The 66695-nt window shown below is 40.7% G+C and overlaps 1 protein-coding gene across 1 annotated transcript; it reads left to right on the top strand.

Moving 5' to 3' along the window:
* Positions 1-13306: 13306 nt before the first annotated feature.
* On the top strand, positions 13307-32855 carry LOC308361364 (sodium- and chloride-dependent GABA transporter 2-like; the record flags this gene model as incomplete). The annotated part of the gene is made up of 14 exons (XM_080833701.1): positions 13307-13478; positions 14490-14624; positions 14793-14933; positions 15266-15344; positions 15668-15800; positions 17803-17937; positions 18037-18140; positions 23673-23797; positions 24016-24128; positions 24339-24476; positions 25011-25113; positions 31454-31554; positions 32128-32298; positions 32733-32855. 14 exons carry the CDS (start codon positions 13307-13309, stop codon positions 32853-32855), a joined length of 1773 nt encoding a protein of 590 aa, XP_080689827.1.
* Between the last annotated feature and the right edge of the window lie 33840 nt (positions 32856-66695).

Below are 66695 nucleotides of genomic sequence, written 5' to 3' on the forward strand. Positions count from 1 at the left end.
TTTCTCGGGGTCCTGAATGTGTTTTGCTCTCATTGATAAATGTGGCAAAAACACATGGCAATTAATGCAGTCCAATATATGCCCGTGTGGTTTGTTGTATTTATGCACTGTATACATACATGTTACCATGTGCTATGTATTTGTATATTTGTTTTTTGAGTATTCAACACATTACATAAAATGTTCCCCTGTCATTTACTGTGATTTGGTAGTCAGTAGGTCAGCTAGGTCACAATGGACCCCTCACGTTCTCATGATAGCTGTGGTGGGGGTGGTGTTTGGAGACAGGCCAGATACACATATGTGTTGGTCACAAGTGGTCTTTATTAAATCTTAACATCTGGTATGTAACTTGTAACATCTACTGAACCCACCAACAATTGGATCAGAGTGCTGTCAATCACCGCCTGTTTTGCAATGCAGAATCCCAGTACCACGTTGTTCATACAGGACAAGAGACACGACTCCAACACAGACCATGTCTCTGTTCATGGTATGTGCCCACAGGCCTGGCGTGTGTTGCTCGTGTCTGGGGACAAGATGATCTCCACAGGTTATTAGCAGAGGTTAAACACTATATAGGGCCAGGTGTTGTGCTGTATGCAAATACTCTCGCATATGAGATGCCACCAAAAAAGTCTGTGAAAAGAACTTCAGCAGTAGTGAAATCAACATACTGTGAAATAAACTACAAGTTAATGTGTGTGTACATTTGGTTATATGATATTCAATAATTTATGATATTCATCAATGTAATGTTATGGCAACTTATGTTTCCTTGTGTTGGACAAACAATTTCTCAACTGTGAAAACTAGATGCTCAGTGCTCTCGACAACTCATGAAATATTATCTTACCAAATAAAAGAGCAAAAATAAGAAAACATTGGTGAATCCATAAATCAATGGGTACGAACAAAATAAGAACAAATCATGCAGACAAACAAAAATCAGATGAAATTTGAAAATATATAACTCCCTGAATGAGACCCAGTGTTTCTACATTTGAACGGTTAAAAGGTTTTGACTACATTTCATCAATCAGTTAAACGTTTCCTTGTTTTTGATCAGAGCTCTTTTAAATCGATCAAATCTGGTCAGGGATGGCAGGAAAGAGCACCCGACCTGGACCCGGAGATGAAGCTGTAACCCTACCACGGCCTAAGTGTTCAATAGGCTACAGCTATCGACCAGCAGGCTCCAGCTGTGCTCCCCGCTGCGCAGGCCACTCACAGGACCTAGGCATCATAGAGAGGTCACCCTATCAGTTGATCCCAGAGTTCCGTGGGGCTCGTGCACAGTGGAAAATAACAGACCAGTTGGCTTCCCCAACCCTGTTTCAAGGCTCCCCCTCAGCACCCCTATAAATATCAGACCCACCTCTGGCCAGTTGTTGGGCAATAGATATTGGAGTAGTCAGGAGGAGTTTGTTGGACAATTCAAGTTCACGATCAGAGAAATTGACTTTCGTCCTTGCCGTGCGTCGTTTAAAATAAACCAGGGTCATCAACCATTCATATTCATTCTTCAATTATTTCTCGCGAGTGTGTGTGTGGAAATTAAATACCGTTCTTACTTCATCATTGGAACTTTGACAATATTGTTCTTACAGGACAAACCTGTGGCAATTGGCACCTCATCAGTCATACAGCTCCTTTTTGGGATTCAATCACGTATCCCCCTATTTTATACTAGGGACATCACTACTGCTCAACCAAGGCTGGGTGTACCAGCGTGCCCAGGATGGACAGAGGAGGCAGTCATGCTGGCAGCTTCAGGACCAGCTGATGCCACTGCCATCCAGCCAGGAGCTGCCCCCGTGGAAACAGAAGCACCAGCGCTGCAATGGAGAGGGTCTGCTTAAGACGTACCTCAATTCAACGCCTGTTAGGCAGAAGCATGGGTGTCCAGGTCGCTCTCACCTTGGAAGGCAAAGCACTACAGGTCCTCACCAATCTCAAATCGCCCAAGCAGACCAAACGCCACCCACTGAGGGGGTACTGCAGTGCCAGTTCAGCCAGCAGATCTTTCAGACCTAAACAAGCTGGTTACCTGCCACTGGAGTGAGCAGGAGAGTCTCGGCACTCAGGTGCGGACTTTCACTTCTATGCCCCGCACAGCTGCTCTGCATTCGATGATAGTGAGCAGAAAGAGCTGACACTTCACGTAAGTACACCCGGGTCACTGGCAGCAGTCCTGGCCAAGGCAGAACAAGTAGAGCTTGTCTTGCAGTCGTAAAACGAGAAAGAGGAAGAGCCACTGCCATAGCCCCCTAATGACCGAGGCAGGGACCATGGAGAGCGACAGGGCAAACCAATAAGGGGTGCTATCACTGCAAGGAATCTGGCACTTCGCAAAACAACAGGAAGATATAGGATGAAACTCAACCATGTATGTTTTTTTTTGTTTTAACCAGCAGTTTTCCCTAAAACCTATTTCCAGACAGTTAGTGTTTGTGACCAAGACTCAAGATCTCTTAACATTTTGGAGGCACATGTTAGCTCTTAAGAAGCAATAAGAGCATTAATCAGTTTCATGATGTGGCACTTGAACACGTGATGTGATGATGTGTTAGTCACAGGTTAGTCCCAACTCCATACTGCAACATGAAAAGGCCCATCACTGTGACAGGCCCATCACTGTGACAACCCCATCACTGTAAAAGGATTATCATTGCCATGCTCCCCCACGGTCGTGTCATCAGCAGACATAGGATGTCTTTTCACTGTTATGCTGACGACACACAGCTTTACATCATTACTGCCCCAAGCCCCACTGCAGCCATATCATGTCTCATGACAACCATAGTAGAGCAGCATTTAGTCACTTCTTATGACAACCATGGGAAAGCAGCTTTATGCCCACAGCCTTTGGAACACTTAGAAGAACCTAAGAATGGCTGAAACAGTTCAAACCTTTAAACCTGCACTTAAGACATACCTGTTTGATCTCGCTTATCACTCACTGTAAAAATGTATTTATTTAACATTTATGTAACATTTATCTGTTTACTTATCTGTGTCCCTTTACAAGTGTTTGTAACGATGAGATGAGAGTCCGGAAATGTGAGCACATAACACCGATATTACACTCACTAAACTGGCTCCATGTCTCTTTCCGGATTGACTACAAAGTCCTAATACTCACCCATACATGCATAATGCCATTGAAATAGAGAGTTGTCTGTGTCAGAGAAACCTGATTATCATTTAGAACAACAAAACAGTTAGAATATATGTTTTCATTAGAAGGCTAGCTCATTTACATTACAAAATGGAAAATGGACTGCATTTATATAGCGCTTTTCAAGTCATAGCGCTTTACAGATGAATGCCTCAGACATCTACCCATTCACACACCGAAGGCAGAGGCTGCTATCTAAGTTGCCAACCTGCACATCAGGAGCGGTTGGTGGTTCAGTGTCTTGCTTACTGTAAGACACACTTGGTAAGGAGGAAAACGGATCAAACTAGCAATCTTCCGATTGCTAAACAACTTCTCTACCTCCTGGACCACAATCTCCCATCGCTGGGGATGCTTGTTGTTCAGATCTGCACGCTGAATCCTGAGTATGTTCCATGTGCGTTTCTGCACTTCACTAGAATGAAGACTGATTGCTGCATCAACCACAAGAGATGATGGCTTTCTATCAATATGCACTAATAATTCACTCAAGACTTTCTGATGGAGATCATTTCTAAGCGCTGTTAATGACTTAAGAATATGTGAATCAAGTGCCTTGTATAAATCATAACTTGGTATGAATCATGTGGTTATGTAAGCAGGGACATGGCTTTTCTGTGTTCCTGTGTATATGTGTAACTTTGATTATTAAGTACTGGCACCACTTAGCCTGCATGTAAGATCTACATCTGCTAAATGGATTTCGTGGAGTGGATTCTAGTCTGCGTGGAGTGGATTTAAATGTTTTACGTACTGTACAGAGATCATTCACCCCACAGTCATTGATCAAATTCGAACTGTTCAACATCCAATCCATCAACAATAAATCCACCCTCATTGAAGAACATATCAGGGAAAAAGGACATGACTTTATGTGTTTAGGCGGCTCAAGGCCTCTGGACTGACTGTTCACAAACAAGCCTACAGGGAACACAGGAGGGCATATGCAGATGCTCTGAGGGATGCACGGTCCAAGCATTACTCTACCATCATCAACAGCAGCCCTGGTAACTCCAAACAACTTTTCTCCACAATAAATCACCTTCTCAAACCCCCTTCACCATCCTTTTCCGAGGTCACTGAAGAGAGGTGCAACTTGCACATGACTTTCTTCAGACAAAAAGTTGAGAACATCCGCTCACACCTCTCCACCACTTCTGCCATGCCTCTCACATCTGCCAACTCACTGTTAAAGTCTGTCCCGCCCCTCTGCTTCTTCTCTGATGTCATGCAGGAAGAGGTGGAGGTTATCATCAGAAAAATGAAGCTGTCCACCTGTGCCTTGGACCCTTTCCCTTCAACCCTGCTGAAAACCAACATCTCTGCCATCTCTCCACTCATCACCAGGATCATTAACCTCTCCCTCCTGGCCGGCCCTATCCCAAACTCCTTAAAAACTGCTGTCATCAGACCACTGTTGAAAAAACCCTCTCTCGATCCTGAAGTCCTTTCCAACTACAGGCCCATCTCCAATCTTCCTTTCCTGTCAAAGGTTCTGGAAAAAACTGTTGCAGCACAACTCCAAGATCACCTCAAACTTAATAACCTTTTTGAGAAGTTGCAGTCAGGTTTTCGTACTGGCCATAGTACAGAGACAGCCTTGGTGAGGGTCACCAATGACCTCCTGATGGCAGCAGACACTGGCTCCCCATCTCTCCTCATCCTCCTGGACCTAACAGCTGCTTTCGACACAGTGGATCACAACATCCTCCTCCACCGCCTGCAATACACCATTGGGCTCTCAGGCAATGTACTAAACTGGTTCACCTCCTACCTAACCGGCAGAACTGAGCACGTCGCCTTGGGCAGTGCAAAATCGTACACCCACAACGTCACCTGCGGCGTCCCTCAAGGCTCTGTGCTGGGCCCCACCCTCTTCTCCCTCTACCTGCTCCCCCTGGGAAATGTCATCAGCAAGCATGGGATTTCCTACCATTGCTATGCTGATGACACACAGCTTTACATTAGGACAACACCCACTTCTGCTGCACCTCTGCCAACATCCACTCTGACCACCTGCTTGGAGGAGATTGAGGCGTGGATGAAGGTAAACTTCCTGCAGGTGAACAGTTCGAAAACGGAAGCCATACTAGTCGGCACACCACATCAGCTCCGCTCTTCCACCATCACTAGCATTACCTTCTCTGGCCAAAACATCTCTCTTTCTAAATCAGTTACCAACCTGGGTGTTAAAATGGATGCTGAATTGACCTATGACACCCACATCAAACACCTCTGCAAGGTTTCATTCCATCACCTCAGGAACATTGCCAAACTCCGGCCATCACTCACCCTGGCAGATGCAGAGAAGCTTGTCCATGCCTTTGTCTCCTCCAGACTGGACTACTGTAACGCACTCCTCATTGGGATCCCTGGCAAGAGCATACAGAGACTGCAATATATCCAGAACAGCGCTGCTGGGATCCTGATGAGGGTGCGTAAACACGACCACATCACCCCCACCCTGAAAGCACTTCACTGGCTCCCAGTCCCACTCAGAATAGAGTTCAAGGTCTCCCTCCTCACCCACAAATGCCTATACGGACATGCTCCCCCCTACCTCAGGGAACTCCTCTCCCCCCAGACCTCCTCACGCTCCCTCCGTTCTGCATCCGCAAACACCCTTCAAGCCACCAGAACTAAGCTCTGCACCATGGGTGACCGGGCTTTCTCCTCTGCTGCCCCAAGGCTGTGGAATGCCCTCCCTGACCATCTCAGGGCCCCACAGTCTATTGACGTTTTTAAAAAAGGCCTGAAAACTTATCTTTTTTCAAAAGCTTTCTTCTAATCATTGTTAATTGTTGTTGTCTTATATGTATATGTAGCACTTTGAGATCTGTATGATGTAAAGTGCAATACAAATCAAATTTATTATTATTATTACATGCGTAAGTGAAGGAACCTCTTATCTTTGTTTAGGTGAGCTCAGAGGTGATAAGAAGGGTCGAACAGTGCCTGTTCAACCCTTCGTAGAACTGACATCCTTGTATCTCAGCAGTTGGGATAACACGAAGGGACTTTGAGTACTAGACTAGTATACTGTTCTAGAACTAGTATTCCTTCTTTTCTGCCTTGCTGATGCATTGTGTTGCAAAAGGCATAGTAAGATGACCTCGGATGTGGGAAACCCACCACGTGGTTATATCTGCTAACACAATGACTTGGCGTCAGAGAAACACTAACTTCAACCATATAAACCTTGTGTGATGTGTTTTACTTTGCTTCTCTCTCGTCTTCTGCAGTCTGGGAGTGAGCCCGGGTTCTCTCTCTTCCTCCAAAATTAGAGTGAGCCCTTTATTTTGACCACTATGGAGGACACCACCCTTTGTGTGGGGCCTCTAGGTGTTCAATTGAATCGATCTCCCTTTGAGATGAATGGTGAATGCCTATCCAATCGTATGAGATTAACAAAACATTGCTGTGATCGTACCAATGTGTCTTGGTGGCCCTGAAAGACGGTATCACAATTGCACCCACATTTACGCGCCTTCTCACAGGGTAAGGTACCTTCATAATCTGCTACTCCCATGTGAGGCTGGTACCAATTACACCTACAAATATATAAAATGTTTAATGACATAAGAATCCAAGCAATAAACTGAGCTTCATGATAATGACAAAATTGCCTGAAATGGTTGATTCTCAATCTTCTCCTCCCCCTTGTTTATCATCTTTCTCCTTCCCTGCTCTCCATACCTGACTGAACGCATCACTCACGCTGAACACTCCTCATTCCAGAATCACCAGTGAACATAATTAACACTGACCGGTGGGTTCTTTCACATGCATCAAACACACACAAAGCATCCTGCAAGGAATACAAAAACAGAAACAGTGAGAATTAAGTCTTGAAATTAAATTTGGAAAGTACATTTACACATTTAAATGTGTAAGCCCTGATGGTCCAGCTGCTGCTTCCTCAACCTGCACTACATCTGCACTGGATTTCTGAACCCCTGATGCTGATTCATAATCACCCTACTCTACATCTGTAGCTTCTGGCTGCTATTTTTTCCTGCACTGTAATTCATCAATTTAATACAGATATCCATGCTTAGTTGACTATTGACATTGGTTTAGAGATAACAGGGAACATAGATAGCCATATTATTATCCAAGGGATAATATAGGCCTACTTATCTCCAGTGAATATCACTTTAGAGTTGCTAGCCTTCTGGTAGGCTACTATGTTACACTAGCATGGTTCCATTATGGGGCAGATTAGCTTTATCTTTCTGGCCTCAACAAGAACAGCTGCTGCTAACACACTGGTCGAAAGATCACAGATGCTAGGGATAGATTTAATACAAGCAAAAGTTACATGCTCTTCTACACTAACAACTTTCAAAACATGTTTCCATTGTAGAATGGGTGACAATGTTAGGCTGGCAGGTTTTCACTGTGTGGGTAGTTAGCCTACTAGTTAACTAACTTCGACCTGGGCTTTTTGATAACTACTTACTCTCTGGGTGGTGAAAAAACTTCGGATGTCTTTTTTGGTGGCATTTTCCTATCTACAAATCACAAAAGGGTCAAAAATATCAATACTGAGACCAAACGAAATACGTTATAAATATGAGTCTTTATTATTTCCTGGCGTATTATGTATCTTTGAGTAGTGCTGAGAACATGAGCCCAATGAAATTATAGTATGTTGTTTTGCATGCTCAATGGAAAACTTGGACATTTGGACATTTATTTTTCACTCTTCTGGGTGACAAACATAGTAGGCCTATAAATAAAAATACGTATGAGTTTGCATAATTTTTTCTAACATGCACCAAAATATTGGTTGTGTCTTATCCAAACTTTGGCGTGACTAGTCCCTTTTGGACCATATGCAAACCTACGCCCTTGAGAGATGGCACCCTAGACCAGTTTACTCTACAACCCAAGGGTCAGATGGCGCCTCCCGATGTCATAGCCGGTTGGCAGTTTAACCAAGAGCTGGTTTATTTTTAATGCACTGGGCAACTACACAAGTGACCATTGCAGCATAACGCAGTCATTATTTGGACAGTATGTTTGACAAATAGTTTCAATAAGTGATTTTAATTTGGTTGTTGACTAATCATCTGATTCATGTATACAGCACTAAAAGCACTTAAAGATTATGCTGCCCACGAGTGTTAGGTGAAAATTCACTTAAGTTATCTCAGGACTCCGGAGTTGTAGATCAGTATATATTTATTCATTAAGAATTACAATCTGGCCTACTCACAGCACAAGGATGAAAGTGAAGCAATTTCACTATCATTTCATGGGTTATATACTTAGGATTTATCTAAATTATCTAACTCTGAATAGCCACGCTCGACCAAAAGGCCCTTTGCGTCATCCCAACTGCTGAGATACAAGAATGTCAGTTCTACACAGGTTTCAACACATAGACATAAACGGTCTAGGGTTGAACAGGCATAGTTTGACCCTTCTTATCACCTCTGAGCTCACCCAGGGTTTGGTGCCAGGAGGTCGCTAGGGTGTGATATAGAACCCCCTGGATTAGCCGTAGCACCCCCAAGAAAATAATGGTTTATTTATTATTGTTGTTGAATTTTATCTTGCGTTATATTATTGTGTGATAATAATATTTCAGTCACAAAAGAAAATAATAACAGATTGAAATGAACAGATTGTTTTAGACACACAGCACCAGAGGTCCTTTGTCTCACTCGTTTTGTGATCAGTCCCCTACTGGTTACGGGTCAAGGCACATACACATTTGACACTGAGCCCTGCAGTTTACGACTAACCCAATGGGGTCTAATCTGACCTAGTCACTAGCTCTTTCCAAAGTGTCTCCCTTCCCAGAAGTCTGTCTCTTTTCATCTCTTCTTTTTCAACATTTCCATCTCAAGCTGGGAGAGTGTTGCCAATAAACACAGGACAAGTAACATCATTTGAACACAAGACATTGGGCCCTATTTTAACGATCAGAAACGCAAGTAGGACAGCGCCAAACGCAAGTAGCTGTGTGGTCGGCTCTATGGCGCATTTGCTATTATAACGGCGGAAAAAACACACTTGCGCCCGGCGCAAATGTCAAATGGGTTGGTCCAAAGGAGGTTAGTCAGCCATAGGTGTGGTTTGGGCGTAATATGCAATAAACCAATCAGAGCGTCATCTCACATTCCCTTTAAGAGCGAGGAGCGCATATTCCATAGCGGCTTGTTATTATAATGGCGGAATTACCTGGAGGAAGACCGTGAGGCCACCAGAACGTGTGTTACCAGAAATAATCATGGCAATATTTTCCTATGCTTGTTTGGAGAAATGTTTCTACTTTTCATTTCTTCGTTTGTATTTTTTCAGTTACTAGCATTCGTTTTTTGGTGGCAACATATTTGAAATAAAAGTCACAAAAACATACTTTCCGATGTTTTGGGTTCAACCTCACTGAATCACTAGGTTATGTATGCATGGTAATAATATTGCACCCATCGGCACATGCAGTTCAACCTCACATCTTCTAAAGTCCGCTAATCTATCCTCATTTATGTCATTGACACATCCATGATTCATGGCAATGTTGTGTAAAACACTGGGGGGGGGGCACGTATGTGAATATGGGTGCAATCTATAGCGCCAAGGACGCCAGGGAACCCATACTTCTCCCAGAACGCCTGCTTAGCCCCTCTCCTGGCTGTTGGGTGTTACGGGAAATTTTATGAATTCCCCAGCATGTCGGACTAGACCTGACGTAACTGCATGTATAGCCGAACTTATTGCAGACTGTGATAAGGACAGTGTGCGTCTGTCCCCAGCTCATCTGCCAGGAGATGGCAGACATCAGAACCACCATTACAATTAACCTGAATCATTTGGGTCAATGTGTGCGCTAGATGTATGCCTATTTTTTAAATATCTTGGATATGGATATCACAATGATTTCCTCATGCGGTAAATACTTTATTTTCCTTGTAATTATATATGGCTTGCCAAAAAATTGGTGTAAATCTCTCGTGTAGACGAGAGAAGTAAAGTGTAGCCTACTGTGCGGCCAAGCACGCGTCCTTAAAATAGCGTCTGAATATGCGCCACAGACTCTACACAATGCGCCTCTGACATCAGACTAGGTTTTTTCTGGTCAACGGCGCACTGTCGTTTTGAAACTGCAAAATACCACTTGCGCCTGAGAAACGCCTTCTCTGTTCCGCCCCGCCCATGTCGGCGCAAGTTCATTTGGACGCGCGCCTCTGGAGGGAAAATCCCGCTGTGCGCCGGGTGCAAGATAGGAATGATACATGCGTCGGTGACAATGTCAATTGCGCTGGGTGCAAGATAGGGCCCATTAAGTTTATTTTCCTATGAAGAAAACATCAGTTGTTGAATATTACACTGGGCAGAAAAATGTAAACAGTCTCTTTGAGAAAAATGTGTTTGGGCAGTCTGGTTCACCCATTTTCCATCAGGGATGATCTTTGGCCAGGCCCCGTTGCGGATATTTGACCAAGGCCGATGCCTGTTGTGATCAATATGCTGACAGTCCAAAAATGTAGAGAAGTGCCACACATTGTTTCATCTTCTTGCAACTCCCCATGACTTCACAGAGATAGGACCGCCCCACCCTCCCAGTCTCCACTACCCCACTGGACAGCATTGTTTGCTTAACCAGGTTTGAAACGAAAAATTGACTAAGGCAAACAATTCCCTATGTAGCTGGACTTCTGTCACAGTGGGTCGGCCCTGGGAAACTATAACCAAAGACAGCTTCTATCCACTGTCTCTGTCTAAGGCAGGTTTACTCATTTGCAATGTGTGAGATGTTTTCTCTCTAAGCCATCTTGACTGCGGTAGGTGTTGACAGTAGCACTTGGTATGGTCTGTCCCACTTGGGCGAGTGCCAGTGTTTTCTTTTTAGGCTGTTGATTAGGACCCAATCTCCTGGCCCAACCTTGGTTTCAGCCTCACAGGTTCCTGTGACGCAGAGATAGTTCTGAGAGCATTTTGCTAATTCACATTTTTGCCATATATATTCTGCAAATGTATATTCAATCTCTTTATCTGTCCATGTGTGTGCGTAGCACACTCAGTGTAATTAGATAAGATAGCTTTACTTTTAGTGGACCACAGCGGCTTACTTTGTGGCCTTGTGTTTGCAAAAAAAAATATTAACAACGCCAGGCTATGTTGTTTACAGGTTTCCTTTAGTTATGTTTGAGCTCATGGCTTGTGAAAATATAGTCTTTTGAGCCAGCACCCAGCCCCCACCCATCCTGTCTTAGTTCAATGCATCAGTTTAGGTTAATGTAGTTAGTGTGTCTGTATGGGGTTAAACTGTGTATATTCTATTCATAATAATATTTTGGGACACCACTTCTTTGACAAACCATTGTTTAATGTATTCTTAAAGCCATGAATTGTTAGAACAACTCTAATGCCCAATCCACCAATCACAGCTCTTCCTAATATGTTTGTAAGGCATGTTTTTAAAACATAATCTGCATTTACTGCATGACTGCTTTTAGATGGAATTAGTACTCATTCTTATGACAACCTTACTGTGCTGAGCAAATCTTGTTATTAATGGGCTTATCTTGTTTCACAATTTATCCCATAGCGGGCAGTTTCAAGGAGCAGTGTCCAGCTTTCCCACACATAAAAAACAAACAAAAAGCAAATGTATCAGTTTTTCAGTTTTTCTCCTTTGTTATCTTATTACCACAGCACAGATAACCATGGTATCAAATAGTGTTCAACAAACCTGCTAATTTCTGTCATAAATGTAATTTTTAACTCCATGACGTAAGGCCAGTCATCAGCCCATGTGTCTGGTTCTATCAGTTTGCTCTGATCCTGCAATACATTCAACTTAGGGTATTTAAGAACTGTTCTGGTATGTTTTTCCTTTTTTTTGCTTTTACACACAGTCTGATATTTTTAGAGATGTCTGTGTTGTAGACATTTTAGACCACCCCTCATTATCATTACCATGTAAGTCTTCTGATTTGGACGCACTTTTACCCATTTTTAGATATTTCATTAATTTACCTTAATACCTCTAACTGATCTTGACACTTTTTAAATGACCTTTATTTATTATCTATATACATTTGTCTGATGTCCACAGTAGGGTTAGTTATGATTTTACTTTCAGACTCTCACAGTTTGTCCTTGAGATCGCAATGCTGAGTCAACCAGAGCCCTGAGTCAACCAGAGTCCTCCGTCTCACTCGTTTTGTGAGGAGGCTGAGGCAGGGAATTCCTGGGGTGATCAGTTCCCTACTGGGTCACGTGTCAAGGCACCTGATTATCTCTTATTAGCTCTAAGAAGCTTTAAAGTCCCCCTAAGGCAGACCTGGGCAAAGTGTGGCCCAGGGCCATTTGCGGCCCCTTGGCTGTCCCTGACCGGCCCGCGGAGGTCAAAGGTAAATTAGGAATCATATGTTAAATTGATATTCCTATTAATTTGTATACTTATACGAATGCATTGCAAGCTTGCTCTCGTGTGTGTGTGTGTGCCATGTGTATTGGTCGTCTGGGCACACCTTTAATACTGCAAAAACATGCTAATTTTTCATGCTGAATTGAGTTCAGCCTATTGGTCCGGCCCTCCACAACAGTCCCACTATCTCTTGTGGCCCCTTGGGGAAATTAATTGCCCACCCCTGCCCTAAGGGCACTGTACACATGTGACAATGAGCACAGTTTACGAGTAACCCAATGGGGTTTAATCTGACCTGGTCACTAGCTCTCTCCAAACTATCTCCCTCCCCAGAAGTCTGTCTCTTTTCATATCTTCTTTTTCAACATCTTTATCTCATTCCCTGTTTTAAAATACTGAGGAAAGGGACAACAAGTACTGTATTTACTTTGAACACAGTGATGTTTAAGTGACTCAAGCACCCATTAACTTATGTGAAAGACCTTTTGTTTGGGAGGACCAAAACTTTTCCTTGTGTACCTCCCTGACCCCACCTCCATCCCTTCATCCCTCCTCCCTTACCCCACCTCCATCCCTCCTCCCTGACCCCACCTCCATCCCTTCATCCCTCCTCCCTTACTCCACCTCCAACCCTCTCTCCCATGGGCTGCCTAGCTTATAAACCACCATCCACATGTTCTTTCACAACAGAAACATCTCAACGACTGCACACTCAGCCTTGCCAAGTGTCCACTATCACCATGACCAGCAAAAGCAAAGCAGATGTCATTCCTGAAAGAGATAAACAAGCAAGGATGAACGTCAGAGGCAACTGGGGAAGCAAAACAGAATACATCTTAACCGTCATGGGAGCTATTATTGGGCCGGGCAATGTGTGGAGGTTTCCTTACCTGTGCTATAAAAACGGAGGAGGTGAGTGTGTTGAGGTTTCTTTACCTGTGCTATAAAAATGAGTGGGTGAGTGTGTGGAGGTTTCCCTACCTGGCTATAAAATGGAGGAGGTGAGTGTGTGGAGGTTTCCTTACCTGTGCTATAGAAATGGGTGGGTGAGTGTGTGGAGGTTTCCCTACCTGGCTATAAAATGGAGGAGGTGAGTGTGTGGAGGTGTCCTTACCTGTGCTATAAAATGGAGGAGGTCAGTGTGTGGAGGTTTCCTTACCTGTATAAAATGAGGGCGGTGAGTGCTTTTGGAGCTGCCTTCAGGATGGCTGGGGCTGCTGGAGTGATCCGCTGCCTCTATCTTCTTTTTGTTTTTGGCTAGCCATGTGCAGTCTGGGTCTGTGTGTAACTGTACCTGCCCGGTCAAGTTTTTACTGTGGGGGGAAACAGTTGCAGTACTAATAAGAAGACATTATCATCGTGTCATCAGTAATGTGAAGATTATGTGAAATAAAATAAAGCAGCATTCCTAAACTTTTTTTTATAACCCATGTTAAGTACACGCCGCCATATAAAGTAAGTTAACCATTTAGTTTGAACATTTGTTGTTTGAATTTTTGTTATTAAATCGGCCACATTTACAGTATCTGGTACTTCATTTAGCTTAAGTGCATTTCTGTGTTTTTATTTCATTGACAAATTGTGTTCTTTGCATTTTCCAAGCAATTGTCCAATTCCTGTGTTGATAACCCAACTCAATACTCAGGCTTGGGAAGTAGCATTAGAATGGTGCTACATATAATAGAGCAGAAATTTAAAATAAACTGAAAATAGGTCTACGATCTGCATTTCTTGCATATTTATGACTGGCCAGTGGCCCCCAGTCCCCCAGACAGACACTTGGTGTCGACCCACCCCTCCCTCTCACTCCCCATGTGTAGCGTATTTCATGATATTTGCTTAAATTTCATTACACATGTTACATCATGTTCATGTGGGAGTACTGATAATCATTCTGTCCATATGTCCTTTCTTCCTCCTCAGGAGTGTTCTTCATCCCTTACCTGCTGTTCCTGTTCACCTGTGGAATTCCTCTCTTCTTCATGGAGACGGCTCTGGGCCAGTACACCAGTCAGGGAGGGATCACATGCTGGCGCAAGATCTGCCCACTATTTCAAGGTGAGAGACAATATTCGTTTATGATGCAATGTGGCCATAAAAAGAAAGAAAGAAAGTGGAAAAAAGAACAACAGATATATCAGATATAAATGTATAAAATATAAATGTTTTAGCCCCTATGCCTTTTGGCAAAATATTCACAGGCATTATTGTTTTCTTTCCTCCTAGGAGTGGGCTATGCCAGTCATCTGATCATCTGCTTCAGTGCCACCTCTTACATTGTGATCCTTGCGTGGGCATTCTTCTACCTCTTCTCCTCCTTCAGTGCAGAACTACCCTGGGTCAACTGTGGCAACATCTGGAACACCGGTCAGAGCAACTTGCAAGATTTTTTATGTATAAAAATAATGTTGATGTCCTTTACGTTGGAAACCAAAGTTCTATACCTTAAATGCCTGAAAATGTATTGATATTCATAAGATGAGAATTAAATTTAACAATATATTAAATTATGCAATTTACCTGAAACCACAACACCCATTTATCTGTAGTTTTAAAACTTTTCATGAATCTGTTGTCAATGTCATCCTTTTCAGATTATACTAAAATCTCATATTCCCATAAGAAATGGCTAAAATGTTCAGGGTCTCTGTCTAGTAAAAGTAGGGTGTCCTAATGGCATGCGATGTTTCTCTGCTCAGACTCCTGCATGCCCTACACTAAGTTCTCAAACAGCACAGCCAGAGTCAACGGGACGCTGCCAGTGGTGGAGTTCTGGCAGTAAGTGGCTCCACACTCTGAAACTGGTTCAAAATAGAATGAAATGTTCCTCTATCCGTTGTTCACTCAGTTTTTCTTGATTGTTTACTTTGCTTCTCGCCCTCAATGTCTCCCTCTCCCTCTCCTTCTCCTTCTCCTTCTCCTTCTCCTTCTCCTTCTCCTTCTCCCTCTCCCTCTCCCTCTCCCTCTCCCTCTCCCTCTCCCTCTCCCTCTCCCTCTCCCCCCTTCCTGTATCTCTCTCTCTCTGTGTCCCCCTCTGTCTCCCTCTTTTTCTGCCGCCCCCGACCTCTCTCATTCCATCACCCCCCTCTCTGCTCTTTCAGGAACAGGGTATTACACATATCTAATGGAATAGAGGACCTGGGGAATGTGCATTACCAGCTGGCCCTGTGTCTCCTGCTGTGCTGGGTGATATGTTACTTCTGTGTGTGGAAGGGAATTAAGTCTACAGGGAAGGTGAGAGTTTCACAACATTTGACCTTTTCAAAAGTAATATTTATAAGTGCAGATTATAAATCAAACTGCACAACAGTGAGAGAATGAGCATGGACTGAAATCAAGGGCCCTTGGACACAAAAGCCTGTCATACAGGATTTACGAGTATGTATGACAGACAATAACTGTGTCTCTTTGACCTGTTCCTGGCCCGGCATACCTTGGCACTGAATCAGCCTGACCTTTCAAAACAAAAATAACATGACATTACAAAACATTATAGAGAGGTTAAGTCTGCCTGGGGCTTATCTTTCTTTTTTCTTTGTTTTTAAGGGAGATAGGTAGGTTGGCAGGTTGGATATCTACCTAGATATTAAGATTACATGCATGTTTTCTTTTTTTATCTCTATATCTGTTTTCTTTGGCGGTAATGTTTCTTATAGTCATGTAAATGAAGCAAGTCTATTTGAACTTAATTGGACTGAGAGGGAGAGTGAGAAGCAGATTTGGCCAGTCAGTTCACCATAGGCTTATTATTGGCGGGAGGGTAATCTTATGGCTTATGCTTTATTCTATGCCCTACACAATGTGTACATCCCCATGTTCAATGATTTACGTTGAGTTTTCTTTTTGAAATAGCCAAAAAGGGTAGTGTTATTTTTTAACCCAGAGCTTTTCATCTGGGTGCACATGTCTTTCAACATGCAATGCTTGATTACTCCCCACTCCTTCGAACGCTGCAAGTCAAGTTCCACTCTGTGAGGTGTGGCTGCTGATTCTCACTATCTGCCTGTCAGGAAGTCAAATATCCAGCTGCAGATGGAGGTCTCCAGCTCAAGATGAGCTAACTTAGAGGCTGTAGTGTTTGGACTCTACTCGGTCCCTGTTGCACCTCTTGGCATCCCTTATGGCTTTCCGGAAGTCTTTTCTGGCTGCTTTGTAAAGTAAAAAGTTAAGCACGGACCTCCCGGTTAACCCAGGGTTTGTGGTTGGGCTTGGTACAGACTAACTTATATAGCTTATGTCAGTCTGTGAATGTATTGATGTTGCCATCGGCTGCGTCAGTTGTCTCAAAGCAGATTTGTGAGGCATCATCAGCCTCTTTGTTCCATCTGTAAATGACCCTCCAAACCTTTTTTCCCTGTTTCAACTTCTGCCTACATGCAGGCAGCAGCAGGATGGAGCAGTGGTCTGCCTTTCCAAAAGCAGACAGGGCAGGGCAGGGCAGAGGTTTATAGCAGTCTCTGGTGGGAAAAGTAATATGTTGGGAAATATTTTGGGGAAAACTTTCTTCATGTTGGCTCTGGTAAAGTCTCCCAAAGCAATAAGCGCAATCTCTGGGTATGAGTTCTGCATTCCATTTATAATCCTGTACAGTTTGTCTGAGGCTGAGGATTGATCAGCGTGTGAGGGAATAGAAACAGCCACGAGGAGGACTGAGCTTAACTCTCTGGGGAGGTGGAAAGGTCAGCTGCTCCAGAACCTGGGGAGCAGTGCCTTGTTAAGACACAGGCATCCGTGGCCCAGGACAAGTTGACCATACAGCACACATCCCCTCCCTTTGACCTGCCTAAAGTCCTTCATTGGGTCTTGTTGGTGGATGTGGAGTGATGGCACAGTGGAAAACTGGGCTCCAGCCTCCTCTCTAAATGGTTCTTCTATATTTGACCTGGTTTGTAAAACATGTAGTCTTGCATTGTTTTCCATTTAAGGATTAACATCAGAAAACATTTCCTTCACTTTTGCTGCAGAAATGTAATAATGGACAGCTGTTCACACAAACTTGACAGTGAAAGTCCCAATTGGCATGCCAGAGCACTAAATAGGAGAACATCTAGCAATCATGATATAAAATATGAACTGATTGATTGATCATCTACCTGTCCAACCCAGATATTTATGTCCTTTTTAAAATCTTCAGACAAGCAATTCTACTGACAATACAGTGGGCATTGTGATTGATTGATTTGTTTGGATGAGCAACCTGATCTCTGTTTCTGTAGTAACATAGTTTCCTTGCCAGGCTGCGTACTTCACGGCTACATTCCCATACGTGACCCTACTGGCTCTGTTGTGTCGTGGCGTCACCCTCCCTGGCGCCATAAATGGCATCATCTACTACCTCTACCCCGACATCTCACGCCTGGCCGACCCACAGGTTTTGGTCCTTTTCTAAATCCTGAAACAAGCTGTTTTGCAGATAACACAGTGAGTAATGTGTATTGTGGTTAAATCAATTGTAATTTTCTGGCTTAAGGTTTGGATGGATGCAGGCACGCAGATCTTCTTCTCCTACGCCATCAGCTTGGGCTTCCTCACGTCTCTGGGCAGCTACAACACCTACAACAACGACTGCTACAAGTAGGTGGTGGAGGGCAAATATATTTGAATGGAGTTATCAACAACAACATTACATGGTTACCGTTATCAACACTGACTTAGTCTGGATTTGACATGGTGAAACATGGTCCACAGAGATGACACTGTGAACATTAAAGTGATGATGGTCCACACAGACAACACTGTGGACATTAAAGTTATGATGCTCCACCAGTGGCGAAGCCACCGGGGTGGCAGCTGCCACCCTAAATTTTTTTGCTTGCCACCCCACTTGCCACCCAGGTTGTCAGAAGTGTTTCCTATAATATACTATTAATTTATTGAATGGTATTATATTTTTGCTACTTAAGCTGTTGATCTCTTTGGCAACTTGTTCTAAAATCTTTAAGTTCCCCCTCCCCTGTAAAATGGTAGAGTCCATGAGTTCGCTTTGCTCCGTGCGTGGTTGCCCCAACTTGCCCGCTACATTCAAGTGAAGGAAAGAACCAGTTTGAAAGCATTTGAGAAGCTAAAAACAAACTTGAGACAAGACTTCTGTAGGCTTGCAGTGATAAAAGAATCTACAGTACAGCTGAATCGTGAATCAAGAAAATGTGATGGGTGGTCATATGTGGTAGACAGTTCCGTTGTAATTAGTGTGCTTGCCCGAAGGGAAGCACAGTATTGATAGTTTTCAGCTGACGTCAGAATGACCAGCTGGCGGGCAAAAAAGACGTTCCACAGCAGTTTAACACGGGAGTTAATTCATGGGTCCCAAAGACGTCACTTCCGTGAAGCCTGCCGCCATCTTTGTGACCGACTCAACCAGTATTCCTATTGTATTATACGGTTTTTGTACCCAATAGTAGCTTGTAAGCCCTTCATAATAATATATAGTAATCATATAATAATAACAATATCGGTTATATATTAACTGTATTGTTTTCTATTGATAGGCTCTTCAAATTTAAACTTTTTAAAAGTAGTATTTTCTAATTCCAGTGTTTAGTAAGTTAGCTTTCATAGTTAGCTAGCGAACAGTCATGACTAAGAACATAGCACATCTGAATGAGGCAGAAAAACGGCGATATTTAGAAAAAACATTGATTATTGGCTGCGATCCATTGACTACCGTCAACTTTATTTTGCCCCTTAAAGTCTGTAAAACGTCTGCCACAACTGTCTGTTCCCGACTTATACATGTATCTTGTACACAAGCCATCCCCATACACCGGAGATAGCCTGAAGGCTTTCAAGAGTACAGATGCATATCAATATGCAGTTGCAAGGATGGGTGAACGACACCAATAAATGGCATCTGGAGGCAAAACACATGTATGTCATCACAGAACATCTAAGTTACTCAAACAGCGATAAACCGATTTATTTTAGTGGTGGTGAAGAGTGCCAAATGTGGGTGTAGCTACAGCCTTTAGTAAAGTTCGTTAGCAGTTCGCTAACTATTAGCGCTCTAGCGTAGCCAGGAGAGTTTAGCTCTGATAAGGCACAGCGATTGTGGCAATAAATGGCATCTGGAGACAACACATGTATTTCATCACAGGACATGTACGTTACTCAAACAGCGGTTATCAACCGATTTATTTTAGTGGTGGGTAAGAGTGTCAATGTGGGCTAACTAGGTGTAGCTAAAGTCTTTAGAAAAGTTCGCTAGCAGCATGCTAACTATTAGCACACTAGCTTAGTCAGGAGGGTTTAGCTCTGATAAGGCACAGCAATTGTTCACGATTGTAGTAACGTGCTGCATTTCACTTAACATGTCAGTCACTCCCAGGCTCTGAACACAAAATCAACATCTCCATGGATAGTGGTGCAGGAAAATACAAAGTGTGGATTGTACAATCGGGAGTTAGCTGCTGCTACTTGTCTCTTCTAATTTGCAGCCAACCATTTATAGCTAACCATTTATTTCGCCGATCTAAATCTTTTGGTATACAATTATATTGTTTATTTGGGTTATTTTCGCGACTGGTGTCGCATCCATCAGCACAACATATGCCGGGCATTTTTAACTTTCTGTGGGTTTGGACCGACTGTGTCTATGTTGTGAATGGCGCTCAGCTAGACTTTCGGTCACAAAGATGGCGGCGCTTAGACATAGTGACGTAACTTGGGATCTATGAATAGGAACCACCCACCTTTCAAGCTCTTTTAATATAAGTTAGTAAAATGCCAGGCAGTTGTTGCTTGGTTGGCTGTTTAAATCGGCGAGCAGACAAGCCCGGATTTATTTTTTATCGCATTTAAAACCCGCTACCGCTCCTGCCAGCTGATTAAAAAAAAATGTTTATTTCGCCGTGGCTGCCAGCTGATTGTACGTATATCTCGTTTCCACCGGGGCCGGGGTGGAAACGAGGTAGTAGACACGTCCTTCTTGGTAAACTTTTCTTGGAAGCACAGTAAAGTAGCCTTACTTTTGGAGCTGGAAATAAAAGCAGTCACCCTGTTCTGGTCGCCTAATTTATCAGAATAACTGCCTAAAATGGGAATAAATCAAGTAATGAAGACAAGAAACAAAGCATGAACACGATTCAAATTGGATTACCCAGCTGCTGATCTACCTAAGTAACCAAGCAAGTAGGCTAGGTAGTGTATTTTGTCATTCAACTAGTAATACTACAATGTCAGTAGAAAATATATGGGAAGATCATTTAAGTTGTCATTCGCTAGAGAAGGTTTTCGTGCTTGTTTAACCCAGAGAATTGGGTCAAATAATAAACAACATCGTTGGGTAGGCTAACGGCTGCTAGCTTACAGCAGGTACCTCGTACCTCGCTAGCTGGTACCTAGCTATTAAATGGTACTCATCTTTGCTCTGATTATGAAGATGGTTTTTAGTTTTCACCTTCCAGACGACATCGTTGTGAACCCAACCACTTCTGAAAATGAATTAACTATCTGTGCTTTTGTAGGCTTTCAGTGTTTGAGATGTGTATGGGGACGGATTTTCTATTAGATAGATGTAAATATCTCCACACTGGAGCTCAGACAGCGACTTTAGGGAGGTTAACGAAATAAAAATGTCAGGACACCTGCAGTAAATGTAATCCCAGTTCCTAATTTGTTTTCCCTTCTGAATATTTCTGTCTGGCTATAGTGGTATGGTCTGTGGTTGATGGCAATCGTATTTGAGTAGGCACTGCTCGAAGTTTTCCACTGTTTCGCTGTTCTTTTTGCCCGTCAGCTAACAATTGTAGTGACGTCACTGAAAACTATCAATTGTTATCGTCAAGTTTTCTTTATTTATTCTCCCCGTTTTTCTTGCAGCTAACTACTCCTCGCCCGATTGAGCTAGAGACGCCATTCAAACACCAAAACGTCCGGCCCGATCCGGTGCAGGTTGCTATGACTTTTCGTGGCGGTACTCCTTGTCACTCCTTTTTTATCCCTCTTTTTTCATCACCTTTTTCCCCCTTAGACTTGCATGGCAGAGCGCTCTGCCATGATGACATCATAATAGGGTCATTAAACTGGCTTGCAGCTGTGCTTCACTGACACCTGCGCCAAATTCAAGGAACCTCGTCTCTCAGTCCCTCTCAATTCAACTTTGAAAAAGAATAAGAGTAACTACAGTTTCTAACCTAGCTACCGTATTTCCACTTCGTTAAGGTGAGTTGAATGGCAGCATTTTCAGTGTACTGACTGAAATTTTAATGGAAACTGATGGTGTTAGCCGTAGCAGCTAACGTCTCCCATCCATGGGAGTATCCACTGGCAGTTTCAGCTAGCCGTAACAGGGGATACTTTTCCTTAATTCAAGTTTTGAAGTAAACCTTTAAAGTAATTCATGAATTTAGTTGTGTGGATTGATATAGTGGGTTAAGGCTTGTATTCCTACAACGGTAACGTTAGCTATCCTAGCTGTGTTAAGCAGCTGTAATACCTATACGTTGTAGATATGCAAAAGTAGCTTATACTGAAAGAATGGTTACCTTGTTAGCTCACCAGTTTATTTTGTTGCTAATGTGGTTGGAGAGGACCGATAGCGTGAGTTAACATTAACCCGTGTCCTGGGAGTAATGATTCATGAGAGACCTTGAACCATTAGGTTACCTGAAAAACGTTTGAGGATGTACCTGGACACAGCGTAGCTATTGTAGTGTGCTCAGTTTTCGAAAACTAGACTGAAACTAAGAAGGATAATTATGACTAAATGTGACTAAAACTAATATGCATTTTTGTCTTAAGACTGAATCTAAAATAGCTGCCAAAATGAACACTGATAGGGGACCCCTTAATCTGCAATTCATGGTTGCTAGCTCTAATCAGATGTACTAACTAGGCTTATAAGAGAAGACTAACTTTTTATGCCAACGAACACACTAAACCCTTTCACAATAAACAAGCAAACATGAGAGAAAAACAGAGCAAGCACACTCTCGCAGTTCGTTCACGAAACGCATTCTAGTTTCAATCGTTTATTTATTGCTAGCTTGCAAAAATCGGTAGCATACAGTAGCTAGCTCGCTATACAGCTTGCTTGCGCTAGCTAACCTTGAAGTTACCACTGTTAGCTAGCTTAGCTAACCAACGTCTTACTAACGTCTTTAGTAGGCTACAGTAAAGTGGACTGACAGAAAATGTTATTGCAGTTTTTATTTTCATTACGTATCATTAAGAAATCAGATTTGAGATACCACTAACCGTTTTGTCACGTATAAATTATTTTGTATGTGATAACCTAATACATACAGAACAAGCCATTAGAAATGAAATTGGCCATTTAGAAACACATTTGTCATTATGAAGGGAAATATGTCATGAACGTTTTGCTGCTGAATATGTAAATATATGTAGTATCTGACAGTGTTTTAAGTCTTATTAAAAAAGACAAATATTTGTTCTGGCTTTTTGTAACAATATCTAGACTCTTGGCAAGACATTACTGTTGTCTGTTTTCACAATCTGGAATTGTATAAATAAATACATATTGACACCAGGCATGTGTGTGTGTGATATTAGAGTAGAAAAACCCAGCACTCTTAAGCTTTTCTCATAGCTATTCTATTTAGACCATCTATTCAAAGACGCGTTTTGGCCTAAGACATCGTCAGTGTGACAAAACGCGTCTGTGAATAAACGGGTCTAAATGAAATAGCAATGAGAAAAGCTTGCGAGTGCGGTTTTTTTCTACTGTAGGGCCTAAGTAAACAATCTTTTACTCGCACCCAAAAACGCCTTTATTTTGTATGTAGAGCGCGCCTTTCCCTACAAAAAAATGTGTTTGTGATATGCCACCCTTGAATTTCAACTTGCCACCCTGCTGCCACCCCATGTACAATTTTCTAAAATCGCCACTGTGCTCCACACAAACAACACTGTGGACATTAAAGTGATGATGGTCCACACAGACAACACTGTGGACATTAAAGTGATGATGGTCCACACAGACAACACTGTGGACATTAAAGTGATGATGGTCCACACAGACAATACTGTGGACATTAAAGTGATGATGGTCCACACAGAGGACACTGTGGACATTAAAGTGATGATAGGTGGAACATGGTTCACACACAGAGGACACTGTGGACATTTAAGTGATGTTTGTTTCAGGGACTCGTTCGTGTTGTGTCTGCTGAACAGTGGCACCAGTTTCATCTCCGGCTTTGCCATTTTCTCCATACTGGGGTACATGACCCATGAGCAAGGTGTGGACATCGCAGACGTGGTGGATTCTGGTGAGTGCACAAACTCATTTCAATTCAATTTGATTTATGCAGTGCCATTTACACTGAATATCGTCTCAAGGCACTTTATTGAAACCAACTCCTTAATCAATGGAGATTAGTAGAAACAAACCTAACTTACCCATACTAAATATCAGCCTCACTTTGTAGTGACTATTTTTGTCTTGTGTATCTTTCATTTTGAGCTTTCTGTTATGTTTGTGTTCCAGGTCCTGGACTGGCATTCATTGTGTACCCAAGGGCAGTGGCCATGATGCCTGTGCCACAGATGTGGTCAGCTTGTTTCTTCATCATGATCATCCTCTTAGGGTTGGACAGCCAGGTACAACTCTCCCTTCCCTACAACTTCATTTATTGGTCTCTGAACCTCTGTTGACACTTCCCTAACCTCAATGCAATGCATGTGCTAACCTAGGTTATATATATATAATAGATAGACAGGTGCTAACCTAGGTTATATACAGTATATGATAGATAGATAGACCCTTCCCTTGGTTCTAATACACAGGTCTCTGTCATGCCCTTGTTGTAGTTTGTAGGCCTGGACTGCCTGATGACGTCACTAGTGGATATGTTTCCCTCGACACTCCGCCAGGGCTTCAGACGGGAGCTGCTCCTGCTGGCCATCTGCACCGGAGCTTTTCTGTTCGGTCTCAGCTTTGTGACACAGGTTAGGGAAGAGCTGGTGTTATGTATGTATTACAAATATGCACACATGCAGTTTGGATACACCTTCTCATTTATTTTCTTTATTTTTATTATATTCTACCTTGTAAATTAATACTGAATACATCAATACTATGAAAGAACACATATGGAATGGTGTAGTAAACAAAACAAGTGGTAATTAAACAAATCAGAGTATATTTTATATTTTAGATTCTTCAAAGTACTTAGCCACCTTCTGCTTTGATGGCAGCTTTTCACACACTTGGCTTTCTCTCAATCAGATTCATGAGATAGTCACCTGGTGGACCTGTTCCTATTTAAGGACCACTGTGTAATGGCAATCAATCATTTTTTATCTCTGTTTAAAGAACTGTTTAATTTTAAAGGTGTTATAGGAAGCCAGCATAAAAGGCATCACTCCAAACCAATCATTGTCTAGTGGTAATAACTGTCTGGTAAACTTGTGTACGTTGTGCGTTTATAGTGTGGTGTTGTGTTTCGATTTCTGAGTTCCTGTCTGTTGGGTGTTTGGTAGGGGGGAATGTACATTCTACAGCTGATGGACCATCACGTGTGCAGCGGAATTACCCTTCTCATCCTGTCACTCTGCCAGTGTTTCAGCATAGCCTGGGTCTACGGTCAGTTCAGCCCTACTCCCACTCACACTAGAGGGTCTACCTTAGAACTCTGGGCCAACTCAAACACTGTTCTTCTGCACCTATTTCATTCATCCATCCATCCAACTGGATCTTTTAGTGGTTGTCTCCAACGGCTTGAATTGCTACTGTCTTTCATCCGGTTAGTAATGGTGGTTTCCAGTAAACAGTAAACTGGTGAACTACCAGTTACTACTACCATCTACTGCCATGCAAGGGAAGAATATGTACATAGCACACATGTTTAAACCTTTTATAGCATGGGCTTTCAATTCTATTCAATTGTATTTCTTCAGTGACATGCAAAAATAAACACTGTGTCAAGGTGGAACAACCCACCTCCACCCAAAAACAACTCCATGCGTCCGAGCGTCTTTCAGACGCACTGTTCTAAAATAATAAAACATTGGACGCACTACTTTAAGGCAGACGCCCTACAGACGCCCTGAGTTTTTCCGGTAATAATATTTCTATCACAAAAGAAAATAATAGCAGATTGAAATGAACAGATAGTTCACGTAGCACTAAACAGACACGTCTAATGCGTGAACGTTAACGTTAACGTTAACGGCAGTGTTGCCAGGTCCGCAGTTTTCCCGCGGGCTACTTTTGAAGTGTTGACGCGGGTTGAATTTTTTTCCCCGCTAGTTCAGGTAAACCTAATCCTAACCTAATTTATACCCAAATCCTACCAACGTGACTTCAGAACAGCACGTAAACACATGGACATGGGACAAGCTGAAATTATTTTAATTCAGTAAATACATAGCCTATTGTAACGTGCCGGTGTTGTACCAGATTCAGCCCCCCCCGTCAGAATATGCCCCCTCTTGACGCACCACTCGCTTGATCGGAAAGGAAAGCAGTTCGCCTAAACAAACGCAGGGAAAAATACTATACTACGATTTCATTATTTGTGAAAGAGATGGAAGAGAAGAACACAAGTGATTACAGTCTTTAGAACTGTTCTAAAGAGTACAAACAACCAATGTTTTTCTATGCATCCCCTTGACGCACCACTCGCTTGATCGGAAAGGAAAGCAGTTCGCCTAAATAAACGCATGGAAAAATACTATACTACGATTTCATTATTTGTGAAAGAGATGGAAGAGAAGAACACAAGTGATTACAGTCTTTAGAACTGTTCTAAAGAGTACAAACAACCGATGTTTTTCTTCCAAAAACCTCGGATAATAGCGAACGCAAAAGAACACCTTTTTGTTCTGTGGAAATATATAGCCTACCCCAGCCATGACTACAAAATTAATGAATGTCTGTACTCTGGAAAGCATTTGATGGGGGGGGGTGCATATCACGACAGGCCAGTCAGAATAAGCCCCCCCCTGCTCAATTCTACTAGGAAGGTGGCACATGCATGAAACTCACTCTGCTTACTCATACTAGTCCCATGTCTGTACTCTGAAAAGCATTTGATGATCAGATCAACAGAATTCTTTTAAAGGGGGGGGGGGGGGGGGGGGGTGCATATCAAGACAGGCCTATTTTCACACCAGTCAGAATAAGCCCCCCCCCCCCCCCTGTTCAATTCTACTAGGAAGGTGTCACATGCATGAAACTCACTGTGCTTACTCATACTAGTCCCATGTCTGTACTCTGAAAAGCATTTGATGATCGTGTGCTTATTCTGACTGGTGTGAAAATAGGCCTGTCGTGATATGCACCCCCCCCCCCCTTTAAAAGAATTCTGTTGATCCGATCATCAAATGCTTTTCAGAGTACAGACATGGGACTAGTATGAGTAAGCAGAGTGAGTTTCATGCATGTGCCACCTTCCTAGTAGAATTGAGCAGGGGGGGCTTATTCTGACTGGTGTGAAAATATGCCTGTCGTGATATGCACCCCCCCCCCCCCCCCTTTAAAAGAATTCTGTTGATCCGATCATCAAATGCTTTTCAGAGTACAGACATGGGACTAGTATGAGTAAGCAGAGTTCTGTATATCATACTGTATCTTATACTATCTCATTATGTATACCACTGCCATTCATATGCACATATTCTGCACTTTCTGCTTATTTGCACTTCCTGTTAGATACTAAACTGCATTTCGTTATTTAGTCTTGTGAAACACCGTGTCAAATTCATTCAACTTGCTCATTCAAAATTACATGAATTCATTTTGTAGTCATGGCTGGGGTAGGCTATATATTTCCACAGAACAAAAAGGTGTTCTTTTGCGTTCGCTATTATCCGAGGTTTTTGGAAGAAAAACATCGGTTGTTTGTACTCTTTAGAACAGTTCTAAAGACTGTAATCACTTGTGTTCTTCTTTTCCATCTCTTTCACAAATAATGAAATCGTAGTATAGTATTTTTCCCTGCGTTTGTTTAGGCGAACTGCTTTCCTTTCCGATCAAGCGAGTGGTGCGTCAAGAGGGGGCATATTCTGACGGGGGGGGCTGAATCGGGTACAACACCGGCATAGTCGCCCCATAATGCCGTGCTGCGGGCGCATACTTTCTGTTTGTAATGCACAGAGCTCAACAATGTTCCTTACTGTACTAATTGCATGTCGTTGTTCTGTGTTGGGACTGCATTTACACAGGTGTGTGACGGAACACAGTCTGTTCGAGATAACTTGTAACAGGGCATAAACCCCGTGCCATTTTGAAATTGTGTTGCGTTTCGTGTAGAGCAATAAAAAGCCATATTACGCATCCGTGATTTGTAACACTATTTACACATGTATGAACTGTAAGTACATGATGTAAATATAGTGAAGCAACACGATGAGGAGTTTCAGTTGAAATAAGGTATTGCATTAACTACAGTAAATGCATATGAAGTAAAAACAGTACATTCATGTTGTCCAGGCACGGCAATAATATGTCAAAACTCCGTCGCGGGGGAGGGGGCAGGTTCCCCGACGAAGTGTCATCTTTTCCACAAACTCAAATCTGGTCACCCTATATTAGCATATAAAAAAACATAAAAACATAGCTTATAACTGCTAAGTGTCTTGCACAAAATATATGAAAGATTAACTAAATTGAATATGTAATCACTAGTCAAGGAAGACTCTAGGACTAAGATATTCATAAAAAGTAAAAAAAAAAAAAAAAAAATGTAAACTTCTTATTTGGGTCAGCCAAGTCTTACACTATGTGACTATCAACTGACCAGTAGCCCCCTGCATGTATACATACAAGATGTACATGGCAGTTCTGGCTTGAATTTCTTCTGTGTTGGTATGATTTTCAGTTTGTGTGGTAGGCCTACACTGATGTACATCATGTGACAATTAAGCAACAATACTGCAACAGACACACCAAAAAATATTACCTGAATTCCACAAAATGTGCACCTCAAAATGCAGTAAAATAGCGTTTCAGACAGTTAGGAATAAAAAATTTGACGGGGGGGATGCCCCCAGACCCCCCTACGATACTTGCGCCTGCGGCGCGCGCGCTCCACCGCGTTGGGTTAAATGACAAAATGGACCCCCCCTAAAAAAAATCCTAGCTAAAAGCCTGATGACAGTGGAAAGGAAAATCTCCCATTTCACATTCATAAATGCGCATTTTAACCTGGTTCAAACAAGGGGGGTCATGTAAAGAGGAATCATCACCTATCCTATTACAAGTCACCAATCCCACCGATAAAATACACATCATGATCAGTGGCGATTCTAGAACATTTTACATGGGGTGACAAGTTGAAATTCAAGGGTGGCATATCACAAACACATTTTTTTGTAGGGATAGGCGCGCTCTACATCCAAAATAAAGGCGTTTTTGGGTTCGAGTAAAAGATTGTTTACTTACAGTAGAAAAAAACCGCACTCGCAAGCTTTTCTCATTGCTATTTCATTTAGACCGGTTTATTCACAGACGCGTTTTGTCACACTGACGATGTCAAAACGCGTCTTTGAATAGATGGTCTAAATAGAATAGCTATGAGAAAAGCTTAACAGTGCGGGTTTTTTCTACTCTAATATCACACACACATGCCTGGTGTCTATATTATTTATACAATTCCAGATAGTGAAAACAGACAACAGTAATGTCTTGCCAAGAGTCTAGATATTGTTTCAAAAAGCCAGAACGAATATTTGTCTTTTTTAATAAGACTTAAAACACTGTACATAATACATATATTAACATATTCAGCAGCAAAACGTTCATGACATATTTCCCTTCATAATGACAAATGTATTTCTAAATGGCCAATTTCATTTCTAATGGCTTGTTCTGTATGTATTGGGTTATCACATACAACATAATTTATACGTGACAAAACGGTTAGTGGTATCTAAAATCTGATTTCTTAATGATACGTAATGAAAATAAAAACTGCAATAACATTTTCTGTCAGTCCACTTTACTGTAGCCTACTAAAGACGTTGGTTAGCGAGCTAGCTACTGTATGCTACCGATTTTTGCAAGCTAGCAATAAATAAACGATTGAAATTACAACGGAACTGTCTACCACATATGACCACCCATCACATTTTCTTGATTCACGATTCAGCTGTACTGTAGATTCTGTTATCACTGCAAGCCTACAGAAGGCTTGTCTCAAGTTTGTTTTTAGCTTCTCAAATGCTTTCAAAATGGTTCTTTCCTTCACTTGAATGTAGCGGGCAAGTTGCACGGAGCAAAGCGAACTCATGGACTCAACCATTTTACAGGGGAGGGGGAACTTAAATATTTTAGAACAAGTTGCCAAAGAGATCAACAGCTTAAGTAGCAAAAATATAATACCATTCAATAAATGAATAGTATATTATAAGAAACACTTCTGACAACCTGGGTGGCAAGTGGGGTGGCAAGCAAAAAAATGAGGGTGGCAGCTGCCACCCCTTGCCACCCCGGTGGCTTCGCCACTGATCATGATACAAACTGTATAAAATACATCATGCTACATCTAGTCTGGGAAGTCCCGCCCCACTTCTTCCGGCCAAATTGATTTTGCCTCTGCAGTGGGTCTGGTCTAGCCTGACGATGTCATACTCATAATTCTAGTCAGAATATGAGTCTGAGACCGGACCACTGGGCTGTGATTATGGGGCGTGTTTCAACGAACCAGGAAAGAAAATTCCTCTTCGCTGAATTGGATACCTAGAACCAATCAGAGCAACGTAGTATTATTACCATCTGATAGATTAAACTTTTACCTGATCTCGTAGGAAGGACGGCAAAAACATCTTTTCAATCGACAAATGCCTTGATCGCGTTTCTCTGTTCCTCTTTCAAAATGAATGCGCTGTCAATATCTGTTGAGACGTTACTTAATTAGCACTCAAGGCTAGAAGCTACCATTAGTTCTAATGTTCTTTTTGTCTACGCTGTTAGCATAACCTTTCAATAATGGTCTAGAGTGCATAAGTTAAGACCTACAATCCTAGGCAACATTGGTGTTGCGTATACACAACTAACCGAGTCAATGTAGACATAAAAAAAGTCGTGTAGATACCTTAAATCATATCAAATATGTCCCACTAAGCTCCCGAGACGGCGCCATCTTTGTTCGATGTATACCGGTAATCTATCTATGTCTGTCCATCAACGTATAAAGCCCGCCCTTACAATTTGAATGGTCAGATCCCTTTTCGGGGCCGTTTAAACCCTCCCAACTAGCTCGACTCCAGACTGAATCTCCCGGACCAAAAATTTTGTGGGCGGAGTTCAGGCTGGTATCCAGGCTAGGTCTGGTCAACTTCGGATAGCCGTTCATTTCAAGATTTCCAGAATCCTTGGAGCCAATCACAAACTGGCTTTTGGCTACCTGGCGCGCCATTGGCGGATTTAAACTTACCACGGCTATGTTACAAAATCTACTGCACGGAGAGTTTTTAAACATTGGACATGGTGGCCGCCGAAGCACCGCAAAACTTCGATAAGGCAAGTTTTCTTTGAAAACAGAACAGAAACTTGCCCTGGAACAATTCATACAGAAAAAATATGTGTTTGCTTTATTACCGATCGTTGTATAGTATCGTTGGTCTGATTGGTTAAAGGCGTGTCCAATTACGTGAGTGAAGTGGATCGCTAATGAGTAGTTGGCCAGACTAAACTGAGCAAATGGAATGCAGTGAAGGGGCAGGGAATTCCCAGACAATGCTACATCACGATATCACGAAACTATTACAATATCATAATACAACACATAAATAAATAATTGAATCACAATACGCACAGTCAAAGTATCGTGAAGGGAAATATGGTTAAGTAAATTGTCAAAGTAAACGGAAATACAGGATTGTGAACAACAGCATCAATATCCAATGATACTATTGCTATTACATAGTCGTATTGGGACAGCTCTAACATTTGAACCTTTTTAACCTTTTTTTTCAAACAGGTGCTGAACGTTTCTATGGCAACATAACGGACATGATCGGGTACAGACCAGCACCTGTGATGAAGTACTGCTGGCTCTTCATCACCCCTGCTGTGTGTTTGGTAAGGGGTCATTCTATCTCCGCTGCTGTGTGTATGGTAAGGGTCAGTCTATCACCACATCTGAGTGTATGGTAAGGGTAAGTCTATCTCCGCAGCTGTGTGTATGGTAAGGGTAAGTCTATCTCCACATCTGAGTGTATGGTTAGGGTCAGTCTATCTCCACATCTGAGTCTATGGTAAGGGTCAGTCTATCTCCACTGCTGTGTTTATGGTAAGGGTCAGTCTATCTCCACTTTAACATTCCAGACCACTGCTGTGGTTGCTAGGGTGAAAGGATCATGGCAGGGTCAGTGATGTATAGCATCTGTAGGTATGGACACATTGCACACATTCCTCTTAATGATTTACTGGAGTCTGGAAAAGAATCCCCAGCAACTTGGCTTCCATTTGTGTGTTCCCTCAGACAGTATAGCTTTTTTGGCTGGGTGCACCTAGGGAAAGCTGAATGAGTGCTGTTGTTGTTGGTTAAAGCCAATACATGAACAGACACAGGCAGCAGATCATTTGTCATTTTCTGATGATTACATGTTTCCCCAACTCCATTAACTCCCTCGACCTTCCTCTTGTTCGCAGAGCACGTTGATTTTTTCCATTGTGAAGTACTCTCCTCTGAAGTTCAGCAACACATACGTGTACCCCTTCTGGGCCAACGTCATCGGATGGTTCTTAGCCACCATTTCCCTTTCTCTCATCCCCCTCTGGATCATCTACAAAATGTCTCTGGGCAAAGGCTCCCTGAAAGAGGTAATTTCAGCATTTTCTACGTTGTTATTTTAAGATAGTTGCCATTTAAATTTTTAAGCAAATGTAATCACAGCACTATGACCAATTAAACAGCAGGCCAGGCTATTACCAACAGCCATAGGCACAGCCTATGATGAGGGCTTGATGAACTAGTTTGACACCAACCACCCTCCTACCCGTGATAATACCTAGCATAAGATATGAAATATGACATGAAATATTCCTTCTGTCTCATGTCTTTCTTATACACTTCAAGCTTTGTCAAAAAATCCTTTAGATCCTTTAGAAGTTGAATTTCCTTATAGTATTATTAATATGTAAATATGTAAACGTATAACAAATTACAAACAACAGATTGTATTAGTGCTCTATCATGTTACAAACAACTCTCTCCTTTCTCTACAATTCTCTTTTTTCTCCTTTCTTATCTCCAGCGGTTTCTCCATTTATGTCGTCCAATCGATGATCTCCCTCTGAATCACCAATACAAAACAGCCACCCTTCACCTAACTGTTTCATCCAATGGTGTTTCCGCAGTGGACTATATGATGAGATGAGGCGTTTGAAAACTTTTTTCAGGACTCTTTTTACTATTGGAACATTGACTATGGGATGGGATTCTGGCAATGACCATCTGAGGAATAAGTAGATCTGGCAGAAGTAACCAATCTATTGGATGTGGATCTGTGATACATCAGGGTCATATAAACAAGACTCATCAGCTCTCGGGGGGGGGGGGGGGGGGGGGGGGGGTATATATCCTAGGCTTCATATTTGTAGTATCCTAGGCTTCATATTTTCTGAGCTAGGCTAGATAACCAACATTATTGTGCCTAGGCAGGTCACCAGTCCACATTATAGTTTGGTCAAATTGCAACAGTGTTGTCAATACCTGGTTCAATAGTGACTACCTTATTTTTAATGTTTATTAAATGTGCAGTTCAGATGTCTTTATATTGGGCTGTTAATTACATTTTGTATCTGATGTGTTGCACAGATGAAGGCTGTATAGATGAAACCTGTATAAGCCTACATCCACTTCATACTCTTGTCCCGTAAGATGCTCAGACCAGTCATGGTTAATGACTACAGATACATGCTCCAATAACATCACACAACTATGTATTACAGTGAAATATGCCTTTGTTTATATTTTAGAGAAGTTATATTTTTTCAGTGATGACGAGATTATTGCATTCTTTTATAGGGTGCCTCAGCGGTGTAGCAATTTTTAGGTGGGCCTCTGCCAAAGTGAGCCGCCGCGACTTTAACTCACAGTCCATCACAGCCTATTCCAGCCTACAGCTGATCTGAAGATTATATCCGTAGATTATATTAGCCACAGCTATACAAAAGTTATTTTACAACGGTTGCGTGCCAATGCTTGTTTACTGCAGTATTTGGCTTGCTTCACTTGACTGGATGAAGAAGCCAATTCATCTGTACACAGCCTGCATCTATCACAAACAGACTCACTCACCTGGCTGTAGCCTAACCAGGGCTCGAAATTAACTTTTTGGCTCACCAGCCAACATGGCTGGTAGATGACATTTTTTACCAGCCAATCATATTTTTTACCGGCCAAAATTAAACCTGCCATTTCAGACCTACTCTGACATTGTTTGATATAAACAATCTTTACCTATGATTTTAATATCATTGTGAATCACTCTCAGAATAGATTAAAAGAAATCAACCAATATTGCCCAATTGGCTGGTGACTGCCACAACACGCGCTGTATGCTATACCCGGGAATCCTTAAAGGCCCTCCTTCACGATACATTTATTATTTAATTTACTTTGCATGACCACAATTTTTTAAAGCACATTCAAGAGTTGGCTATTAAAAATTTACTTCAGATGAATTCATTTAACCTCATAAGAAGCGCTGCATTAGGTCTACTAAAAAAAATTAAATTTAGCTTTTAAATGACACCTATATGATAGATTAATATTGTCCAACTAACTCTACAGCATGGATATTCAAAAGCTTATTATACTATAGTCTTACTGATCTGACAAAAAACCGCATTGAAAAAAACAAAGGGAAGGCAAACAGTACCTCTGCTTCACTGAAGGGGGCGTGCGAGAGCAAAGGAAAAAATCTTACCGGAGCATGAAAGTGTAGTGGGCGAAAGGCTTGATGTTATGAATACATGTGTTACACAAAATACAATGAGCCACCTACTGCAACATGCCCTTGGTGTAGCTGTAGCTGCTGTTGTGGCTGTTGTTTCTTCCTCCCTAGATGTTCTCTGCACCTTTGCTTGAGGTGATGCAACGGCAATGAATCAGCACATTATTTTAGCTTTCGTTTAACTGCGTTAACTTGCGTGTGGTCAACTAAGTCGATTTCAACTTTAAAATCTTGCTCGAAATATTATAACTTTATAACCTTTGTATTCGCCGGCAAAGTATTAGAACTTTGTATTCGCTGGCAAAATTGTTGTATTAAAATTCTAAGAACTTTATGTTACCCCTTCCCTTCTCCCACTGTCCGTATTGGCGTTGCAAGCTATTTTTAACAATGACGGGCGCAATAGTCGGGAGATTTGCTCCGCAATGTCACTCGCCAAGTGGCGGAGCATCGGAGACAATTTAGTCGCCAGCCCAAAAATCTACACGCCATTGGCGCTTGGCGGGTGCCAATTTCTAGCCCTGAGCCTAACCTATAACTCCCTGAGTCCCTGAAAGTGAAACAGCTATTAGGCATATACTGTATATTATATTCAATTGTCCAGTTGTCTAATAAACACAATGTAACATAGCCATCTGCATATTCAATTAAACCACATTATAAATAATGTATATTTAAGCAATAGAGCACGAGTGGGAGTGGGGTAGGTACGGGATAATCCCACGGGTGGTGTTCGGCCGTAGCCATCGAGGCCGAAGGCCGAGTGGCGTAGGCAACAACACCCGTGGGATTATCCCTTACCTACCCCACTCCCACGAGTGCTATATTGCTTTTATAAAACAATTCTACTGTCAACAAATTAACATTTCAACACGAAGTTATTGATTAAAAATGGTTTATTTCGCCATTGTTTCTCCGCAACAAAGAAATAGTTCCATTGTCAACGTCTTGGTTTGGAATTTTAAAAACTTTGAATTAACGGTTATCATCAATGCGAATGTTTTATCGCGGAGTGATTTATTTTTAGCTGTGAAAAGTCCCGTAACTGTAGGTATGTTGACGAATAACCTATAGCATGGAACGTCTCTCGTCCAATCAGAAACAGCTAAATTACGCGCTAGAACCCAATTGTTTTATAAAAACCTATAATGCCTATACCTTACAGGCTGTATAGATATTCTCATCTTTATTGAGTTGAAATAATTAATTAAATTCCAAAAAATAATTTATGTTAAAAAAGATTTGCCAACATATTTTCACTTTTTACTGAGATGATAAATGGGAGGACTGTTTTTGCTGTGTATGGTTGGGACTTAGTTCAAGTGATGTGAACGTAATAGGGTACTACAAAAGTGTCCATTAAATATTGCACTAAACAAAATGGAGCTGTGTCTTTGTTGAGTTCAGAAGTATGCTACTACGAGTCATGCTACACTATGAGGTATAACAGATTAGATGCTTAAATGACATCTGAATCAGGAGAGGATGGTAGGCCTATGTGTTAATGATATCTGAATCAGGAGAGGGTGGTAGGCCTATGTGTTAATGACATCTGACTCAGGAGAGGATGGTTGGCCTATGTGTTAATGACATCTGAATCAGCAGAGGGTGGAAGGCCTATGTGTTAATGACATCTGAATCAGGGGAGGATGGTAGGCCTATTTGTTAATTTGTCTTAGGAACACTCACAAACTTAAATGCTGGCTAGCTTTTTGCCCCATAGACAAGCAAATGTTAGGGTAAGTCACCATCCTTATAGGGTCCATAATAAAGATTTAGTTTGCCACAATGGGCAGGAAAAACACACACTTATTAGTCTGCTTGTCCCCCCAGGACGTGTTGAAAAGGAGGATTCTTGGTGGCTGGGTGTCAGAGCCAGAGCTGCCTGACAGCTTTAACATTAGCTGGTCTACAGCTCACCAACTCGAGGCAGACAGAGCGGTTGTGTTACAGTTTTTCCCAATCGTTTTCAGGCATTTAGCGAATCATGGGTCAACTTCATCTAATGCTCACATCTTCTTTGCACAGCAAGAGTCTTCTCTGGCGAATGGGTTAACCATTTCTCATTGCTTTCACACAAATTTCTTTGAGTTTTAACACACTTTTCAAAACAGTTTACACACTTCTCAGAGAAAGACACAAAACCTAATTGAATAAAGGCCTTTTTACAGTACTACGATTCTCTCCGATTTGGTCGTAGAGGGACACTTTGGCACGCCTTGGCACGCCTTGGTAACACCGTCACACCCAGGTGTTGACGCCCATCCGAGCCGTCGGAGAGCTGGTCGGAGACAAACGCTTTTTTCTAACTTTTCTTACTGAGTCGGAGAGAGTCGGATACCCCCTTGGCTGTGATTGGCCAGCTTACGGCATCATTTCCAAACAACATAATTTCCGGAATCACACATGTCAGGACCTCACATTTCCTGTTTTCTGTCAAAATGTTTTAGTACGACTTTGGTAAACTGCAAAGCTGCACAGCATGTAGCATTACGGCTACCGTATTTTATATAAACCCTCGAAAAGTACATTTCTCCCGACCACTGTTGGTCTCTTGGCTGGTGGCTCGGTGTTGAAAGTGCCTTCTCCAACCAGCTTCAACTGACATCTAACGTAATTTGCTACGGAGTAATGCTGGCAGCATTTGCATCTATTAAATAGGAAATGTATTTCATGTATGTGTAGAACCTATTTAGAATGACTGACTTTACATAAAACAGCAGTGAAAGACATTTGAGGCAAACATTACTTTTGCCTCAATGAGAGTGGCGTGTGAGAGCATAATCTGCACGATAACGTTGTACCTATTAGCAGCGAGGCTAGCTACATTAGCAGCACACTTTTGAGAGTTATTGTGAATACGCTAACGCTTGATTTAGCGGGAAATCTAGTAAACATACGTACCACCTGTCTCCTGTTCTGTTGTTGTTTTAGTTGTCGCTCAAATCGCCACAAGCACGTCCTCTGCTTACTCAAACTAGTCCAGCTCCACCATCAACCATTGTCTGTTAGTTGCCATCATTCGCTGTTGTGAGGATTCCCGGGAGGAGGTACAATAAACGACTACCACACACACAACGATTTCTCTAATAACGTCTTCTTGAAAATTGGGCATTAAAGGTGTCCAGGCAGAGGATCATAAGTGAGTGTGCTCCTGTATGTGTTTTTCATCATATTCATGGTTGAAAAGGCAGTCTCACAACTGAATGTTGAGGTATCAGCATCATGTTTATTGGCATGTATGTGTATGCATTCTCTTGTTGTGTTTCTGATATAACTATAACACTGCATGTGGATTGGTATGAAGATTGCAGTGGGTTTATTTTTCTGCCCCTTACTTCATAGTTCTACGGGTATTTCTGTTCGAGGTGTGCATGCTTTGTTTTATAGTGACGTTTCACGCTAACACTTTTGACAAGGGCAACCGTCTCGTTGCAGATTAAACACATCGGTTTTGTCCTGCCCACAAGCAGCACAAATGCATAGCCAGTCAGTCCACTCTGTCTTAAATTCGAGATTTTTGGAATCAACTTTTCGTGTGTGAGGTGTGAGAGCCTGGCAGAGGATCATTAGTAAGTGTGCTCCTGTATGTGTTTTTCAACATATTCATGGTTGAAATCGCAGTCCCACAACTGTATGTTGAGGTATGCATGTTCTTGCTGTGTGTCTTATATAACTATAACACTGCATGTTGATTGGTATTATGAATACCGTGGGTTTATTTTTCTGGCCCTGTCCTCAGAGTTTGGGGGGTAATTTTGTTCGAAGTGTGCATGCTTTGTTTCATAGTGACACATTCACGTTACCACTTTTTGACAAGGGCAACCGTCTAGTGGCTAGTGATGTGTCGTTCGTGAACGATTCGTTCATTTTGAACGAATCCTTACAACGACTCGAGAGTAACGAGTCCTCTCAAAAAAAAGATTCGTTTTTTTTCTCGTTCATGACCGCGCATCGGGACAACTGGGACTGTTGCATTGGCTAAGCCAAGGAAACAGAAATGATTTGTTGAATGCAGGTCACGTAAAAATGATCCAAAGACCCGTATCCGAGAGACCCAGTCGGAAAAAGAACGAATCATTTCTGTTTCCTCTAGCTGACTGTACTGAGCCTATGCAGGTCACGTGGAAAAGGATCCAACGACCCATATCCGGCAGATGAACGAATCATAGATCCAAAGACACGGTTGTCAAAAGAACGAATCATTGAACGAAAGACACGTTTGGCAAAAGAACGAAACATTGAACGAAAGACCGATATCTGGCAAAAGAACGAATCATAGATCCAAAGACACGGTTGGCGAAAGAACGAATCATTGACCCAAAGACACGTTTGGCAAAAGAACGAAACATTGAACGAAAAACTGATATCCGGCAAAAGAACGAATCATTGAACGAAAGCCCGATATCCGGCAGATGAACGAAACGTTGATCCAAAGACGGTCGGGAGGTGAACGATTAGGTCATCTGCCGGATACAAGTATTTGGATCATTTTTCACGTGATCTGCATAGGCTCAGCATGGGAAGCTAGAGAAAACCGAAATGTTTCGTTCATTTTGACTGGGTTTTCGGATACGGGGCTCTGGATATTTTTTCACGTAACCTGCATAGGCTCAGAAGAGGAAACAGAAAGGACTTATTAACCTCGTTCACTTTCAAGTGTCTATGTTTAGTAAGACGTGAATGATATTCGTTCACAAGAAATAATTACAGGTTTAGTTATTTTAACTTTTTAAAACTTTACTTACAGTTCAGTGCAGCGTAATTGTTTGCCGTGATAATTAAATGCTTATGTGATAATAAATGACCATCTCATCCAAACTTTCATAATATATTATTTGAATGCAGGAATTAGTATCTGCTGGTTTACATGTAGTAACCTCCATGAAAATATGATATGTGTTTGTAGTGGACGTATTTACGCCAGTGAATTGGCTATAAAATTTTAAAATGTTGAGTAGCACACCCCTCCCCCCCCCCCCCCCCCCCCCCCTTTGAAATGAACGAATGACTCGAGAAAAGATTCGTTCATTTTACTGAACGAGATTCAAAGATTCGAGTTGGTAAAATGATCCGAACTTCCCATCACTACTCGTGGCCAATGAGTGCATTGTCATAGCGTTGTAGTTATGGTTACCCAGCGATCATTGCAAATATGAATGTGACAAAAATACCAAAGAAAATAAGAACGTTTTCATTTTATTGGATCGTTTTATAATAGTTTCTGTATTGTATGTAAGATAAGCATATCGTTTTGTTATAAATCGCTACTATGTTTTTCACAAAAAAATGACCACCACGATGGAGATACATTTGCCTTCTCAAGTGAAGATATAGCATTAGACATGCCAACGGTGACTGAGCTACTTGTCTCCAAGGCCCATGTGACGACACCTGCCCGACAGGTCCTGAAGCCGCGTCAGTGACAGTAGGGAGGAAAAACAATCAATGACTTCCAATAAAGAGGTAATGGGGTAGCTACGGGCTCGACAAACAGTCGTTACCCCACCCAGCGGTCCGGCGTTGAATAGGCTTTAGGACGCATAGCCTTCGGAGTAGTATGTAAGCCCGACCAGTACGTTCAAATTTTTCTGAATCAACCGCCTGCCCCCGCCCGCCCATTTTTTTTTCGAGGACGGAGAGGGATGCAGAAGTATATCGAGGCCTTGACCATGTCAACACATTGCAGACACTTAGTAGCAGCCTACTGGCACTGCTCTCTATATTCTAAATATCGTCAGCACCTGTGTGAACTCTCTGTGCAAAACTAATCAAGCAGTTCTCAACCTCTAAAAAAGGGTCAATAGATCGTTGATACTACAGTAAGCATGTATCGAATAGGCCACCAGGATCAGGACAAGGAAGAGGTTGTGGTAGAGGTAGAGGGGCCCCTGTCAGGGGATGTGGCATTCGTGCAAGATGCTCAAATGAAATTAGGGCAAGAGTCATTGATCTATAGTGAATCATGACCACCATGAGAGAGGCTGGCCAAAGGGTTCTTTCAAACCTGAGCTGTCATACTGTGGCATCAATTGTTTGTACGTTCAGCAATGACAATGACACTTTGCTGGCCTTCACAGTCAATATAATGTATTGTGTTTCACTGTATTTTAGGGATGCAACGGTACAGTGTGGCCACGGTTCGGTTTGTATCACGGTTTTTGGGCCACGGTAACGGTTCGGTTTCGATATATCAATATTATCCTGCCGCTAACACGCATTAGGTTATATTTGTCTTTTCTATTTTAAGTCAACAAGGTGCTTCTACTCACACTTGCAGAGACAATGCAAGATGCAATTAAATGTATAAAGGGCACATATTAAGTCAAATCACAAAATGTATTTTAAACAAGGAACACTATTCTGGCCTTCTGTCAAAAACAGGCAATATTAAAAATAGTAAAGTGCAGTATACTGTAAAGTAATGTGAAATGTAAACATTGACATTATTCAATAAACTCAAACAACAAACATTGTCATTCACACACTTAAACCCTAGAAAATACTTAACTGTTATAAATACACCCTTAAAGAACAACAGAACAAACCTCCTCTCTCCTAGTCACTTCATACAGTTCTGGAATTATTTTGCTGCTGAAATGCGTGCGGGAGAGGATATTAAAACGAGGATCAATGGTCTTTATCATTTGACGGAATCCCGTGCCTAAAACTACTGAATAGGGCTGCATGTCTTTCCCTATGAAGACGCCCATTGAGTTGGATATTGCCTTGTGTTTTTCGGAATTATAAGCATATTGTTGCTGAAATGCTGCAGCAATGGATGGTTGTGTTTTCGGCGACAAACCGTGCTGCTCCACTTAGAGTTACAGCCGGGTGATGACGGGTCAAGTGGCAACATGTTGGATGTATTACCTGTGGAGTAGGCGATCGTAGTAAAGCAATGCTTGCACACCGTGCCTCGCTTGCTGACGATCTTTTTCCCTTTGTCATCATACTCCACACTGAACCCAAAATGTTCCCATACAGCTGATTTGTAAGATGACGATGCCTTCAAATTTTCTTTTCTCCGTTTCTTGATGACTCGCCATGATCGTGCTGCAACAGGGAAAGTTTCGTTTCTCCTCATATCGATCTCCAGCGTCTGCATTCAAAGCGCTGATTGGCTCTTGGGAAAGTCAGTACAATTCTGATTGGTTGTTGCATGGTTGTGGAGCGCAGAACTCAGTCCCCTGGGTCCCAAGCAGTCATGGCTATCGCCCAATACATGCGTGCATTCATTATAACCACATATTAAATTAAAAGTTTAATGTCACCCATACCGTAATATCGCGGTTCATCTGGGTCAACCGAACCGAACAGGGCGAACCGAACGGTTCGATAAAATACCGAAAACCGTTGCATCCCTACTGTATTTGCACTCTTGGCAACAACAATTTCTATACTTTTGCAAAGTATGTTGTCACAATACAATGTATACTGTAGTTTCACTAAAGTGTTTTACAACATATACGGTCGAATTCTGATTACTTTACGTAAATTTACAGTATTTACAGCCTATTGCACTATTTTTACAGAATCAACACACTGGCCCAAACTGGTGGCAGGGGGAGATTGTTCACTGCAGAACAGAGTTGACCTCATTTTGACGTACAGAATAAACATGTAATGTGGAAAAAGGACTGCAATACTGTAAAAATGTTGTGTCAGAATCTTTGCAATTTTGTGCACAGTAGAACAAATGTTACGTAATCATATATGGGCCATTTTACCGAATTTGTGTAATATGCAGTCCCTCAACAATAAAAACTATTTACAAAACAATTAGGTATTTAGGCATAGATATTTACAGTTTTTCACTATTGTTAAAAAGTATAAAGCGAAAATTCGGCACAATCTGCACAACCTTCACGTCATGTATCAATCGCTCGCCCCAAGTGGGAAATACTTAAGATTCCCTTATCTACATTAGAGTCCGATGTTCCTTGTGAACACACTGATGTCAATTACAAATCACGTTGTTGTCAAAACAGTGTACACAAAGTTCTGTTGTTGCACACAATTTTCAAGTAAAATCTCAAAGCATCAACCTGCAAGACACAAATAGTCAAATCTCTAAACTTTCAGGTCTTTTGACCAATTTGCAGTGAGGACTGCACCATTAAAGTGTCTTGAGCCTCTGTTTTGTTGGATAAACTATTGAAAACTTTGAAAAGATCCACAACCAGAGAAGGAGAGGGGTAAGAGTGAGAGGAGGAAGAAGAGGAGGACAAGAAGGAGGAGGAGTAGGAGGTTGAAGAGTAGGAGGACAGAGAGAAGGAAGAGGAGGAACAGAATGAGGACAAGGTGAAGAAGAAGGAGGATCAGGAGAAAGAAGAAGGAGAATGGTCATCTCTAATGAGATTTGGGCCGCTGTGGTAGACCATGTTTTCATGGTTTTTCATTAGAACCTTCAGGATGGAGAACAAGTACGAAATCTGTTTGCCTTGTGTACTGTAATACTGCATATCAATATAATATACGTAGTGTGCTCACAGTATTTGTATTTTGCAGGACTGAAAGAGAACCACACTGTGGAGGAAGAAAACACACTTTCAATATTTTTTGAAAGCAAAGTATTTTCCAGGAGATATAAAGGGTTTTGCATTTTCAGTTAGTTGCTTTGGAATTTGTGTTAAGAGTTTTGAGAACGAGGCATGCTTTCAAAAAATGTGTGTAAGCAATTGAGAAAAACTATAAGCATTTTGTATACAATTTTATGTCAATACAATCTGGTGGAACAGGAGACTAAAATTGTAAATATGGTTTGTGAGAACAACGGTATTGCTGTTTTATGTTTGACTATGAAAAATGTAGGCCTACACTGATACATTTTACAAAAGGAGAAAGGGCTCAATTAGTCATTGTCATTCATATGGTGTATTTCGATGATTGTGTTTTCAATTTTGCACTTCTGTGTGCTGTAAATGCTTGGTAGTGTGCAGCTAATGCTTAGTTGTGTGTACTAAATGAATGTATGTGTGTGTGTTTTGAAAATATGGCTGTGTGTACCAAATGAAAACACGAGTTCCATTTTGTGAACAGTTAAGAGATTTGATAGCAAAGAGTCATCTTGCAAAGGGAGTGTCAGGTTTAGCATTTTGTGTGTGAGGTTTTCAATTTTCTGTGTGCAGAAAAACGGGTTTTAGCAACAGTGAAAAACTGTAATTAGAAAATGTAATGGTCTATATAAATCCAATGCATTACATGAGATAGTGATAAGCTAAATATATACAAAATCATCATTTATAGGGTACTTTCTATTGGGAAGTAGCTGTCCCCAACCCTAACATCTAAATTTCAATGACTTTAAATAACACTTTTCAATTTTTTTCTTTTAGATTTTTTTCAATGATTTAATTTCAAAGATCTTTATGATTGGGTTGAAACAGAACATGGAATATTTAGATTTATTGTGGGTTTAATTTTTAAATCAATTAACTATACTCAAAAAATCATGTCCCTAGTTTTCATGTCACTACCGAAACACAAGAGTTTTAGTCCATTGGCTGAGCCTGTGTTTTAGCCACGACCCTGCATTTTTGACCATGCAGTGACACTGCATCCCTGTCCCTCATGGTTGAATGGTAAGTAGCTAAATCCCATAGTTTTTATATAAATGTGTTCCAAAGTCTGAAAATCGACCTGTAACCTTAAGAATTGTCACTACCGAAACCCATGTTTTCTTCAAGTAAGAAAACCTTTTGGGGTTTCATGCAAAATCTTATGTTTGTATGTGTGTACACCTCTTCAAATATTTGTTTGCAAGCCGTGTGCTTGCTAGAATTCTTTATTTATGCTTAAAGTTAGCCAGAATTGTCACTACCGAAACAGTCACTACCGAAACATACGGTAGTGACCTGATGATTTCGGTAGTGACAAAATGAAATGGTAAGTAGTTAAATTCCATCATTTTTAAATAAATGTGTTGTGTGGACTAAAGGGCGGCCCAGAGCACCTTTTGGAAGATTTTGGGAGAGAAATGAACATCAATCCAACATTGCAGTCACTACCGAAACACTGGATGTCACTACCGAAACAGTGCAGCACTACCGAAACACAGGATGTTTTGTAAAAAATTAAGTATATTGAGTAATCAACTAAAATGTTATGATACGGATTGGATTAATGTATGTTCAATTTCATCAATCAACAACTCTGGAATCAATATGATCAGTATTTTGCATTTACAAAGAAATATTGCACTTAGATTTTGATGAATTGTATAAATTGAACTTGAAAATTTGGTAAAAAAATAATTTTTATGGATTTCATTGTGAAAACCTTCAAGAAATATTTGTAAAAATACTCTTCAGAGAAGGGAAGGAAACACAATCTGAACAGGTCAATAATAATACTTTTTTACTATAGTAAATGCGATGTTTCGGTAGTGACAATTTTTGGAGGAGGAAAAACATTCCAACACATTCTGAAAATACTATATAGACTGTTCTTTTACTAGATATGTGTACTTTAGATATGGTACAATATACATACGGACAAAGTTTTGGGAATAAAGCATAAAAAAAATCAAATATTTCCGACCTGACTTTGCACCAATTCGGTAGAATGGCCCATATATCATCATGATATAGTGTTTAGCAATACAAAAACAGAAATATAAAATGTTACTGTATACAAATGTTCAGGTTTCGAATACTTTCTGACAGTATTCCTTAAGCAAGAGTGCTCAGTACAAAACCCAAATTGTAGTACGTTGTCAGTGGTAAAATAGTCAATACTGGGAGGGTGTTGCACAAAAGTTGAAGTGATGCTTTCATAGGTTGATATTGAAAGCTGTATTTTTAGTTTTGCTATCCATTGTTAAATAAATGAGAAAACATACATTTTCAATTGAGCACAAATTGTAGGTTTTGAAGGAATTGTTTGGTTTTGATGGGTGTGTGATAAGTTTTTGAGAAGGTAGTGTCATTCTGCAACCATCATATAGTGTTTTGGTCATTTCAGCTTCAGTTAAGGGCTGTGTGTGAGCTGTTTTGAAAAAGTAAACAGTGAATGGAAAAATTCGCCAAAGCGATTGAGAAAAACTGTAATGTGTTATTTCATTACTTTTACAGTTTTTCACTATTGTTAAGAAGTAAAAAGCGAAAATTCGGTACAATCTGCACAACCTTCATGTCATGTATCAATCGCTCGCCCCAAGTGGGAAATACTTAAGAGTCCCTTATCTGCATTAGACTCTGATTTTCCTTGTGAACACACTGATGTCAATTACACATCACGTTGTTGTCAAAACACAGTACACAAAGTTCTGTTGTTGCACACATTTCTCAAGTAAAATCTCAAAGCATCAACCTGCAAGACACAAATAGTCAAATCTCTAAACTTTCAGGTCTTTTGACCAATTTGCAGTGAGGACTGCACCATAAAAGTGTCTTGAGCCTCTGTTTTGTTTGGTAAACTATTGAAAACTTTGAAAAGATCGACAACCAGAGAATGAGAGGGGTAAAGAAGGAGGAGGAGTTGGAGGTTGAGGAGTAGGAGGACAGAGAGAAGGAAGAGGAGGACAAGGAGGAGGAGGAGAAACAAGAAGGAGAATGGTCATCTCTAATGAGATTTGGGCCGCTGTGGTAGACCATGTTTTCATGGTTTTTCATTAGAACCTTCAGGATGGAGAACAAGTACGAAATATGTTTCCCTTGTGTACTGTAATACTGCATATCAATAGAATATAGTGTGCTCACAGTATTTGTATTTTGCAGGACTGAAAGAGAACCACACTGTGGAAGAAAACACACTTTCAATATTTTTTGAAAGCAAAGTAGCATTTTCCAGGAGATATAAAGGGTTTTGCATTTTCTGTTAGTTGTTTTGGGATTTGTGTTTAGAGTTTTGAGAAAACGAGGCATGCTTTCAAAAAATGTGTGTAAGCAATTGAGAAAAACTATAAGCATTTTGTATACAATTTTATGTCAATACAATCTAGTGTTTGGTGGAACAGGAGACTGAAATTGTAAATATGGTTTATGAGAACAACGGTATTGCTGTTTTATGTTTGACTATGAAAAATGTAGGCCTACACTGATACATTTTACAAAAGGAGAAATGGCTCAATGAGTCATTGTCATTCATATGGTGTGTTTCGATGATTGTGCTTTCAATTTTGCACTTCTGTGTGCTGTAAATGCTTGGTAGTGTGCAGCAAATGCTTAGTTGTGTGTACTAAATGAATGTATGTGTGTGTGTTTTGAAAATATGGTTGTGTGCAGTGGCGGTCCGTGCATTTCACGACTAGGCCTTCAGCGATGTCCTACACGATGTTAAACTGAGTGAATCCACCTCCTAATACCATCATTATGACGCCATGGCTCTCGAACCAGTATATTTTATACAGAAAGGCAGTATAAGTGAGCATTGCATCACCTTAACATAGTCGAGTACAACAGACTTTATTAATATTTCCGGAGCATTTCAAATCAATACACCCGTATTAACAATAGGGAGTAGTAAACTCTAAGTTATATGATCGCTTGGATATTACTGTCACAACTTAAAAATAAAAGGCGATTTTCAGGGATTAGTCTACAAAGTTTTATTAAGTCCACCAAAAGTAGCCTATGTGACTCAATGTGAGGTTTAACAAGTTTAACAAGTAACATCGCATTGTCCCACCTGCAAAGCAGTTTCATTAAACTTCCCATCCTCACGATATCCAGTTTTTCTTGAAAGTTCCGTCTTGAAAATGGCGTTGTAATTGTATCAAAAACTGGAATTATCAAGTTTGTGTAAACTAATTTATTTGAGTTGGTTAATGTAATTATATTTAGTCTTACCAATTGAAACAACTAGAAGAATAAGCATTGAAACCGATGTACGTCGTTTTAGCCAGCTAAACTGAGCACTGAAGCACTGCACCGGTCTGCCTCAGTATCCAATCAAAGGACGTTTACGTGTCACGTTCAACACGAGGAAAGAAATCTTCCGGGCCTTCTAGAAGGCCCAGTGTCGCCAACTCGAAATCTGATTGGTTGTCACAACTGTCTGTTTCAGTTCATTCAACTTAAATGAACTGAAACAGCAAGTTGTGATAGCCAATCAGATGTACACGGGCCTTCAATGTGAATTCTGAAGGCCTCAGGGAAGATTTCTGTTCTCTGGGAAGATTTAAAGGAGCGTGGCAACACATGATAGCGGAAATATGATTGGATGAAAGCTCTAACATAAATGAACAACGCTGGAAGCATGAAATGAAGATAATGGACTATGGGGAATCATTTAATACATATTTATGAAAAGAAAATATTAAAATTAAATTTATTTTATTACATTTATTTTCTGATGATGTTTAGGCCAGCAGAGAAGGCCTTGAAGGCCCTGACGGACCGCCACTGGTTGTGTGTACCAAATGAAAACACGAGTTCCATTTTGTGAACAGTTCAGAGATTTAATAGCAAAGAGTCATCTTGCAAAGGGAGTGTCAGGTTTAGCATTTTGTGTGTGAGGTTTTCAGTTTTCTGTGTGCAGTTTTAAGAAAGCCGTTATTGTTTTCAAAAATGGGTTTTAGCAATAGTGAAAAACTGTAACTAGTCATTCGCAATTGTGTGTGATATGTTCTCACTCACTCTTAATGTATTACAAGAAGTTGCCAGCGTAGTTTTTTTCAGACCTTTGCAATTGATTGATATTACCCTACTAGTCTAATCGAGCCTGGTTGGTATAAACATGATTGGCCATTGATATGAGTCAAACAAAAAAATACTAATGTAAGGTTAACTTCAGGGGCCATGCAGGCTAGACGACAGATGGTGCTGCAGGCATCTACATTGTGTTCCAAGTTGATCAGGTGAAAGCACGTTTTTTCACAAGGCCAAATATTCGGTTTATTGAGTTTGCAGTGGAGTTTGCAGTGCAGTTGCAGTGGTTTTGAATGCAGCACAAGTTATACACAAACTCACACACATAAACATTGGCTCAGCGTGTGAGATAGCCAAGCACACTTGTAAATTGGCTAACATAGATGTTTCTTTATTTCGAGCTATTTGCAATTATATTATCTAAAATTAATATTTTTTTCAGTAAATAGTTGCATGTTTCATTAACTAGGAGTGTTACAATTGTAAGTCCTTACATCTCTGTGTTTAAACAAGAGCAGCTCTAGCCTCTTAACCACTACAATTCACCATTTCCCAATTTACACTGTTCAAGAATTTTCTTTCAGTTTATGTTATTGTTATTGCATTGTAATGATTCCGTGTAATGTGACATGAGAAGATAGTATAATGTAAAATGACAATAGGTATGTATAAAAGTGGCACCATTAAGACCTGTCTAATTGGACTAAAATGCATTAAACCCCATTGACTTCCAGAAAACAGTGTGTGCCTGTAGCTCAACTGGTAGAGCAAGATCCAAACTACACCCAGGCCACTGGGGAGCTAAATAGCTAGCCAGGCACTGTAAGGGTAATGCAATAAAGTCTAGGAAATGAATATACAGACCTACCGCTTAACCACAGGGTCAAAGATGGATAGCCTCAACTAGCGCTCAGAATGTAGACAATTTGTCTGATTTGTTTTCTCACTTTGTGGGTTGGTCGCCTGTCTTACCCAGTCTCTGCATGTACCCAATCACATAGAGCCACATTTGGACAGCTGTCATTTGCACATCTGGACATGCATTTAAAACTATGTTCATTGCGATACAGGATGGCAGCAACCAAAGGCAGAGCCAACAAGCCTCTGCAAACAGGTCATCATTTGAACCAGACAGTGATAATGCTTAATAAACGCACCCACCCGTGAGACAACATACCTGTAATGTTGTATTTCTGGACTAATGCCAAGAGAAAGAACAGCAGTCCATACTCCTCGACCTATACCGCAACAAGGAACACATAACCATAACTACATTTGGTACACCTAATACCACGTAACCTCCTTACCGACTGCACTCACCAGTCCCAGATACGAGCCTGTGACGGATCGCAAGGATCACTAAGCCCACTTTCCGTCTCTGAAGATGTCAACTGAACCACAACGGGATTAGATGCACACTGCGCATAGAGAATCAATCCTTCCAGCCAGCCTGACCTGCAGACTGCGTTCCTGCACTACTCTGTGGTCTGCAGACAACAAGGTAATCACCAACACCTGTGCTCTTAAACGGGACCACACCAATAGCTCCACCCAAACCCTGTGGAGGTCTAGGAAATTACAGTTTTTTACAATTGCTAAAACACTAATACCCACTGGCTGAACAAAGTTCTCAGTTGCCTGAACTCATGAAGCTAATTGGGCAGTCTGTTGTCAATACCTTAAACTATTTCTCATGGTAAAACACAATTTGCAGGTCTCACTTAGACTTTTCAGCAAAACTCTAAACACATTCTCAGTCTTAAAACACATTCTGCACTGTAATTCACATGTCATCCATACTGGTAAACACAAGTGGCAACAATCAAATACAAATAGAGAACAAATGTCATTGATTGAACACAACCACTCAAAATTGATTTAACTTGTATCAAATAATGTGACACAACCAATATGAGCCAGTTTAGGGAGCAAACAGGTTGTTGAAGGAGGGAAGGAGAAAGTCTGAGAATGAATAGAAGAAACAATGTGAGGGGAGGAGGACAAGTAAACACCACGTTGACTCCTTTGATTTGTGTCCCTTTTACTGTGGTAGTGTATATTGTAGTAGGCCTACAGTGCATTGTAGGCTGTATAAGGACAAAACGTAAACAAGTTGTATGGCCCTGAACATTGTGCTTTCTATTTGGTACAGTAACAGTACTGATTGCTCAGTAGATTTTGACTGGTTGCAGGTTCATATCAACGAAGACCAAGAGTGAGTTGTGAGTAGTGAGATGCAGGGTACAGTACTATAGGGGTACAAGAAGGAGAAAGGACCAACACAAATTAGAGCAAAGCAAAGTAGTAATTTCTGATACATTTGTATAGCTACTATGAGAGAGAACATGTTTTCATTCATCAAAAGTCAATGATAGATAAATATGAAATTTGTTTTGAGGTAAAAAAAATAATGTACTTCTCCCTGAGAACTATATGTTTTGAACAGTGTGTTTTCTATTTTTTGGTGTATTGTTTACTGACTGATCGAAAGTGTATATCATTTTGAACACTTTGTTTATGATTTGACAGCAGTGTTTGATTTTGAGCACAGGTAAAACTGTTTTGAGGCGAAAGTTTCATTTTGCAAGAGGATTCAGAGGTTTTGTAAATGGTGCTTGAAGATGAGGTTTTGTGTTAAGAGTTTAGAAAAAATGAGCGACTGTTTCAAGAATGTGTTTTAGCAATTGTAAAAAACTGTAATGTACAGACAGTGTGCAGGGTATCCAACCACATGGAGCTGCATCAGGACTGCTGTCATTTGCACTTCTTGATATGCATTTAAAACTATGATCATTGCAAGACTTTGGTTCTGTGTTACAGTTTTTCACTATTGCTAAAACCCATTTTTCAAAACAATAACGGCTTTCTCAAAACTACACACAGACAACTGAAAACCTCACACACAAAATGCTAAACCTGACACTCCCTTTGCAAGATGACTCTTTGCTATCAAATCTCTTAACTGTTCACAAAATGGAACTCGTGTTTTCATTTGGTACACACAGCCATATTTTCAAAACACACACACATACATTAATTTAGTACACACAACTAAGCATTTGCTGCACACTACCAAGCATTTACAGCACACAGAAGTGCAAAATTGAAAACACAATCATCGAAACACACCATATGAATGACAATGACTCATTGAGCCATTTCTCCTTTTGTAAAATGTATCAGTGTAGGCCTACATTTTTCATAGTCAAACATAAAACAGCAATACCGTTGTTCTCACAAACCATATTTACAATTTCAGTCTCCTGTTCCACCAAACACTAGATTGTATTGACATAATATTGTATACAAAATGCTTACAGTTTTTCTCAATTGCTTACAAACATTTTTTGAAAGCATGCCTCGTTTTCTCAAAACTCTAAACACAAATCCCAAAACAACTAACAAAAAATGCGAAACCCTTTATATCTCCTTTGATTTAAAAAAAATATTGAAAGTGTGTTTTCTTCCTCCACAGTGTGGTTCTCTTTCAGTCCTGCACAATACAAATACTGTGAGCACACTATATTCTATTGATATGCAGTATTACAGTACACAAGGCAAACAGATTTCGTACTTGTTCTCCATCCTGAAGGTTCTAATGAAAAACCATGAAAACATGGTCAACCACAGCGGCCCAAATCTCATTAGAGATTACCATTCTCCTTCTTCTTTCTCCTCCTTCTCCTCCTTCTTCAGCTTGTCCTCATTCTCTTCCTCCTCCTTGTCCTCCTCTTCCTTCTCTCTGTCCTCCTACTCCTCAACCTCCTACTCCTCCTCCTTCTTGTCCTCCTCTTCCTCCTCCTCTCACCCCTCTCCTTCTCTGGTTGTCGATCTTTTCAAAGTTTTCAATAGTTTACCAAACAAAACAGAGGCTCAAGACACTTCTATGGTGCAGTCCTCACTTCAAATTGTTCAAAAGACCTGAAAGTTTAGAGATTTGACTATTTGTGTCTTGCAGGTTGATGCTTTGAGATTTTACTTGAGAAGTGTGGGCAACAACAGAACTTTGTGCACAGTGTTTTGACAACAACGTGATGTGTAATTGACATCAGTGTGTTCACAAGGAAAATCAGAGTCTAATGCAGATAAGGGAGTCTTAAGTATTTCCCACTTGGGGCGAGCGATTGATACATGACGTGAAGGTTGTGCAGATTGTGCCGAATTTTCGCTTTTTACTTCTTAACAATAGTGAAAAACTGTAATGCATTAATTAAGTCTCCAAAGCCTTGCAATCTATCTCCCTCCCCAAGAGAGGCAAGTTGCTCAAAAAGTGAGATTATCTCCCTTTCCATTTCAGAAGACAATGTGCCAGACCAACACAAACCCTTGTGGAGATTTGTAGCTTCTACACACAGTGTAAACTTTACACTTCAACAAACACGTCTCCAAAAAGGTAATCTCGCTGTCCAAGGGAGGACAACTGGCACACTCCCTGATGAACAGTTCTCCTGAGTTGCCTTACAGAAGATGGCCTGATTGGCAACCAACTCAAGTCATCTGATATCTTCTACTGACTACAGACTCCTGAGTTGCAGTTGACTAGAGTAGGCTCAGTGCAGAAAGGCTGGCTTTGTGGAGTTTTATGGTGCTCATCCTATTTATCAAAAGGGCAACAGACTTAATATAAACTGTGCTTAGTTTTATAGTTATGTAATACAGTGTTCTGTCTGGTTAGTAATTCTTTAAGGTCAGTTTTTTTTGAGTAACCCTGAAGTAAGTTAACCTTACATTAGTATTTTTCATTATATAAATAGCCAATCAGTGCAATATTTAAAGCAGCACTGAGGAGTTTTGGTCTAAAACTAGCAAGGTAACAACCTAAAAGTAATACATAAACCTTCAAAATCAGCAACAACAACAAAGAACGGTCAAGTATCTAACTGGTGTGTTTTGGCAATCTAATTGCTAATGTCATGCTGTAAAAGTTAGGCTCCGGGTATACCATTCAAATTAATTTGATGATGATAACAAATCTAGTTGCCTATAAAAATAATCGTACCTCAAAAAGTAGCAAATTGTTGCGTAGCGTTGCTTTAATGGCCATTATTTTGTAGTAGTCTATTTGGTTCACATCAAGTATGTCCCAACCATACATAACAAAAACAGTCCTCCCATTTATCCTCATTGTTAAAAAGTCAAAATACTGTATGGGAATGTAGCCTTAACCAAATGAAAAGTGACAATACACTGTCACTCCAGGCTACATCATCAAACAGCATCAAGCTGGCAACATATTTTATTACATTATTTGCAATTTCAACTGAACAGAGATGAGAATATTTAGATAACCTATGTATATGCTATGCAAAGGTGGGTCCCTGTGGGTTCCCCACAGCAGGATGTCAATGTACTCTCTTTTTCTCATGTGACCGCTGCTCACATATCTGCCAAGCTGATCCAAAAAACACTGTCCTGAGCCGCTTCTGAGCACACAAAGGATATTGCACATAACAATGAGGCCGAAACTGTTGTACCCATGGCTTAATCAGCCGGGTATCAAGTGTGTCAAGGCCAAATAGATGAATGTCTCTGACAGTGGGGATTGCTCTGCAGATGAACCCTCAGTAGGAGGCCTTAATGTTCCCAATGAAGAAAAAACAGACCAGAGGGTTGAGTGAGTTCAAACTTTATTGGAAAGGAAGAAGGCATCAGAATGGTCAGTTTTATGCAATAGTGAAGGTTAAGGTATTTTTGTCCAAAGCAACTTACAAAACATTAGATAAAAAAAACTGTAAAAATAACAGAATATTAAGTAATAGGCATAATGAAATTACATTCATGAAACAATATTAAGTATAATTTTAAGGTAATAACAGCAATACATAATTATTATAATAATACAAAAACTATGATTATATTTATAAGTAAGTAAGTAAGTAAGCCTCAAACAAATGAACTAGTTAGACAATGATGTTTAAAAATGTGAGTTTTTAAATGCTTTTTGAATGTACCAAAGTTGTTACTGGAATGGACAGCACTAGGTAAGTCATTCCACCACGGAGGTAACATGATCCAAATGACTCTTGACTGCGAGCGCTTGCTGCTGAGAGAAGGCAAAGATAACAGACACTCATCAGAGGACTGGAGAGGTGGAGAGGGGGCCTTGAGCTGAATCAGGCTGGTGTCAAACCACTAGCTGTCCTATAGGCCTGAGTGAAAGATTCAATGTTAATCTATCACCTACAGGGAACTAGTGAAGGGTTGCTAGCAGAGTAACATACATATGTCGTCTTTGGCTGATCAATGACCAATTGCACGGCTGCATGCTGGATCATCTGTCTCAGTACACCGTACACAGCAGTGGCGGTCCGTCAGGGCCTTCAAGGCCTTCTCTGCTGGCCTAAACATCATCAGAAAATAAATGTAATAAAATAAATTTAATTTTAATATTTTCTTTTCATAAATATGTATTAAATGATTCCCCATAGTCCATTATCTTCATTTCATGCTTCCAGCGTTGTTCATTTATGTTAGAGCTTTCATCCAATCATATTTCCGCTATCATGTGTTGCCACGCTCCTTTAAATCTTCCCAGAGAACAGAAATCTTCCCTGAGGCCTTCAGAATTCACATTGAAGGCCCGTGTACATCTGATTGGCTATCACAACTTGCTGTTTCAGTTCATTTAAGTTGAATGAACTGAAACAGACAGTTGTGACAACCAATCAGATTTCGAGTTGGCGACACTGGGCCTTCTAGAAGGCCCGGAAGATTTCTTTCCTCGTGTTGAACGTGACACGTAAACGTCCTTTGATTGGATACTGAGGCAGACCGGTGCAGTGCTTCAGTGCTCAGTTTAGCTGGCTAAAACGACGTACATCGGTTTCAATGCTTATTCTTCTAGTTGTTTCAATTGGTAAGACTAAATATAATTACATTAACCAACTCAAATAAATTAGTTTACACAAACTTGATAATTCCAGTTTTTGATACAATTACAACGCCATTTTCAAGACGGAACTTTCAAGAAAAACTGGATATCGTGAGGATGGGAAGTTTAATGAAACTGCTTTGCAGGTGGGACAATGCGATGTTACTTGTTAAACTTGTTAAACCTCACATTGAGTCACATAGGCTACTTTTGGTGGACTTAATAAAACTTTGTAGACTAATCCCTGAAAATCGCCTTTTATTTTTAAGTTGTGACAGTAATATCCAAGCGATCATATAACTTAGAGTTTACTACTCCCTATTGTTAATACGGGTGTATTGATTTGAAATGCTCCGGAAATATTAATAAAGTCTGTTGTACTCGACTATGTTAAGGTGATGCAATGCTCACTTATACTGCCTTTCTGTATAAAATATACTGGTTCGAGAGCCATGGCGTCATAATGATGGTATTAGGAGGTGGATTCACTCAGTTTAACATCGTGTAGGACATCGCTGAAGGCCTAGTCGTGAAATGCACGGACCGCCACTGGTACACAGTAATAGCCTAGTTTAGAAATAAGGCCTGGACAAGTCATTGTGTAACATATTGTGTAAGAAAACTGGTTAATTTGACTCCGTGGGAATTTAATATTACTTATAATATCACAAAAGACTACAAGATATCTTAGTCTTAAGATGTTATCCAGGAAATTATTAACATGAGATGAAAACAAAAAATCAGACAAAAAATGAGTAAGAGGGATAATGAGGAGGGAGAGAGCTCGGAAGAGAAGAGGGAAGAGGAAACATCACAAGGGAAACACAGAGGAAGAACAGTAGAAGAAGAGGACTGCTACAACATGTTTGTGCATCTTGGCACCTATTTTAACGCATTTGCCACAAACCAAACCGCGCCTTTGATAACCTACGGTAATACCTCATTCTTTTCCAAACAACCTCTGGAGTCGTGATTTGAAGAAACTTCTGTAAAAAAAAGGTTGTAGTGGGTTGATTTGCATACAAAAGTATTGTCACACCACGGTTAGGGATGTTGTTATCACAACACAAAGTGGATTGCCTAAAACAGTGGTATATTTTTGATATATTATATATTATAACATGTCTGCCAGCAGTTAAAATTATTTACCTGCAATCTCCATGGAAAACACAGAAACTTTACATCCCATTCATGTCTATGGTTTGGTAAGCAGAACCTCAAGCCATTAACACCATTTCACCCCCAGCCAGTGTCTTTAAGTCCATTGACATTTTACCAGTGGGTTGATTTAGAATTTTGCTGATGCTATGCAAAACACAAGCAACAAGAGCAAGGATCCAATGATGAAACTGGCCAAGTTCATACAGTTACAATGGAACTGGGAACATTGAGTTAAAGACAGGAACAACACAATGGAAAACAGTGGTGAGTTTCAATCCAGCATGTTATTAATACACATGTGCCATTTATTCATCTTGAGGTTGGTCTTTGCTTAGGTGGGAGAAGATGTTGGCTATCAATCAGCGACCAAAGGAATCTACGAGGGAGGTTTTCAGTTAAAGGCCTTTACAGTTTGGGGGATTGATGGATTGCACCAGATGCATGGGCCGCTATGATGGCAAACAGTGCAGGTTAAATTCCTCTATGTCAGGGGTTCTCAAACTATATGGGGATCCCTCATAGGGCAGAACATTTTCCCAGGACCCCTTCATAATCGCATCCCAAATGAAACCATCTAGGCCAGGGGGTCAAACTCAAATACACAGAGGGCAAAAATGTAAAAATGCGTACAAGTCGAGGACTGGACATATTTAATATTTATTGGGAAAAAAAGATATAATATATTGCCATAGCAATCCTGTAGTGCGCCTTGGCTTAAAGCAGCACATCAGAGGTATTGCTAATCGCTTTACACTATGACGCTTTACATTACTTTGACACTATGATGAATTAATTAAACGTCATTGTAGCGCCCCAATTTTTTTAAGCTTTTATTTTTAGGTAAAATTGCTAATCCTAACCCTCATCCTAAAGTGCAATTGCTACATACTGTTACTTTAAATTCATCTTTTATAGTCAAGTTTTTTTCTCAAATAAATGCTTAAGATGTAGGCAGCAGTCTGACCTGTAAATGTGAATAACCAAGAGACGTGACCAGACTCAAAGTGTGCCAATAGTTTCTTCAAATGATCACTCAAGGGGGAAAATAATTACCGTGGGTTACCAAAGGGGCAGTGTGGTTTGCGGCAAAAATAGGTGCCAAGATGCACAAATATGTTGTAGCAGTTGAATCCATCATTCGTTCATTTGTTTTTCCGATTTAGACGAGAATTGAAAAAATGAAAACAACGTTTGATTTCTCGTTTTTCCCTTTTCAAAACCAAAACCAGAAATCGGATTACGGTTTGTTTTCTCGTTTTTTCCATTCTGCACCCCCAAACGGAAAATGGAAAATGAAACATTCGAATAACAAATCCCGGCCGTATTGGTTGTCATATTTCAAAATATTTCTAAGTCCAAACTGGTTAACCATGGGAACAGGTGTCCGAGAATAGTACACCATCAGCGGACTGGCCCTGAGCAGCTACACCCCTGGTTCCATCCTCCACAGGCACCAGGATGTGAACATAATGTGTCCGAGGACAGTGCGCCTTTAGCGGACTCGCTACGAGGTGTGTGACCCTTGTTATCATCATCCAGAGGCACCAGGATGTGAACATAATGTGCCCGAGGACAGTGCACCATCAACGGACTCTCTACGAGCTTATAGGCCCTTGTTTTCATCCTCCACAGGCACCGGGATGTCAAAAATATGTGACCGAGGACAGTGCACCATCAACGGACTCTCTACGAGCTTCTAGGCCCTTGTTTTCAACCTCTACAGGCGGCGGGAGGTCAAAAATATGTGACTGAGAAAGATGCACCATCAACGGACTCTCTACGAGCTTCTAGGCCCACCCAGGTCGGACGACCGATTTGCACGTCAGGACCGCTAGGGGCCTCCACCAGAGTTTCCTCTGGCTTCGCCCTGCCCTGGCATAGTTCACCATCTTTCGGGTCCTATCGCGCGCGCTCTTGCTCCACCTCCCCGACAGAGCGGGCGAGACGGGCCGGTGGTGCGCCCCGCGTCGGGGCGCGGGGATCCCACAAAAAAAGCAACGTGGATTTGTTATTCGAATGTTTCATTTTCCATTTTCCATTTGGGGGTGCAGAATGGAAAAAACGAGAAAACGAACTGTAATCCGATTTCTGGTTTTGGTTTTGAAAAGGGAAAAACGAGAAATCAAACGTTGTTTTCATTTGTTCAATTCTCGTCTAAATCGGAAAAACAAATGAACGAATGATACACGGATTCAGTTGTCCTCTTCTTATACTGTTCTTCCTTTAAGTTTCTCTGGTGACGTTCCCTCATTTTTTGTAGTTTTATTTTAGGTTCTTTTGATCTCATAATTTCCTGGATAAGATCTTAAGACTACAATATCTTTTATGATATTATAAGTAATATTTAAATTCCACTGAGTCAAATGAACTACAATTCCCACACAATATGTTACACAACCTCTTGTCCATGCTTTGGTTATTTCTAAACTGCACTAACGCAAAGCAGTTTTAAAAGGCCGGCCTGCATGGCTAATCAATTATATTTCATTTATAGAGCACCAAAACAATACAATTACTTTGACCCATCTGCTTGAGGGGGGAGGGGGGGGGGGGATTGTGTGGCAGAAGGAGAGGGTGGTAAATTATTACTTAATTTAGTCCTTACTTACTATCCTTTACTCTTTTTTGAGACCCTCCTAGTGAGGGTTCATCTGCAGAGCAATCCCTACTGTCAGAAACATTCATCTATTTGGGCTTGATGCACCCCGGCTGATTTAGCCATGGGGTACTTCAGGACATTGGGCAGAGGAGCTTTTGCAAACCCCAGTTGCCTACAACAGTTTCCGGGCCTCATTGCTATGTGCAATATCCTTTATGTGCTCAGAAGCGGCTCAGGACAGTGTTTTTTGGATCAGCTTGGCAGATATGTGAGCAGCGGACACATGAGAGAAAGAGAGTACATTGACATCCTGCTGATGGGAACCAGATGAGATATCTTTCCTTTCCGCCTCTTTCCCACAGGGCACAGTAACTTTCCCTGAGGCTCTCTGACCAGACATTGTTATGTGTGCCCCGTGTATGGAGATGTTACGTATTGACCCGGGTCGTGGCTACTGTTTCTCTCTGTCTCATTCCCACCAGGGTCATCATACATAGTGTATGTGAATGACATTTCATCCCCAATTTATCTTATAGACTTGCCATGAGATGACTTTAATGTAATGCTTAACATTTGACACAACTTGATACTTACAGTTTTTCTCAGTTGCTAAAACTCATTTTTTCAAAGCATGCCTCGGTTTCTCTCTCTAAACACAAATCCCAAAACTACTCACACAAAATACAAAACCCTTTATATCTCCTGCAAAATGCTACTTTGGTTTCAAAACACTATAATGTCACCTCAAAAGGGTATTTTGTTTACAGATGAACACAGACCATTATTTGAGAAGACATTCTAAGCATTGATTGAACACTGATGTGCTCAATGGAAAACACTACTATAAAATGGGAATACACTAGTATGAAAGCCTTACCAAGAGCATTATGCCTTTTCATCTCTATTGTTACTGTACGCTTTCTCCTGTTGTAAATGATTGTAACTGTATAATGTTTTAACTCAAATATAAAACCACACAAATATACAACTTAAATATATATACAGCGGGTAAAATAAGTATTGAACACGTCACCATTTTTCTCAGTAAATATATTTCCAAAGGTGGTATTGACATGAAATTTTCACCAGATGTTTGTAACAACCCAGGTAATCCAAACATACAAAGAAAACCAAAACAAATTAGTTCAGAAATTAAGTTATGTCTAATAATATGAAATGACACAGGAAAAAAGTATTGAACACGCTTACTGATATTTATTGAATACTTTGTACAAAAGCCTTTGAAAGCTTCAAGACGCTTCCTGTATGGAGAAACTACTTGTATGCATTGCTAAGATGTGAGTTTGACCCATTCTTCAACACAAAAAGGCTTCAATTCTTGAAAGTTCCCTGGGCCTCTTCTATGAACTCTGATCTTCAGTTCTTTCCATAGATTTTCAATCGGATTCAAGTCAGGTGATTGGTTTGGCCATTCTAGCAGCTTTATTTTCTTTCTCTAAAACCAATTGAGAGTTTCCTTGGCTGTTCATTGTCTTGCCGAAATGTCCACCCTCGTTTCATCTTCATCATCCTGGTAGATGGCAGCAGATTTTAATTAAGAATGTCTTGATACATTTTTTCCATCCATCCTTGCTTCAATTGTGTGACATTTGCCAGTACCATATGCTGAAAAGCAGTCCCACACCATGATGTTCCCACCTTCAAACTTCACTGTTGGGATGATGTGCAGTGCCATATCTCCTACAAACATGGTGTGCATTATGTCATCCAAATTTTGCTCTCATCTGACCAGACCATATTCTCCCAGTATTTCACAGGCTTGTCCAAATTTCGTGCTGCGAACTTTAAACGAGCTTCAACATGCTTTTTCTTCAGCAATGGAGTCTTATGTGGAGAGCGTGCAGACAGGCCATGGGGGTTGAGTGCATTACTTATTGTTTTCTTTTAAAGAACTGTACCTGCAAATTCCATGTCTTACTGAAGCTCTCCACGAGTGGTCCTTGGCTCTTTGACAACTCTTCTGATAATTCTTTTCACTCCTCTGTCAGAAATCTTGCGAGGAGCACCTGGTCGTGGCCAGTTTATGGTGAAATGATGTTCTTTCCACTTCCAGATTATGGCCCGAAACAGTGCTCACTGGACTATTCAGAAGTTTAGAAATGCATCTGTAACCAATGCCATGAGTATGTCTTGCAACAATAAGGTTGCAAAGGTCTTGAGAGAGCTCTTTGCTTTTACCAATCATGAGTTGCTTCTTGTGTGACACCTTGGTAATGAGACACCTTTTTATAGGCCAGCAGTTGGGATATTAATTTGCACTGACTAGGGGCCAGATTGCCTTCTAATTACTGAAAGATTCCAGCTGTTTTTTTGGCTTCCCATGCCTTTTTGCACCTCCCTTTCTTCATGTGTTCAATACTTTTTTCCTGTGTTATTTCACATTAATACACATTACTTAATTTCTGAATGTATTTGTTTTTTTTCTTTGTATGTATTGATTACTTGGGTTGTTACCAACATGTGGTGACAATTTCATGACAATAGCACCTTTGGAAAAATGTTAACTGAGAAAAATGGCGACGTGTTCAATACTTATTTCACCCGCTGTATATATTTTTTTTGAAAGTGCTGTAGCCTTTACATCAGAGCAAACACAACTGAATGTGAAGATGATTTGCACAGAATAAACAATAGGATATAGGCCAGCACAGTCAACAAAACAAAAAAAAAATTATAAAAAAGAACAAAAAAACTATGCTGCATCCTGTTCCTGCTCAAGACAATATTGACAATTGTTGCGTTGTGAAACATCTGACAGTAAAATAACATTGGATTGGATCACAATACAGTTGTGGAAATGTATATGACTTACATAGTCATAGCATAATTGTTTGACTATCTGAATTTCTGTCAAAAGGCACCCTGTCCACCTGCTTCATTCTCAAGGTGTTCTTCCTTAGAACATGGTCAACTGTGGCTAGGCTCACTGTATTGATGTTTAGGAACATGACCACAACCTGTACCTCATGTGCCAACTCCCTAAACCAATTCTGCTAAACTATAAGCACAATTCTCTGCTTTAGACACATATTTCAATTGTTAGCCACACTTTCTTCAAAACACAACACACAATTCTCTGCTTTAGACACAGATTTCAATTGTTTACCACACTTTCTACAAAACACTAAACACCATCCTCTCTACTTTGCACACTTCATCAATGCCAAAACCTCCTTGTTTTCAGACAGAACACACTGCTATTCAAATGGCAAAACTTCCATTTCCAAAGCTGTTGTGCAATTTGAAATCAGAACTTTAGCTCCTGGTTTGGAGAACAATTTATGGCAACATTGAAGTGAGATGTGATCAGAGAGGCAGAGGAATGAGAGTAAGAGGAGGAGTAGGAGGAAGAGGAAAATGATGAAGAGGAAGAGCAAGAAGGAGAGCCATTACTGTATCTCTGATGAGATTCAGGCCAATGTGTTCAACCATGTGGTCAACATGGGTTTGACCATGCAGGAGGCTGGCAAGGCTGGCCAGAGGGTTCAACCAAACATACAGTAAGCTGCTTCTCAGTTGCACCGATTCTCCGGACATTCAGAAGAGATAATGGGTAAGAAACATTACTATGACTAGTTTGAATGCCTTATCAGGAGCATAGTATTCTTGTATTTAGAGTATTTTACATTGTACTGTATTTGTAAAATTATAAACAAATACAAAGTGCAACCATTGATGACCAAGTATTCCTAAACAGCAAAACAGTGAGCCTAGCCACAGTGGACCATGTTCTAAGGCAGAACACCTCGAGAATGAAGCAGGTGTACAGGGTGCCTTTTGACAGAAACTCTGATAGAGTCAAACAATTACAGTATGATATGACTATATGCAAGTAAGTCATATACGTTTCCACAACTGATTACGTCAGCACTGAAACATTACTGTACTGTATTGTAATCCAATCCAATGTTACGTATTTTCAGATGTTTCACGACACAACCATTGTCGATATTGTCTTGAGCAAGTACAGGATGCAGTCTAGTTTTTTTGTCCTTTTTTATTTTACATTTTTCTTTCTTGTTTTGTTGACTGTATCAGTATCCTATTGTTTATTCTGTGTAAATCATCTACATATTTGGTTGTGTTTACTGTTTATTTGTGAGTTGTTTTATATTTGAGTTAAAACATTATACAATTACAATATTTTACAACAGGAGAAAGCGTACAGTAACACTGGAGATGAAAAGGCATAAGGCTCCTGATAAGGCCTTCATAGTGTTTTCCCATTTCATAGTAGTGTTTTCCATTGAGCACATCAGTGTTCAAACGATGCTTAGAATGTCTACTCATATAATGGTCTGTGTTTGTCATTTGAAAACAAAATACCTTTTTGAGGTGACATAATAGTGTTTTGAAAACAATGTAGCATTTTGCAAGAGATATAAAGGGTTTTGCATTTTGTGTGAGTGATTTTGGGATTTGGGTTTAGAGTTTTTAAACCGAGGCATGCTTTGAAAAATTGAGTTTTAGCAACAGAGAAAAACTGTATAATTTTACAAATACAGTACAATGTAAAATACTCTAAAAACAAGAATACTATTCTCCTGATAAGGCATTCAAACTAGTGTTTTACTGTCATAGTAGTGTTTCTTACCCATTCTTCTGAATGTCCGGAGAATCGATGCAACTGAGAAGTGGCTTATGTTTGGTTGAACCCTCTGGCCAGCCTCCTGCATGGTCAAACCCATGTTGACCACATGGTTGAACACATTGGCCTGAATCTCATCAGAGATACAGTAATGGCTCTCCTTCTTGCTCTTCCTCTTCATCATTTTCCTCCTCCTCCTACTCCTCCTCTTACTCTCACTCCTCTGCCTCTCTGATCACCTCTCACTTCAATTGTTCTCCAAACTAGGAGCTAAAGTTTTGATTTCAAATTGCACAACAGCTTTGGAAATGAAAGTTTTGACATTTGAATAGCAGTGTGTTCTGTCGGAAAACAAGGAGGTTTTGGCATTGATGAAGTGTGCAAAATAGAGAGGATGGTGTTTTGAAGAAAGTGTGGTTAACAATTTAAATCTGTGTCTAAAGCAGAGAATTGTGTGTTGTGTTTTGAAGAAAGTGTGGCTAACAATTGAAATCTGTGTCAAAAGCAGAGAATTGTGCTTATAGTTTGGCAACATTGGTTTAGGGAGTTGGCACATGAGGTACAGGTTGTGGTCATTGTGCCATAAGTTCCAGTTTTTCAGTGTTATCAACGGAGAAAAACTGTAAGACTGCCAGGTCCCATTTACAGTTTTTTACAATTGCTAAAACACATTCTTGAAACAGTCACTCATTTTCTCTAAACTCTAAACACAAAACCTCATCTTCAAGCACTATTTACAAAACCTCTGAATTCTCTTGCAAAATGAAACTTTCGCCTCAAAACAGTTTACCTGTGCTCAAAATCAAACACTGCTGTCAAATCATAAACAAAGTGTTCAAAATTGTATACACTTTCAAGCAGTCAGTAAACAATACACCAAAAAATAGAAAACACACTGTTCAAAACATATAGTTCTCAGGGAGAAGTACATATTTTTTTTTACCTCAAAACAAATTTCATATTTATCTATCATTGACTTTTGATGAATGAAAACATGTTCTCTCATAGTAGCTATACAAATGTATCAGAAATTACTACTTTGCTTTGCTCTAATTTGTGTTGGTTCTTTCTCCTTCTTGTACCCCTATAGTACTGTACCCTGCATCTCACTACTCACAACTCACTCTTGTTCTTTGTTGATATGAACCTGCAACCAGTCAAAATCTATTTAGCAATCAGTACTGTTACTGTACCAAATAGAAAGCACAATGTTCAGGGCCATACAACTTGTTTACGTATTGTCCTTATACAGCCTACAATGCACTGTAGGCCTACTACAATATACACTACCACAGTAAAAGCGACACAAATCAAAGGAGTGTTTACTTGTCCTCCTCCCCTCACATTGTTTCTTCTATTCATTCTCAGACTTTCTCCTTCCCACCTTCAACAACATGTTTGCTCCCTAAACTGGCTCATATTGGTTGTGTCACATCCTTTGATACAAGTTACAGTAAAAGATGTTTCCAGTACAGGTTACAATTCCATTTACAGTAAAATGTACAGATTTGTCAGTGTCGCCAGTGTTGACTGAGAGACCTGATGGACATTACTATATTGAAAATGGCATGGTCACTGATAATGTTTGCTTGAATTTCTCTGAGCCTGATAGCATTACGTATTTGCAAAAAGCATGTTTATGATCTCTCTATCTTGTTCTTGCGTGAATATGGGCCTGTCCTCCTTTCAAGTTTATTTGATACATTTTGTCTTCTTTTTCTTTGAGCACATTTTCCTCCTGCTTCAGGTCTTCCTCTTCCTCTACTTCCACCTTGACCTCAGCCTCATGGCATGGCCTCGGCCTCTTCCTCCTCCTCTGTGGATTCCCCCTCTCACCCTCACTCTTCTTCTTCTGACTCCTTCCATTTTGGTTGAAGACAGATGACAGTTACTCATCTGCTGCATTTCTATAGTGCTTACTGTAAACCTGCATGTGTTTGGGCACTTGATGGCTGTGTTTATTTGAACGGCTCAGGTGTGGTAATTTGGCAGTCAGTGTTTTGGAATTGCAAGGAAGTGACCTCTTGATATGCGTCTTTGTCTAAAGCATAAAAGTGTGTTTAGTGCTTGGCAAATCACTTGTGTGTTTGGTTTCGCAAAAAGTGTGATGTTTAAATGTGCTTATAGTTGTGCAGATCTGAGCCGTTGTTTTGCTCCTTGAGTGAAGGTTTTGATATTTGTGTTACACTTTAGATTTTAGTGTGTATCCGATTGTAAAAAACTGTAAATTAATTTTGAGTGGTTGTGTTCAATCAATGACATTTGTTCTCTATTTGTATTTGATTGTTGCCACTTGTGTTTACCAGTATGGATGACGTGTGAATTAGAGTGCAGAATGTATTTTAAGACTGAGAATGTGTTTAGAGTTTTGCTGAAAAGTCTAAGCGAGACCTGCAAATTGTGTTTTACCATGATAAATAGTTTAAGGTATTGACAACAGACTGCACAATTAGCTTAATGAGTTCAGGCAACTGAGAACTTTGTTCAGCCAGTGGGTTTTAGTGTTTTAGCAATTGTAAAAAACTGTAATTTGAACGATTTTGTGAACAGTGTCATCTACTGGTCATTATTAATATGATTCAGCCAATTAAATCATACATTTCTTACATAGGTACAGCTTGCAGTAAAGATTTAAATAATGCAATGTACAGTAGTTGTGGTGTATATAGTTCCTGCTGTATTTTCCCTGCTGTCAACATGCTGGTTATGAAGCCTCTACACATAGTCTTTTCGTTTCACCAGGATTCACAGACAACTTTGAATGGATCCCCCACATTCCTGGAGGGGTATCCCTCCATCCTTGTCTGTGTCGAGTTGTTGGTTCCAGCTGGCTGTTAGTTCCACATCCACCCAAGTCAGACAGTCAATAGTTCCATATCAAACCCACCATGTAACATTCCCACTCCAAAGCCTTACAATGGGTCATTGGCATAACGGTACCTCTGGATCTAACAGTTCCTCCACATCCTTATTTTCCACATCTCTGCATTGCTGTATCATTTAGTATGTATAAACCATCACAGAGAGATACAGACAAGGTAAGTTGAGGCCAGTTGGTGGATTCCCTGCTGTTTGTTTTTATTAATTCCCTGAAACTTGTCAGGGTGAGTTCAATGCTTACACTTCAACACGGGAGGTGGCCTCAGTGTGGCCATGTGCCGAGTGTGCATACATTTGTGTGTGGGTGTGTGTGTGTGTGTGTGCGTGTGTGTGTGTGTGCGCGTGTGTGTGTGTGTGTGTATGTGTGTGTTAATATATGTATGCTTGCAGTTCCGGTCCCCCAGCTCTCATTCTGTGGGAGATAAAGAACATCGTCTCCTGAACTCTTGACCTCTCTCCCGAACCCATTTGTTTGCCACTGTAATCACACAAACAGTCACACATAAATGAAAGGTCTACATTTCACATTCTCTGACAACTGGGGCTT

The sequence above is a fragment of the Sprattus sprattus genome (assembly GCF_963457725.1).
Source record: "Sprattus sprattus genome assembly, chromosome: 1".
Taxonomy (NCBI): Eukaryota; Metazoa; Chordata; class Actinopteri; order Clupeiformes; family Clupeidae; genus Sprattus; species Sprattus sprattus.